The 72,089-nt window shown below is 45.7% G+C and overlaps 2 long non-coding RNA genes across 2 annotated transcripts; one reads left to right on the forward strand and one right to left on the reverse strand.

Moving 5' to 3' along the window:
• Positions 1 to 38,378: 38,378 nt before the first annotated feature.
• On the reverse strand, positions 38,379 to 43,298 carry LOC308173259. Its single transcript, XR_013937880.1, has 4 exons — positions 43,215 to 43,298; positions 39,944 to 40,027; positions 39,758 to 39,851; positions 38,379 to 38,840 (listed from the first exon to the last, which is right to left on the reverse strand). It is a non-coding gene; the product is annotated as an uncharacterized lncRNA (long non-coding RNA).
• A 10,462-nt stretch (positions 43,299 to 53,760) lies between these two features.
• LOC308173288 lies at positions 53,761 to 55,338 on the forward strand. The gene is made up of 3 exons (XR_013937883.1): positions 53,761 to 53,833; positions 53,926 to 54,019; positions 54,857 to 55,338. It is a non-coding gene; the product is annotated as an uncharacterized lncRNA (long non-coding RNA).
• Positions 55,339 to 72,089: the final 16,751 nt, after the last annotated feature.

The following is a 72,089-nucleotide window of genomic DNA, read 5'->3' on the forward strand; positions in this document are numbered from 1 at the left end:
GTTTTATTTTGAACAGCCGGTCATGTTGTGGTGTGTTCTTTTTGCGGTTATTCTCCTCGTCCTCTGATGGCTTGCTCAGGTGCAGTGACCACATTATGGATTCAAAACGGGCCCTTGCCATACTTTCTCTGGGGAAGTGGAAATTGAATGGCCAGTCCTTTTTCCAATAGTCTGACCTTTCAGACACTCTTACTATACCTGCGAAAATAATTATGGCCATGAAAGTATAAAACTCTTTCAATGACAGCGCTTTCCACACAAACTTCCTTCCAGCCTGCATTCTCTTCATGGCGTTTTCATTGGTGTTGGCAATGAGGGTACAGATCACTGACGAGCTAAAAAATAATTGGAACAGGACAAGGGGAGACCATGATATGGTGGTGTTGAATGTTGGACCAGGGTCCCTGGCTGGCATGAATCGGAAAGAGTTCGGCTTTGTGTCCCTTTCATCTCTGCTGTGCCACCTTTCTTCCTCCTCTTCCTCACTCACTCTTGACTCACGTCGAACACGGCTCTTTGGAGGTCCTGTTTTGCGCTGCGCTCTCTTTCTCTTTCTCTCTCTTTCTTCCTCTTCAGGTGAGTCTGAGTCCGACTCATTGGATGGTGGCTGAGGAACAGGTGCAGAATGCCTGCGAGTGGAGCGGCCTTGCTGTGGCGTGGGTGTTGGCTGGGTGGTGGCAGGAGGGGGAGGAGCAGAAGCAGCAGCTTCATCACTGTTGAACCAAAAAGAAATATATTCATTCCACACACACATACACACATATACATATACACACATATACACACAACTATATACACTTGACTATGACTCTCTTTACTGTATATTGCACATGTCTCCTGACAAAGCTTATTTTATAATCTGCACATGTATATAAATTACTATATGCTAAACTATAGTCATAGACAAAGGACTCCACCTTTTCCCCCCTCACAATGGTGCTCAATCACTTACACCTCCACTTCCCTCCCCCACACAGACCCCCCCACTCCCCTCCCCATTATTGAACTTTGAACCAAAAAGAAATATATTCATTCCACACCGCTGAACTATTTATTTCATATTCTGCACATTAGATACTGTATATCAACTACCTCACTGTACATAGCTCATAACTGTATATACATACAGACCATCAGTCCTGCGCGCACCAGGCTAGCCACAGACCGAGCATGCATTTCACAACAATAGAGAAACCAACCACCTTACCTCGAAGTTTGAAAGTCAGTCCTCCCAATCATGAATTAGGTCTTCTTCTGAAGAACTGGAAGAATCCAGAGGTTGGACTTCTGCATCTTCATTGGCGAATATTTGCTCGAGAACTTCCAGCCCGGTCATTCTACGGCGCGACATGTTTTCGATTGAAACAGACACAGAATGGTTAGAATGGAATGACGCATGGAGAGTATGCATTACGCGGGGAGATTTCTCTGGATCCAATTGGTCAAATGTGATGATTCACCCCTCATTCGAACCGTTAGGACCAATAGAATCAAGGGAAGGCGTTTTTTGGGGGGTTGGCCGACCAATGGTATGGAAATTCGGCTTTGAAACCGGACATGACACATTCTACAGGTGGAGAAAAATGGGAGGGACGTCGGCCGTCTTTACCGTCTCTGAAAAAAAATGGTGGCATCGTATAGCATGCAACGTTGTGAAAAAAATGCGATATCGATGAAGAGAATTGATCGAGGTAAACTCTTTATATAACTTCGGATCCCCATGGGGTTCCGTGGATATAAAGAGTGATGAGTTACGTTTTTGGAGGTTGAATTGAGATTAGACCATATTGTGTCCTAGTTTGGGTGGAAATCCAATTCACCAAGCTCTCGGCTCCATAATGAATGAATGAATGAATGAATGGACTTTATTGTCATTGCTACAGTACAGGTACCAAACAACGAAATGTAGGAGGGGTGGCTCCCCTGGTGTTAGGAAAAGGGGAAAAAAAAACTTTAAAAAAAAAAATCACAAGAAGGGAAGGAGCTGGTTTACATAAATAAAGGCTATGTACATAATCCACTGTACTATACTGTACAGATAGACGACTAGGGTTGTCATATTGCACAATAGTATTGTTTCACGTTATTTAAAGTGTCACAGTTTGCAGGCTTGAAATGTACATGTTTGTGCCTCAGCACTACACCTGATTTTTTCAGTCCAGCAGCTGCCATACAATCCGTCCAGACTGTCCAGGGCCCAGAACTTAGGTCTTTGCTGTGTTTAGGGCCTGGACGGCCCTGTGGTAGAAGCTGTTCTTCAGTCTGTTAGTCTTAGCGGCCAGGGTCCTGAACCGCCTTTTCGAGGGCAGCCTGGTAAAGTGTACGTACCCAGGGTGGGTCGGGTCCCTGGAGATCTTGGAGGCCTTCCTGAGACAGCGTGTGTTGTACAGCTCTTCCAGAGAGGGGAGGGGGGCGCCGGTGATCTTCTGTGCTGTTCTCACGACTCTCTGTAGCGCATTTCTCTCCGCTGTTGTGCAGCTGGAGAACCAGTTGCAGATGCCGTAGGTGAGGATGCTCTCCACTGCGCCGCGGTAAAAGGTCACCAGTATCTCCTGCTTGCTGTGTTCCTTCCTGAGGCATCTCAGGGTGTATAGCCGCTGTTGTGCCCTCTTGATGGTGCCTTTTGTGTTGTCCTTCCAGGTCAGGTCATCCCGCATGTGCGTCCCCAGGAATCGGATGGATGAGACTCTCTCCACGCTCTCTCCGTCGATGAGCAGGGGCTGGATCTCGGACTTTTTCCTCCTGAAGTCTACGATGATTTCCTGGGTCTTTGACTTGTTCAGCAGCAGGTTGTTAACCTTGCACAGCTTGCTCAGTTGCTCTACCTCATCCCTGTACGCCGCCTCGTCCCCCCCCAAGATACATCCCACCACGGTGGTGTCGTCTGCAAACTTTACGATGGAGTTGCTGGGGTGGACGGGGGTGAAGTCGTAGGTGTAGAGGTTGTAGAGGATGGGGCTTAGCACGCAGCCCTGGGGGGACCCAGTGCTGAGTCTGAGGGCTGTGGAGGTGTGGGGGCCCACCCGCACCCTCTGGGGGCGGTCGGTCAGGAAGTCCTTGATCCACACACATAGAGTGTGATAGACCCAGGTCTAGTAGTTTGGTCACTAGCCTGTCTGGAAGGATGGTGTTGAAGGCAAAGCTGAAGTCCACGAAGAGCAGTCTCGCGTAGCTGTTTCCCCTCTCCAGGTGGGATAGAGTGGCGTGGAGAGTCGTCGCGATGGCGTCCTCTGTGGACCTGTGGGCTCTGTAGGCGAACTGGTATGGATCCAGGTTGGGCGGGAGGCGTGTGAGTATGTGGGCCCGGACTAGTTTCTCGAAGCACTTCATGATGATTGGTGTGAGTGCCACCGGGCGGTAGTCGTTTAGGCAGCTCACCGTGCTTTTCTTCGGGACTGGGATGATAGTTGAGGTTTTCAGGCAGGGTGGGACGGTGGCCTGGGACAGGGACTGGTTAAAGATGTTGGTGAAAACCCCGGCCAGCTGGTCGGCGCAGTCTCTCAGCACCCGTCCCAGGACGCCATCCGGCCCCGAGGCTTTCCTGGGGTCCACCGCCTTCAGTACGCGTCTCACTTCATGCTCTGTGAGGGTGAGGCTGCTGAGAGCTGGAGAGAGTGGTGTTTGTGTTGCGGTTACCTCCGTTCGCCCCTCATCGAACCGGGCGTAGAAGGTGTTCAGCTTTCCCGCCAGCAGGGGGTCGTCCTCTGCGGCTGTGAGCCTGTTGGCTCTGAAGTTTGTCATCTGTTGAACCCCCTGCCACATCCGCCTGGAGTCGTTGCTCAGGAGGCATTCCTCAATCTTCTCTCTGTGCTCTGCCTTGGCCGCTTTGATTCTGCGCTTTAGGTTGGCCCTGGTGGAGCTGTACAGCGGTGTGCTCTTCCCTGCGAAGAAGGCGTTGTCCCTCTCGTTGATCAGTTTTTGGACCTTCCCAGTCATCCATGGCTTCGTGTTGGGGTAGACCCGGACCCGTTTGTCCACGGTGACTGAGTTGGTGCAGTTCACTATGTGGTTCAGAACCGAAGACGTGTACTGTTCCAGGTCCTCATGCTCATATTCCTGCCATAGGGTGTCATTTAGGCAGATCTGCAGTGGAGCGGACCCTTCTGGCCAGGTTCTGACAGTCTTAGTGGTGATGGGAGCACTTTTCCCCATGGTAGTGTATGCAGGGATCAGGAGGATTGACACATGGTCAGACATGCCTAGATGAGCTAGCGGACTAGCCTTGTAAGCACGTTTGATGTTGGTGTATACCTTGTCCAGTGTTTTTTCTCCTCTTGTTGCACATTTCACATGCTGATAGAACTTGGGTAGTACTGCCTTCAGGTCGACATGATTGAAATCTCCTGCTATGATGTGAATAGCCTGTGGATCAGTGCTTTGTTGGCCACTGATGACGTCATATAGCCGTGCCAATGCTAGGCTGCCGTCCGCGCTAGGCGCTATGTACACACATGTTATGAACACCGCGTTAAACTCCCTCGGGAGGTATGTGGGTCGGCATTTAACTGTCAAGTATTCCAGGTCTGGGGAGCAGTGGCTACTTACAGTTTTCGTGTTTAAGCACCAGCTATCCTTCGTCGATATTATGATCCCACCCCCTCTTGACTTGCCGCTAAGCTGCGTTCGGTCAGCGCGATGTAGGGTCCGTCCCTCCAAGCTAACAGCTGAGTCCACAATAGTGTCATTTAGCCAGGTTTCGGTCAGAATAATCACACAGCTATCCCCCACGATGTTATTTTTAGCAACCTGTAGTCTCAGTTCATCCATCTTGTTCGTCAGGGACCTGACGTTGGAAAGGAAAATACTCGGCAAAGGAGGTTTGTCAGGGCTACGTCTTAGCCTTGCTAACAGGCCGTTTACGCCTCAGGGAGGGGACTGAGTACCAAGGTTCTCCCGGTACACGGGCGATCTCGTTGTATATCCTGTTTTGCTTCAGAAACTCCGCTGTAACTGTCTTGTCGTTTTGCGTGCCGACTTCTAATAAGTCGAGCCTGCTGTAGGTACTATTTACACAACTGTTCCCTATAAGTACTAAAATAAAAGTGTACATACAAATGTACTTAAAAACACAAAGAAACACCAGTGTAGAAGCCACTCCGAGCCTCGCGACTGAGTAGCGCGCCGCCATCTTGGAAAATAAATAAAGCCTCAACCGCAAGTGGTTTTTTAATTGCGTCCATTAGATTGCGATATATTCTGGATACACAGCCACGAGAGGTTGGGATATGTTCAATCCAGGCTATCATGGGGTGAGTTGGAAGTGGGGAGCGCCAAGGCACTTCTCTCTCTCCCCTCTGTCGTGGGCGGTCGCATTCCTTTTCGCTCTCCCTCTCCCCTGCTTTTATTGTTGTGTAGTATATTTGTACTTAAAACACACATGGTGTGGGCCTGTGCTACTGAAGATGGGGGTTGTATGACGATCATATGCTCAGGACATTGACTGTTCTTCTATGGTCAGCTGAGGAATGACTTCCTGGAATGATTATAGGCCATAGTGACATCACAGGTGACTGCCCCTTTTCACCCCTTGACCAGCTCTAGGGAAGGTGATAGGCCAAGCATCTGTAGTGGCTGTGATAGGATCACTGGTAGATATTTGCATAAGAAAAGGGAACAAAAAGGAGAAGACAGGGACAGATCGGCCTCTTGACCAGCCCAGCAGAGGAGAACAGACATAGGATCCAGCTGTTGGTATATGTATACCCTGTTTTTGTACTTTAATTAAATCGTCTTAAACTCAATAACTGTTCTTTGATTCATAACCAATAAGATAAATATACGACATAGATGGCGAGCCAGCCAGGAGTCTATAAGGGGAAATCTACGTTTGAAAACTGAAGCTGCAAGAAAGGTATGATTGTGTGGAACAGCTGTGTTTTCAAACATTTTCTTTGAGACTAAAACAACCTTAAAGTACAGTATCTTGTTGGAATAGAAACAAACCTTTCATAATCTTTAAGCTGGGGTTGGTGAGGGCCGGATTTGGAAATCCGTTTTTTGTAAATATAGTGATTTGATGATAAGGATTGGATCAAGTGTATTGGATCAGAAAAGAGTCTGAATATTGTGTTATTGTGTGTATGGAATAAGAATTCCTAATTTGATAAAGTGTAAGTAGACTGTGAAGTCTGTTTTGTAAGAAAGAGCATTATTGAAGTAGATTAAGAAATCAAATCTTTAAAAACTGTGGCCTAATCCTTTGTCCATTGTCCTTGAGAAAGGGCACGCGCGGACACGCGGACACACACAGGCCTAGACGTCTCTTGGAAGAGAAACAGTAAAAAGCATATACATTGTATGAGTATTTGAATGAGATTTAGTTTGGTAACTAATAGTTAAATTGCATTGAAAGATAATCTTGAAATTGTTGTGTCGTGGAAAATAACATTATTGTTTGTGAAAACAAAGTTGTGTTAAGTGATTGATTAAAGCGAAAACAGAGGGCGCGGGTTTCCCCAGAGGACAAAGGCAAAGCAGCCCCCTCCTTTTTTCTCTCCTCTCCATTTTCAAATAGAAAAGGGGGGCTGCGGGTGATTGTTTCACTTCCCATCTCATAAGATAAGGTTAAATCCATTCACATAGATTGTAGTATTTATAAAGATAGAGATAAAGTGAATTGATCATCGGGGTATTTTAAATAGTTTAAAGTTACAGTTAAACATACATAGACTAGGAAAAGAGGCGAGTTTACACGCAGTTTACACATACGGAGACGCGCGCATGTGCATTCATTTTTACACACAGCAGTGAGCGCGGAGCTCACTTTCAAATCCTTTCTTTCATTTTCATTTTGTGATAAAGTTGTGATTGCAGAATCACGAAAGTGTATGTGTGTTTGTTAAAAGTAAAAGTTTGAGCTTTTGATAGATTCAAAGGAAAAGAGGCCAGTCGTTCTGTGAGACAGCTGTTGGCTGTTTCCTGAGCAGAACACAGGAAGGTATTTATGACCCCCATAAAAACGGCTCTCTGCCTGCTTGCAGAATGTTGGTGAAATCATTTACAGTCATAGATTGATGTTTGTAAATGACTGTTGAATATTACATTACTTGTTTAATTACTAATTGGGTAAAATAATAATTCAGATCATTCATTGTCTGTTTCACAAAACAATTGATTGATTCCACAGGTTTGGTCAAATGTCTGTGACTGTCTAATGAAAACCATTTTGTTTGATATTTTGATAACAGATAATTGACTCCACAGGTTTTAAATCAATGTATATGATTATATAATGAATAATTCTAACTAATCATTCATTCCTTTCACTTAACAGTTGATTTATTCTACAGGTTGTAATTAATAGTTGTAATTTACATATTTTATTTTAGTTAGGTCATTTCCACAGTGTTTGATTAAGGAATAGCAGAATAGTACATATTTGATAGTTGAGCAGTAAAAGGGTTTTTGTAAATCAGTGAATACTTAGGTGTTGACCAGCCTTTGGGATTTAATACTTGTGTTGACCAGAACTGTAATTAGTATTGAATGAGCAATTAAGTGACATATATTCATAAACAATTAGGAAAAACATTTAAGTATAAAGTACTTACACAGAGGATTAGATTTAAGTTAATACTGCACTGACATACACAAGAGGCAAATCTGTTATTCTGAGTTGTAGGGTTCTGTGTGGACAGTTAATACAGTTAAATTGGACTAGCATTTGTTTAGCAAACAAGGCAATAAGGAGGTGGGTTGTAAGAAAAGTACACCTTATAGAATATTTTCAGCATATTGAGCAGTAGAAATCAATCAGCTTAAGATGGGGGCAAATTCAACTAAGATGTTAAAAGATATTAGTGAACATAGTGGAATATTGGCTACTTTATCCCCTATGGCTATAGTAGAAAAAATGAATCCTCTTGTTAAGGTAATTAGCAAAATGTCTACGAAATGGAATAGTCGTTGGGCAGACATTGAACAGCCGGGGCCGAAAGAGGGCACCTTCGACTTACGAGTTATTGCAACTTTAGAGGTACTTATTAAAACCTATAAAGCAAACCAGAAAAAGGCAAAGAATAGATCAGAAAAACGCAGGTTAGAGTTAGCTATTTTAGAGCTATTTAAGGTAGAGGGGCAGAAATTAGCATCAGCTTGGAATGAGAAAACAGCTCAGATGGAACCGAAAGAAAAATGAATTGGCCAAAGCACTGGAAGAGAAATTGAACATTCCATTCACAAACATGTGTCCAGTCTCCAGTCCCCCTCCATATGCTAAGGCACTGGAGGACAATTCCCAGAAGAAGAAGAAGAAGCAGCCAAGGGGAAAAGGGGAGGACAAGAGTGACGAGGAAGATGACAGCGAAGATGGCAGTGAAGACTCAAGTGATGACGACAATGCAGATGGAGGCTACAACGCTCAGGTCAGGAAGATGATAGTCACAGCCGAAAAGAAAGGTGGGAGAAGACGCCGGGAGAAAGCGGAAAGAGAGGAAGAAAGACACCACAGACGGCTGAAGGAGCAACGAGAAAGGGAGGAAGAGGAAGATTGTCATCGAATGTCATCAAATACATTAAAGAACTGTCCAGTGCTGATTCGGGGTAACAAGATAGAATATCATCCTTGGAATCATACAGATCTGTCTGAAGTGATAGAAAAGCTCCCAGTCCTGGAAGATGGTGGCCACCCGTGGACGACTGAGGTGGACGTGAGACTGACAGGAACGCAAGCAGCGATGGGAGACCTGAAAAGACTCTTAGCTTTTATTGCAGGATTGGATACAATGCAGGAAATATTGATGAAGGCAGGACTTCATAGATATATCAATACATCAGTTTATGATCCAGAGCTCTTTGCAGCAAACAGAGGCAGGCTGTGGAAGGCAATCAGAGAGACTTACCCTACTCACATTCACCCAGACAATATCATTGTGAAGCCACTGGGGGGAGATGAGAATCCCAGGGGTTTTGTTGCCCGTGTGCACTCTCAATGGAGAAGTGTGACAGGGAAGGACGCTGAAGATAACCCCTTAGAAAAATCCATAATCAGGGAAAAAATACAACAAGGTCTTCCTACCCCAGTTAAGGATAAGCTAGCAGAAGTGGTGGGGCTACGACACATGAACAAAGCTGTTTATATAGACCACGTAGCTCATCAAGTTGAGTTATATCGAAAGAATATTCAGATACAGAAGACACAAGACGATGAGTCACTCAGAATATTGACTCATGTGCAATTGACTGAAAGCAAGAGGAACATAGAGGGAGTGCAGGCTTTAGCTCTACAGGTCCCATCTCAGCAACAGCCACCTGGAGTGCAGACTGCTACTTACCAGTCCTACTCACAGGGGCCACAAGGGGGGTATCCTGCTACTTACCAGCCATACCCACAGGGGCCACCAGGGGTGCAAGCGGTTCCATACCAGCCGTACACACAGCCTGGCCAAGGACCACCACCAGAGGGATGGACAGCAGCAGAGAGGAAGATTCTAGGACCATGTTACCAATGCGGCCAGAATGGACATCTAGCCTGTACCTGCTACAACAGGCCCCAGGGGGGCGCAGGGGGGAGCCAAGGAGGAGGATATTGGCCCCCTGCTACACCTGCTCCAGGAGGGATGAACCTCTACGGAGACCCGGCAGCTGGCCTATAGGGGTGCCCGGAAGATCCGAGTGGGAGGTGCCAGCTGGTGGTGACAAAGAAGCCTGAAGACGCCACGCACCTTCCTATGTCTGGAGAATATGTGAAGACAATCGGATTTGAGGGAATTAAACAGCTGATTCCTACAACTGAGCTTGTAGACTTAGAGTACAAGGGACAGAGAGCAACTCTGTCAACACTTGTGTCAGAACACACGCCAACAGGGCTGCTAGGGAGAGATGCTCTATGCCAATTGAACTGTACAGTAAAATGCACACCTGACGGCTGTCAGGTGACGGTGCCATCCGGTGCTCAGATTCCATCGACAGCCAGAGTGATTAAGCATAGAACAGACCTACAAGCTTTGCCTTTAAAGGGAGCTGATATAGAATATTGGGTTGATGGGTCTTGTTACCGGGTAGGAGAAACTTTGTGCGCTGGGTATTCCTTAGTTAAAGCACAGAATTCAAAGTTTATTGTAGAACAGGCTGAGGCAGTTCCTCAGCCTTGCTCAGCTCAGTTGGCTGAGTTGATTGCCCTCACAGAAGCATGCAACTTAGGAACCGGACGGAGAGTGACAGTGTACACTGACTCTGCCTATGCACACAATGTTTGTCATTTTAATGGAGCTGTATGGAGGGGGCGGGGTTTTAAGAAAACTGATGGTTCGCCTATACAGCACCACGCACAGATCATGAAGCTGTTACAGGCCATGATGAAGCCAAAGGAATTAGCCATAGTGAAGTGTGCCGCACACAGGTCTGAATCATCACATGTCACACAAGGTAACAGGGCTGCAGAGGATGCAGCCAAAGCCATTACAGGAGCAGACAAGGCAGGTAAAGTTCTTCTGGTCGCACATGAAGTACAATTACAGGGCATGGTCACACTTGAGGATGTATTGATGTTACAGAGTAGAGCAACTATGTTAGACAATAACGTTTGGCTAGCAAGGGGGACAAGTCAGGATGACACAGGTCTGTGGAGGAATCATGAGGGGTTGGTTGTAGCACCCTCAGATTTAATAGGCATGTTAATACGGGAAGCTCATGGATTAGCACATGTGGCAAGGGGGGAGGTAAGACGCAAGATCAACAAGGAATATGGGTTTTGGAGTCCATATTTGATGGAACAGATTGACCATGCTTTAGGTCAATGTGGGGTCTGTTGGAGAAACAACATCAGAGTGGGTACACCAGTGGTGTCTGGGCATATCCCTACCCCAATTGGGCCACCGGTGGTGGACAGGGGGGTGGATGTACAGAGTAGGCAGGATGTTGTGCCAACAGGTGCCGAGGTCCCCAGAGAACCTGAGAAGGAGGAGCTACGACGAGATGCTGTGATGTTGCCAGAGCCAGTGGCAATGCCAGTGTTACAGCCAGTGACATTACCGGCAATGCCTGAAACCGAGGGGATAGTGGAAAGCTGTCCAGATGCCAATGAACCAGAAACCAACGAAGCAGAGAGTGTTGACAGTCTGGAGGTCCAGCCTGGGAGTGTCCAAAGCTTGGACACCTGTGCTACTGGGGATGCTGGCGAGTGCCTGCATCATGCTTCAGATGATGCTGAGGGCGACTCCCCAGACCTTGATCAGCGTGGGAGGGGACCAGACGACTGCCTGAACCTGAATGACACTGACAGACGACGACCAGTTAAGAAGAGATTAAAGACTACGCATAGGGTAGTGAAGCAGCAGATCAAAGGGAACGACGGGAATGGACAGCAGATGATAGCATGGCTGGAAACGGTCTTAGGGGCATGGGAAACTTATTTTGCTAAGATAGGAGCACCTATTATAGCAGACATGATTTTTGACTTTCTTAGGAGACAGGGCCTCATTGACTGTTTTTGGAAAATCAGTCACTCAGTCCACGTTGATGAACTTTTCAGAAGACTAGTCCTCATCTGAGGTGAAGATCTATGCATTAATGCATTCCCTTTGTCCTGTGCTTACTGTTGGGGAATTATGTGTTATGATAACTGAATGTCATTATTTGTGTATTGTTTGTTTATTTCTATATCGTATGTGATTGATGTCAGTTGAGAAGTGATGTGGTGGTTATGCAAAGATAGGAAAGAAGTTCTGTTCCTAGCGCAACGAAGAAAAAGCTCCTGACTAGGAAAGGTTATCAATCTGAGACAGCGGTAAAGGTTGTTCTGAAGATGCAAGAAACAAGAAGACGTTGGTCGTTGGAAGTTTTTGTGTTGAAATGTGTATGATGTACTGTGTTTAGATTAATTTGTATTGTTATTTTTAGGATTCTTTTTTATTGTTGATTGTTTTGTATTTGGTTTATATGATATTTTTGGTTGCTGGTACTGGTGCTGGGTTAGTCTGTGTTATTATGTTTCTTGTGTTGTGTGTTGGTGTAGTTTTTCTGTCTGTTGTTGTTTATTTTATAAAAATGTTCCTCTTTGATTTCTTAGTTGCAGTATGTGGGGTTTTGTGTTTTTGTTTTTGTTTTATGTGGTCGTTTAGTTTCGGAACAGGGTGTTCCGAGGCGGGAATATGTAGTATATTTGTACTTAAAACACACATGGTGTGGGCCTGTGCTACTGAAGATGGGGGTTGTATGACGATCATATGCTCAGGACATTGACTGTTCTTCTATGGTCAGCTGAGGAATGACTTCCTGGAATGATTATAGGCCATAGTGACATCACAGGTGACTGCCCCTTTTCACCCCTTGACCAGCTCTAGGGAAGGTGATAGGCCAAGCATCTGTAGTGGCTGTGATAGGATCACTGGTAGATATTTGCATAAGAAAAGGGAACAAAAAGGAGAAGTCAGGGACAGATCGGCCTCTTGACCAGCCCAGCCCAGCAGAGGAGAACAGACATAGGATCCAGCTGTTGGTATATGTATACCCTGTTTTTGTACTTTAATTAAATCGTCTTAAACTCAATAACTGTTCTTTGATTCATAACCAATAAGATAAATATACGACAGTTGCTCTACACTGCACTGACTCTTCAGAAGCAAAATGGATTTGTTAAGCTGGTCCCTGAATGCAATTGATAACCTATTTTCCACGAGGAAAGCTGGTTCGGGGGAACCTGCCTGCCCAGAGGGAACTTTTGCCGCAGGTTACATCAGAGATGCCTGGGACAACTGGTGTCTCGTTTGTTTGGCAGTCATGTCGATTGAGGACGTGGAAGATGTTTTCATTTTCGGATTTATGATAGTTGGACACATTGAGTGCTGCCATGATCTATCGGCAAATTAAAAAGATGGGAGCAGTGATTAGCGATCTGCGCGAACTGCCCCTCTTGATCAAAGAACTGGGGAGGGTGGCTGGAATGCACGGCGCTGCGCTTACGGATCTGAACCGTAAGGTTCTGGATCTGGATCGCAGGGTGGGCAATCTTGCTGCTCCCCGAATTGGCGTATGACAGGAGACGAATGGCGAATGACAGGAGGAGCACCCCACATGTTCGAGAGGTTTGATTCTATGGAATGCTGTTTTTCCTCGCAGTGAACCCATTCACCTGATTATGGTTCAAAAGCTCCCCCATGCCCTGAAGCCTCCATGCAGCGTGCCAACCCCCCCCCCCCTCTGGTGAACTTTGTGCCGCCTTCTGGGGCAGTGCTCAAGGCCGTTGTCCATGGCGACACTGATTGCTGCTCTACGAAGACGGGTCGGACTGACCCAGAACATCCTCCCTCCCCCCACCCATACCTACCCCCCCACTCCTCCCTCCCCCCGCTCGCCCATGCCACCCCGCCCCCCCCCCTCCCTTCTCTACAGTATTCTGTGGACTACAGCGCCGCACATGGCAGCTATGGTTTTACAGTTTGTTGTGTTCTGTCTGCACTGCTGTCTGTCCTGTGTTGTTTTGTTTGCATTGCATTTAGAAATGCTCTTACTGTAACGCCGAATCAAATTCCTATATGTGTATGCTTAATGTGTTTGCATAAATGGCAATAAACGTTATCTCCATCTCCATCTCCCATGCACACACAATTGTAGCCAGTGGTATTTCAGAATTATTTGGGATTTTTCAGACATAATACTGTATTTCGACAGTGACAGTGAAAACAGTGTACATTCCGTTCGTGTTTTGTGATTCAGCATTTGCAGACATTTTTGAGAGATGTATTTCATAGCTATTGGCAAAAACAATCTTAGTTTGGTTCTTTCATTTCTATTCTTGTTCATCACCTGTATTTTCTTTACAGCTTTGATTATAATTAGATAAATGTGAAATTCAATTGAGAATATCAATTCAAAATAATAAACAGCAATGAAAACATTGTTTCATTAAAAAAATTCCAAGATAAGTATGATTTATGACACCCAGGTCTTTATTATAGTGGATTTTGCATTTTCAAAGTTAGGAGCATCATGTGCGTAAAAACGCTTCTACTCATCATGCTGTCGTTCGGCCCCACCTATTCCCAGGGGTCTGACACTTTGTGGGTTGTTACTAAGCATCCTCTGCTCCAGCCTCTCCAAAGGGCAACCCCCTAGATCCACTAGAACAAAATATATGCACTTTTGAATGTGTACACAGTACCTATTGTGCATTATTGGGTACAGTACCTGTTTGTGCCCACAGGCTATTTTGGGGCTTTCTTGCGCCCTGAGTATACCCCCTTGTATGGGTCACCCTTGGGACTAGGAGCACAATGTCAAGACAAGTGCTTTTAAAACCCCAATGATGTCCCGGGTCAACTGGACCCGAACACTACGAAAGGGTCCAAAAAGTGAACATCACAAAGGGTTAATAAATAAGCATAATTTCATGGTTATGTACACGGTTATTAACATTGTTATAAGTTTATAATGTGTACTTGTTTACAAGTTCTAATGTGAGTTCGCACATTGGCTATGTCATTCATTCATTTCTTTATTTCATTGGTCCATCGGGAAGAGCTAGCCAACTGTAATGTATGCTGAGAGAGAGGGGGCGGGACTTTGTACTAATAGCGTTAGGTTGCACTAAGTAACGTGTCAGAATGATTGAGGACATCGTCGAGTGAAGTAAGACCGGTATATGCTGTGTGTAACATTTCGGGAATCAACGAACAGTTATTCCTTTGGATGTTGGTGCACATTGAAGCTACCAGAGAATTGGAAGTCGAGAGACCAAGCAAAAGGAAAGCTCTCCGGTGGACAAGGAGACCGTTTCCAATCGCCTGGGGTAACTCGAGACCGTCCAGTGAATCTTCGCGTCAGTGTCCTTCAATCATTCTCCTGCGCTCGTGGGAGAGCGCTGGACCTCATCCCCCTCATCTCTGCCTCTTTTTACACCATCTTTCAAACCCCTCGTTTACCTACGAGTTCCCCACGAGGTTACGTGAGTACTGAACCACGCATGTGCTTTTGTTTTAGGCTCGTGTAAACGAGTGAAGTGGCCATAACAGTTTCAAGGCCCCCCCGCTCACAAGCACCGTCAGCTGCAACGGTAACACTCGTTAATGGACTGAGTTACAGAGTGCGTGTGTGTGTGAGTGTGGGCCCACCTTTTTATTTTACTGAATGATATATTGTACAATTGTGAATCCTTTGAGTTGACTTTGAGTTTATTGGAAACATTACATTTATTTCCTTGAAAGGAATTGGAATAGGCTTTGAGCCTATATTTTGTTATGTGATATTGTGATATTGTCTGTTGACATTGTATTGTGAATATTGTCTATTGACTTTGTATAACATTATAATTGACTACCAACACTTTAAATTTAGCATTTAGTAAATAAATATATACCCTTTGGTATTTGCATTTAAAGCCACTGTGTTGTGTCATAAACAGGTAATAGGCAATTCATATGATATCTTAAAACATAAATACATTAAAAGGATTAAAAAGGAAGTCCTATTTAAAATACTTCCACATAGTTAATGGAGGCACCGATCGTCATAATTTGAATAGTTTATTATTACAGGTAATACCGCCACTTATTTAAAATAGAACTCAGGCCCCGCCCATATGGCAGGGGTTACATTGGAGGCTCCGCTGAGATCACGTGGTTTCCAAACAAACTAAATAGTCCAAAAAGTAAAATACAAAAGTTTCAACTCAAGTTTAGAACAACAACCATAAGTAAAGTAAAACACTATGTTTGTAACCAAGTTAAAGAACTGGTGTAGAGGAGAGGCATTAGATGAGAAGAACGCGCTTATGACTGTTGTCCCAGGCAACACAGAAATAGCAAAAATAGAAGAAGTTCTACAGACTATAAAGTGCTTGGGACGTGTACGTGTGAGAGGTAGGATAGTAAGTGAGACATCAGATGACCTCCTGGTGCTCTGTGAGGGCCGAGGAACAGTAACTGATCCAGCTGTTCCCCCGAAAATACCTCCAGCAGAGGGAGAAAAAGCATGGCCAATCTATATTGTGCCGGAAGTTCAAGTAGAAACTGAGGAGTTCAACACCAAGCTACATGCTCTGCTTCAAGCGGAGGGCAAGTCAATGGGAGATGTAAAGGCTATATTCACCGACCAAGAGGCAGCCCCCTCCTCCGTAGAGTCCATCCTACGTGCAGTTGGTGACCTGCTAGACAAAACCGTGAAGCCCTCATCAGAAAGTGGAGGATACCGACGTCTGCGCACCTTCTCAGGTACTGTGCCTACCCCAGCCGGGGAAGAAACATTCGACCATTGGATGGAGCAGGCTTACCTGATGGTGGAGGAGAGTGACTGTGCACCCAAAGAGAAACGGAGAAGGATTATGGAAAGCTTAAAGGGGCAGGCATATGAAGTAGTGAAGGCTGTGCGCTCATCCGACACCGACATAACCCCCGGAAAGTGCTTGGAAGCTCTGGAAAGTGCATTTGGACTGGCGGAATCTGGAGATGATCTCTACTTCGTGTTCAGACTGCAGCGCCAACAATCTGGAGAAAAACTGTCTGATTTCTTTAGAAGACTGGAGCGCTCTCTCTCCAAAGTTGTACAACGAGGCGGCCTACCGGCCAGTAACATGGATCGAGCTCGAGTGGAGCAATTGCTTAAAGGAGCAGTAGATGCTGACCTGATGTTGATCCAGCTGCGACTGAGAGAACGGAAGGATAACCCGCCCACGTTCCTTGACCTACTGCGGGAGATCCGCACAGAAGAGGAATATGAAGCCTCCAGAGCTAAACTAAATCCAGCTACGGTGTGCTCAGTCAACGCCCAACCACAAGCTGAAAACAAACTGTCAGAGATCCAAAGCCTAAGATCAGAGATTAAGGAAATGAAATCAATGTTCGCGACACTGGCTACAAACCCAAACCAAATCCCAGAAGGAAGCGGTGAGAAACCAGCCCAGGTCACAGAGACTAGACATGATCCTGAAGTTTTCGCTCTGAGGAAGCAAGTGCAACATCTGACACAGAAAATGAACTCAAAAAAGTTCCATGCAACGGCAACCCAATCAACGGTGATGGCCGTCGGCAGCACTCCTACGGTACCAAACACCCCAACCAGAGCATACGTTCCAAACACCCCAACCAGACCAGCAGCTGACTCAAAGGAGTACATATGCTATCGTTGTGGAGAGAATGGACATGTTGCAGGAAGGTGCCGAAACCCTGAGAATCAAAGCAAAGTAATCCAGAAGCTGATTGGTGCTCTCAAAACTGTCAGAGGTAACAACCCCGAGTCAGCCCATCCTGCTGATAAAGCTAATGTTAACGTTGACAGCAAGAAGAGTGCAGTAGGCAACGTTAAGACACCAGACCTGACAGAAGGTTTAATAGGGCCCCCATCCATGGAGCCGTTAAAGGTCAATGGACACATGTGTGACGCACTGTTAGACAGTGGCTCACGTGTAAGCATCATTTTTTAGTCCTGGTATAAGCGTTACCTGTCAGATGTACCCATCAACCCTGTGAGCAGATTAGACATTTGGGGATTGAGTGACTCTAGTTATCCGTATCTAGGCTATGTAGTGGTAGATATGGAGTTTCCCAAGAAAGTAGCTGGAACTCCTACCACCATGTCCGTCCTAGCTTTAATTTGTCCAGATCCAGCAGGCCCTGACCAGACTCCTGTGATCCTTGGCACCAATGCCAAAGCCAGCCTTCCCAAACGTCTTGCTCAGCTATGTGAAGATAAAACCGGAGTGTTCATGGCTCGAACCCTGGGCATTCAGAGCCCCTGCCCAGAGTCCACAGACGTTGTTCAGGAAGGAAAGGAGGATGAAGTTGGATGTGTGAGGTGGCAGGGTCCCGGCTCGTTGGCACTAGCTGCTGGACGCAGCTGTCAGGCTACTTGTAAAGTGGAAACAAAGCAGCCACTGCCCGATGAGATCCTGATGGTGGAATCCTCCTCCATGAGCCCTCTCCCTGCAGGGGTGCTCCTACAGTCCATGGTGATTCCAAGTCATGCGGTTGATGTGAACCGGTTCACAGTGCTTATCCAGAATGAGTCCCTCAAGGATGCAACCATACCTGTCGGAACCATCCTAGGCCGCCTGTGCCGCACCGATGTAGTCACAGCGGTGTCAAAACAACCGTCAGCCTCAGAGGACTTTGACACAAGTCTGATCGACTTCGGAGACTCACCTGTTCCTGAAGAGTGGAAAGCACGAATCCGACAAAAGCTGTCTGAGAGAGGCGACGCATTCTCCCTACACGAACTGGATGTGGGACTGGCAAAAGGAGTGGAGCATCGCATCCGCATGTCAGACCAGAGACCCTTCCGTGAACGATCCAGGCGCATCGCACCTGCAGACATCGATGACGTGAGACAACATATCCAGAAGCTATTGGCTGGGGGCATCATCAAAGAATCCAGAAGCCCATATGCTTCACCAATAGTCGTTGTCAGAAAGAAAAATGGCGCGATCCGGATGTGTATCGACTACCGTACACTGAACAGCCGAACTGTCCCTGACCAGTACACCACGCCCCGGATCGACGAGGCTCTGGATTCTCTGTCTGGCAGCAAATGGTTCTCTGTCCTAGACTTGAGGAGTGGCTACTACCAATTAGCTATGAACGAAGAGGACAAGGAAAAAACTGCGTTCATCTGTCCTCTCGGATTCTATGAGTTTGAAAGAATGCCCCAAGGCATCACAGGAGCGCCTGCAACCTTCCAAAGGTTGATGGAGAAAGCAGTCGGAGACATGAACCTCCTCCAAGTACTGGTCTATCTCGACGACCTGATCGTTTTTGGCAAGTCATTGGAAGAACACGAGGAGAGACTCCTGAAAGTCCTCGACCGACTCCGAGAAGTTGGCCTCAAGATCTTGATCGACAAATGCCACTTCTGTCAGACAAAGGTCAAATATGTCGGCCACATCGTCTCGGCTAATGGTGTTGCTGCCGATCCGGGAAAGATCGAGGCTGTCACCGCCTGGCCTAGGCCCACCAACCTGAAGACATTGCAGTCGTTCCTGGGTTTCTGTGGATATTATCGTAGATTCATCCACAACTACTCACCCATTGTCCGTCCCCTTACGGAGTTAACGAAGGGGTACGCCCCCACCCAGCGTGGGAAAAGACCTGGAAAGGGAAAAAGTGAGGTGTACCTGGATGAGCGAGAACCCTTCGGAGAGAGATGGGACCAGTCGTGCACTGAGGCCTTTGAGAAAATCAAACACTGCCTCACCAACGCCCCAGTCCTGGCGTTCGCAGACCCCAGCAAACCTTACACCCTGCATGTGGATGCTAGTCTGGCCGGCCTCGGCGCAGTGCTCTATCAGGACTACCCAGAAGGCCTGAGGCCAGTGGCATTCGCCAGCCGAAAGTTGAGCTCTTCAGAACGGAACTACCCCATCCACCAGCTAGAGTTCTTGTCACTGAAGTGGGCCCTCGTCGAAAAGTTCCACGACTATCTATATGGAGCCCGTTTCACGGTACGTACAGACAACAATCCTCTGACGTATGTCCTTACCACTGCAAAGCTCAACTCAACTGGACATCGCTGGCTGTCAGACTTGTCAGTGTACAACTTTGACATCATCTACAGACCTGGCCGGAATAACATCGATGCAGACCTACTGTCAAGGCTGGAGCCCAGAGAAGACGATTCCGACTGGAAGAGTATACCCCAGTCTGGTGTCAAGTCCATCTGCCAGCAGGTCGGTGTCCTGGGATCCTCCCAAGCCTCACCAAGGTTTGCGGAACAACTAGGAGCGTCCCCTGAGTGTGTGCCCGACGTATACGCTTTCCCCACAAGCGTGCACATGAACACTCTTGGACAGCTGTCCAGACAAGAGCTCATCGTGGCTCAGGGCCAAGATCCTGTGATTGGAGCGACGATTCATGCAGTGAAGTATGGTGATTGGCCTAAGGATGTAGCGCCTTCTCCTGACATCCAGTCCATGAAGAAGGAAATGGGAAAGTTCGTCATGAAGGATGGGCTGCTGTACCGCCTGAGCCAAAGCCATTCAGGAGAGAACATCCAGCAGCTTGTGCTACCAGCTGAGTTCAGGCCAGTGGTTTTGAAGTCCATGCATGATGACTTAGGTCATTTGGGAGCAGAAAAGACGACTGACATGATAAGAAGCCGTTTCTACTGGCCAAAGATGGCTGCCAACGTCGAGCAGTATGTGAAGAACTGCGGAGAGTGCATTCTAAGGAAAAGGCCAAGCCACAAAGCTGCCCCGTTGCACCAAATAGTCAGTGCTGGGCCACTGGACCTTGTCTGTATCGATTTCCTGTCCATGGAGCCGGATTCAAAGGGAATCAGCAATGTGTTAGTCATAACGGACCACTTTACGAGATATGCACAGGCCTTCCCGACCAAAAACCAAAAGGCCCTCACAGTCGCCAAGATATTAGTGGAGAAGTATTTTGTGCATTATGGACTACCAACTCGAATCCATTCCGACCAAGGACGAGACTTCGAGTCTAAACTGATCAAAGAACTGCTGAGGATAATGGGCATAAGGAAATCCCGAACGACCCCCTACCAGCCACAGGGTGATCCCCAGCCAGAAAGATTCAACCGGACATTGCTGTCCATGCTGGGCACGCTAAGCCAAGAAAAGAAACGACACTGGAGCCAACATGTCGTACATCTCGTACATGCGTACAATAGCACCAAATGTGACTCCACAGGATACTCTCCCTACTTTCTAATGTTCGGGAGAGAAGCCAAACTCCCCGTGGATGTATGCTTCGGGACACAGCCCGATGATGGAGAACGTCAGCACTCGTCATATGTCACAAAGCTCAAGCAAGATCTTCAGAAGGCCTACCAGATGGCTACGGAGGCCTCCAACAAAACACATCTTCGCAACAAGAAGGCATACGACAAGAGAGTCAGGTTTCAGAATATAGAGCCTGGCGACAGAGTGCTTATCAAAAATCTAGGCCTCAAAGGGAAACACAAGCTGGAGAATCGATGGTGTGAGACTCCATATATCGTCACAGAGAAGATGCCAAACCTGCCTGTCTACAAGGGGAAACCTGAGAGTGGGAACGGAAGGGTCAAAACCCTACATCGAGATCATCTCCTGCCCATAGGAGAGCTGGTGCGGATGCCAGTAGCAGTCAATGATGACCCCGTGCCCTCAAGGCCTAGAACTCGAACAGAGACTCAGAACAAGAAAAAGAGAGTGACTACGGACAAGGAAAAGAGAGTGACAACCGACCACAAAGAACAACACGAATGTGAATCCTCTGACTCTTCCGATCTGGAGTGCAGCTGGCCAAACGGGCCATCCTATCGAACATACCTAGAGAAGGTCCTGGAGAGAAGAGAAAGGTCCACTCTAAGTCCAAGACAGAGGGAAGCACATATGGAAGCAAGTGACAATCATGCAGATTCAGCAAGCAACAGTCAGTCAGAGTCAGAAAGTGACAGTCGTTCAGAGCCAGATCACTGCACCCAAGAAGACCGGAACCCAGAGATTGCACCAGAAACTGACTCAGAAGCGGAACCAGTTTCCAGTGAGGAAGATGATAGAAGAATGTCCACTAGATCACAGGCAAAACGTTCCCCTAAACAAGCTAGGCCAAAACGATTAGTAAATGGCTTGAGACTTACCTATGATGAGCCTGGTAGAGCAAGGGACAAACCTCTTACCATTTTCCACGAGATGTTTACTGAGTTGATATCTGTTTTCCTAAAGAAGTGTTCATGCATTGGCCAGGAATCGAACCCGGGCCTCCCGCGTAGGGTTGGGTACCGAAAATCGGTACCGGTAGGTACCGGTTACTTTACATTCGGTATGTACCCGTACCGAATCGCAAAGGAGATTTCGGTACCTCATTTCGGTACTTTTCTATCTCGCCGGTGTCAACTGGTGACTCGTGACGTCACATCGCCTGTTAAATTTCCACTCAGTGAAAGCAGCGAGTACGGAAGGATAACGAGAAGGTTGCTAATAGCAACTTCCGCTAGCGGGTTGGCGTAACGCGACGCTCGACTTATGGGTGCGTTCCGTAAACTCGTTCTGGAATTCTGATCACCACTCATGGAATGCCTTCTGTCCAATCAAATGACTTGCTCCCCTTATGACGTCGGGCCCAGTGTGCGCTGCGACGCTCTCAGAGCGAGTTTACGAACGCAAGCCTTTGATTGGACAGTGCACTCCAGGATTCGACGCGTCTGTTGATGACGTTGTGCGGATGTGTGGCTGTGTCTCTGCGAGGTGGACAACATGATCTGGGATCTCTTGATATTCGGGTACTGTCCTTATCCTACTACTGTGTCTGAAAAATGAATCGTCATGTCATCATGGACCAGAGAGGGGGAGGGGAGTAGTAGTAGCTGAGCGGCAACAGAGTTTGGTTTTTGACGAGGTGGAGGGCTCCAGTTCATCAGAGTTATATTTCCTCTCGGCCTTCTTGGTTCTGGGGGCTATGCAGGCCTCTTCACTAGATCCCTTTTCTAAGAATATTCTGATGTCCTTGAGGGGCTGCCGAACAAGTGTGTACTGTACTCGTATTCGACATCAGTACCAACGATAGGCACCCCCAGCTTAATGGAGTCCCCAAGGCTCAGGAGTTTTATTTTCATTTATTTTAATTTGAGTGTATATTTAACTAATATATATTGTGCCTCAGCAATAAAAAAGTGAAAAGCTGTTTAATGTTGTCGACCGTGTTATTATTATATATATATATGTCATTTAAAAAAATCAAAAGTACCGAATTAAGTACCGTTTTGGTACCGGTACCGTTTTTAAAGTATCGGTTAGGTACCGGTACCGGATAAAACCCAAACGGTACCCAACCCTACTCCCGCGTGGCAGGCGAGAATTCTACCACTGAACCACCAATGTTTAGATGTTTGCTGAAATTGACCTTGAATAATAGATGTTTACTTAGTTGATATCTGTTCTTTGAATTGTCCTAATGGTGGGTTCATGCATTGGCTGGGAATCGAAACCTGGCCTCCCGCGTGGCAGGCAAGAATTCTACCAGTGAACCACCAATGCTTAGATGTCTGCTGAACTTGGCCTTGAAGATTGGATATTGAAATGTATTGGTTGTTGCCATAGTTCACCTGGGTTGTTTCCAATTGTTTCATTTTAAATTTCCCACTGATGTCCCGATGCTTCGATGCCTGCTGAATTTGGGCAGGAGAATTCTGGTCCATGGCCTTAAAGCCAGCCGGCTCGTTGATAGCGTGGCTTCCAACAACGCCTGTGCCTTCCATATTGAGGCAGTTTCCGCACTCAAAGAAGCTACTCGATGATGTCCCATTTGAATGTGCTCTACGAAAGACGTTCCGGATGCTTTGCATTGTTTCTCTTATTAAGCCGTGATATATCATTGTTGCGGTCCATCCTCATGTCATGAATGCATTGGTTGTATAGCGGTGAGCATAGCTGCCTTCCAAGCAGTTGCCCCGGGTTCGATTCCCGGCCAATGCAAGTAAGCGGACGTTTTCCAAAGGGGCCCATGCCTGCAGTTCCAAAAGTGCTGGCCTGACACTGCAGGCTCATTGATAGCGTGGCTTCCAACAACGCCTGTGCCTTCCATATTGAAGCAGTTGCACAATGGATTAGCAGTGGATTAGCAGTCCATCGCCTTAACCACTCGGCCAGCTCGTCATGCGCTCACTTTGAACCAGTAGCGCTTTCCACCGGATCTTTAAAGCCAGGACGTGTCAAAGCAGTTTTTGAACATGGATTTTTGCAGTGACCCGAGGCAAGATCTGTTGAAGCATTGAGCCAAAGCACATCCATTTGGTGGTCCCAGCTGGTGAAAGGTTTAGTCAAAGGGCTCATCTGGGATTTGAACCCGGGACCTCTCGCACCCTAAGCGAGAATCATACCCCTAGACCAACGAGCCGACTAAAGATACCGTTCCCCTCCCCCGCAACGGAGCCTCAGGTTGGGAGAAGTGTCCGCCTGAAAGGCCTAAAGAAGGGACTTTTATTAAGCCGTGATATATCATTGTTGCGGTCCATATTCATGTCGTGAGTGCTTTGGTGGTATAGTGGTGAGCATAGCTGCCTTCCAAGCAGTTGACCTGGGTTTGATTCCCGGCCAATGCAAGTAAGCGAACTTTTTCCCAAGGGGCCCATGCCTGCAGTTCCAAAAGTGCAGGCCTGACACTGCAGGCTCGTTGATAGCGTGGCTTCCAACAACGCCTGTGCCTTCCATATTGAAGCAGTTTCCGCACTCAAAGAAGCTATTCGATGACGTCCCATTTGAATGTGCTCTATGAAAGACGTTCCGGATGCTTTGCATTGTTTCTCCACCCCCTCCTCTGTTGTCAAGGTGTTCCAACGGGGCTGTCAAGCTGAAAAAGCAGTAAGGCTGTGCAACGAGGATGGGATTCGAACCCACGCGTGCAGAGCACAATGGATTAGCAGTCCATCGCCTTAACCACTCGGCCACCTTGTCATGCGCTCACTTTGAACCAGTAGCGCTTTCCACCGGATCTTTAAAGCCAGGACGTGTCAAAGCAGTTTTTGAACATGGATTTTTGCAGTGACCCGAGGCAAGATCTGTTGAAGCATTGAGCCAAAGCACATCCATTTGGTGGTCCCAGCTGGTGAAAGGTTTAGTCAAAGCGCTCGTCCGGGATTTGACACCGCAGGCTCGTTGATAGCGTGGCTTCCAACAACGCTTGAGGCTTGAGGCTTGAAAAGACTGTGGCGCAACGGTAGCGCGTCTGACTCCAGATCAGAAGGTTGCGTGTTCAAATCACGTCAGGGTCAGGGTGTTTTAGTTGAAAGCCACTGGCTTGGAGAAGAAGCCACATTTCATTGTCAGGATGTGGACATGCAGGATGAACGTCTCACTCCAGATCAGAAGGTGTCAGAGTTCGATTAGATTGACCTTTTTTGTCATTGCACTGAGTACAATTACTGAGACATACTTGTGGCGCAACAATAGCCACTTAGTCCAGATGAGAAGGCTGAGTCTCCAAATCACATCAGGGTGAATAAGCAGTCAACATGTAACCCTCTGTTCCGCACTAGAAGCAAAGCGTCATTGTGAAGACCTTCAAATGCAGGATGCGCATTATCTCAGTACTATTGCAATCAAATTGCCAATGGAGCAGTCAAAGGAAGGTCAGCCCGAACAGGGACTTGAACCCTGGACCCTCAGATTAAAAGTCTGATGCTCTACCGACTGAGCTATCCAGGCTCTTGAAGATGAAGCGAACATGATGTTCCGTTTCCATACAGGCTTCCTACTTCTTACTTTGACTTTTTCAAAGCGTTTTCTTTAAAACGATAGGCCTATTGAAAAGACTTAGTGGCGCAACGGTAGCGCGTCTGACTCCAGATCAGAAGGTTGCGTGTTCAAATCACGTCAGGGTCAGGGTGTTTTAGTTGAAAGCCACTATTCTGTTCCCACTGCGCGTAACCAGGGCGCAACTTCAACAGATAGCGAACACACACTGACACATCAATGAATCCTCAGACGCTGGAGTAAAGTTTAGTTCTTTACTAAATCCTCAGAAACATGAGTGGTCGTTTGGTTATTTTTATAAAACTGTAAATAAACATAAGAGCACAATTACTGTAATGCTCAACACTATACTGTTACACTTTCAACATCAACAGTATGTAGCCAACATATAATATCAATATAGCAATACAAATATTTATACTTAAATAATATAAGCTATGTATTTATAAACATATACATTATACATTGTAGTTAAACAAGAAAAGAAAAGGCAACTTACAAGCAAAGCCTTTTCCAGGGCAAGAATGTAAACAAAGAGATTCTCCGGAGCTCTTTCTCTCAGCTAGTTGCTGCTACGAGCTATCACGTCTGAACAGTGTGCTCACGTCATGTGACTAAACAAAACCGAAACTGAATAAAGGCAGTAACGAATGTAATGTCATAAAATGTCCACTAGATGTCTCCAAAATGAAAACCTAAGAAACCCTGACACTCCCCGTCTGGTATGGAGGAAATACCACTATGAACTAACTCAGGGATACTCAGTCCTTTGGCGACATGAGAAGCACTGTCTCAGATATTGGTCTCAAGAACGTTTTAGCAGTCCCATGTTTGGTGATCTTCACTTCGATTCTTCTGATCTTCCCGTCCTTGTCAGGGAATGTCTGGCTGACTAGTCCTAAGGGCCAGTTGTTGCGCTTAGCTTGAGCATCTTTGAGAAGGACCAAATCCCCTACTTTGAGGTTCGGACGTTCCTCTTGCCACTTGCTGCGTGAGGTATTCATGTCTCCATCTACTCCAGAAAGTATTTGCAAGGTGCTGAACCTGTTTCCACTGCTGTCTGTGGAGGTCCATATCACTGAAATTTCCCGGAGGAGGAAGTGGAGTGGACATCTTCTGCGTAAGAAGCATAGCTGGTGTTAGAAGAAAAGGAGAGTCTGGATCCATTGAGATGGGGGTGAGAGGTCTGGCGTTGATTATGGCTATAACCTCTGCCATCAGGGTGGAGAGAACTTCATGAGTCAGGCGAGAAGGGCAAGCCTTGAGCAGCATGGAGTCAAGTATGCGCCTTGATATCCCTATCATCCTTTCCCAGGAGCCTCCCATGTGGTATGAATGAGGTGGGTTGAAGACCCATGAGCAGCCCTCTTCTCCCAGGTACTTTCGAATGCTAGGCATGTTGGGGTCGGTCGGCAGAATGTTCAGCTCTCTGCATGCGCCTGTGAAATTTGTTCCACAATCTGATCTAATCTGTTTGGCAGGTCCTCTTAGACTAAAGAACCTGCGTAGCGCATTGATAAAGCATGATGTGTTCATTGACTCAATCAATTCGATGTGGACAGCGCGCGTACTTAGACATGTGAAAAGAACAGCCCATCTTTTACTGTTTGCCTGTCCTCCTCTTGTGCGTCTTGTGCTTACATTCCAGGGGCCGAAGACGTCCAGTCCCACATAGGTGAATGGGGGTTCAGTACTCAGGCGATCAACAGGTAGGTCGGCCATCCTCTGTTCCGTCACTCTGCCTCTGAGCTTCTTGCAGGTTACACAGCCGTGAAGGATGCCTTTGATCAGTCGTCTTGCTCCCATGATCCAGTACCCTGCAGTGCGGACAGCGCCTTCGGTAAAGACTCGGCCTTGGTGCATCACCCTTTGGTGATGGTGTTCCACAAGTAGCTTTGCGATGTGTTTCCGTCCCGGAATAACAAGAGGGTGTTTTTCCTTGTAGGCGAGATCTGAATGTCTGAGCCGTCCCCCTATTCTCAGGAGGCCTTCTTCGTCGCAATAGGGATTGAGTTTCTTCAGAGGACTACTTCTTGAGATGTCCTTTCCACTTGCTATGCACGCAAGTTCGTCCTTGTAAGCCTCTCCTTGCACGCATTTGATGATGATGAGTTCAGCTTTTGTCAGTTCTTCAGCTGTGCGAGGCTGCTTGCAGTGATGCCATGAACTGCAAGTTTGATTCTGATCTTTGCTGGTAGCCTTACAGGATTCCACGATGTGGATGAGTGAACTTGTTGCTCTCACAAGTCGCTTCCATGAGGAAAAACGCTCGAATCTGTGAGATCCAAGGTGTGTTCTGTCGTTGGGCAGGTTGGTGATGTGTGCCCGCACCTCTATGTCTGAGTCCGGGTTGATGAGGTCAAAGACTTCAGGTGATGATGGTTCCTCTACTTGTAGCAGAAACGTTGGTCCTCTAAGCCAGGTTGTCTCACCTAGCATAGCTGCAGGCACAGAACGTGTGCCAAGGTCAGCTGGGTTATGGCTTGTGGAGATGTAGTGCCACTGGGTTGGTTCAGAAGGCCGCCGTATACGCTGCACTCTGTTGCTCACATATACATAGAACCTTCTTGTCTGGTTGCTGATGTATCCTAGGACAACTCGGCTATCTGTATAGAACTTTACAGCATCCAGAGCTATATCTAGCTCGCTTGTGACTAGCTCAGCGACTTCCACACCCAACACGGCAGCTCCCAACTCCAATCTTGGGATAGTGTGAGCCGACTGTGGAGTTAACTTAGCTTTTCCAAGGACAAATCCTACTTGACATTTTTGCTCAACATCAATTACTTGGAGATAGGCGACTGCTGCAATAGCCTTCACTGAAGCGTCTGAGAACACGTGTAGCTCCTTTCTTATGGCTGTTGAGATTGTAGAAGCAGAATAGGTTCTTGGGATCTCCAACTGCCTGAGGTCTTGAAGAGAGCTTCTCCAAGCGTTCCACTCATCTTCCCTTTCTGGAGGAAGAGGAGAGTCCAAGTCGGAGGCTTCGTTTGTGAGCTCTCGTAACAGGATCTTTCCCTGTATGGTAACTGGTGCAACGAATCCAAGTGGATCGAAGAGGCCGTTGACAGTAGCTAGAACACCCCTACGTGTGAAGGGCTTTGTGGATTCTGCTACTTGAAACGTGAAGACATCTTTCTTCAGATCCCAACTCACTCCAAGGCTCCGTTGAATAGGAGTGGGATCGACATCCAAGTTTAGGTCTTTGAGTCCCTTTGCTCGGTCCTCAGCAGAGAATGCTTCCATAACCTCCTGGCTGTTGGAAGCAACTTTGTGAAGTCGCAGGTTCGACACAGCAAGCATCTCCTGTGTCCGCTTCAGTAGGTCGATGGCTTCACGTGCTGTGGGCCTTGACAGGAGTCCGTCGTCAACGTAGAACTCTCTTTCGATGAACAGTTTGGCGTCAGACCCAAATTCTTCTTCACCATGAGCTGCAGCACGTCTGAGACCATAGATTGCCACCGCAGGAGAGGGACTGTTCCCGAATACGTGAACCTTCATGCGGTACTCACATATGTCGTTCCTAGGATCGTTGTCCTCGTACCACAGAAAGCGGAGAAAGTTCCTGTGGTCTTCTTTCACAACGAAGCTGTGAAACATTTGTTCTATGTCCACAGTGACAGCGATCGGTTCTCGTCTGAATCGCACCAGTACTCCTAAGAGGCTGTTATTTAAGTCCGGACCAGAAAGGAGAACATCGTTCAGTGACACACCTTTCCATTTTGCACTGGAATCGAAGACGACTCGAATCTGGCCTGGCTTCTGAGGGTGATAAACCCAGAAGATAGGTAAGTACCAACATTCTTGTCCGTTCTCCAATGTAGGAGCCAGCTCAGCATGATCACGGTCGAAGATGTTCTGCATGAACGCGATGAAGTGCCTCTTCATCTCGGGCCTTTTCTCCAGTGTGTTTTGAAGAGAGGTAAGTCGTGTGAGGGCCTGGCCTCGGCTGTGAGGGAGTTGCTGACGGGGTGTTCTGAATGGCAATGGTGCCACCCAGCTGTTGCAGTCATCCATATACATTTCTTTGTCCATGACCTTTAAGAACAGTCTGTCTTCAATAGAGAGTCCAATCTTGTTGTCATCCCCGGACGTGTTGAAGATGGTGCTCCCTAAGTTGCATTCCCGGATACTGTGGGTGCCTTGCGCTGGGGCAATTTGATGTGCTGGCTTCGGAACATATTGCTCCTTCACCTGGATCCTGTTCGGACATGGGCTGAAGAATGAAGGGCGTTGGTTCTCAAGCACATTGGTGCGGTAGCTTTGGATGTCTGAAGGCTTGTGGGCTGCCTCTAGGCAGACTTCTCCTATGATGACCCATCCCAGGTCGAGTCGTTGTGCGTAGGGGGCGTCATGTGGACCGTTCCGTTGCTCCCGCACTTTATGAACTCTAAGGATGTCTCGGCCTAGCAAGAGAAGGATCTGTGCTTTAGAATCCAAAGGTGGTATACCATATACTATGGGCTTGAGGTGGGAATGATGCAACGCTGCTTCTGGCGTAGGTATCTCAGCTCTTTCGGTGGGAATGTTGTTACACTCTATTAGTGTAGGTAGTGTCACTGTTGTAGCTCCATCCACAGATTACACCACAATGCCTGTGGCTCTCCTTCCTGTCATCTGAGTTGTACCTGCACATGTACGAAGTGTGAATGCTGAATCTGACCCCTTGATGTGGAACATATCAAAGAATTCAGACCGTGCAAGCGACCTGTTGCTTTGGTCATCCAGCACAACGTATGCTCTGGTTGCTCTCTCTGGGTGTTCTTCTGGCAATATATTCACCAGGCAAATCTTCGAGCAGGATCTGCCGCTTTGACCCTCTCCACAGACTTCTGTGCAATTTGAGGTGACTGCAGATTGGTCTGATCCTCCTTCTCCCTCCCCGCCATCCTCAGATGGGGCTGAAGGCGGAGGTCCTGGATGAAGAGCCGTGGTGTGGCTGTTACTCTCACACTCCATGCACTTGATGGCTGTGGTGCAGTTCTTGGCTAGATGAGTAGTTGTGGAACAACATCTGAAGCAGACACCGTTGTCTTTGAGGAAGGCCTTGCGCTCCTCGAGGGGCTTGCTTCTGAAACCTCTGCAGCGTGTTAGGGGGTGTGGCTTCTTATGGAGAGGGCATAGTTTTTTTATGTCCACTGCTGTTCGGCCTGAACCGTCTCGTGTGTCTTTCTCGTGAGAGACATCTGTCTTGTGTGCAGAGACCATGCTCTTACTTTGTCTCTTGAATGGCTGCTCTGACTTCATCTGGGCTGTGTTACTCATCGATAGCCTGAAGCTTGGGTCATTGCGAGCTCGTGCCTCTTTGGTGATGAACTCGCAGAAGAATGTGAATGGGGGAAAAACTACCTGTCGCTCAGCTTTGTATCTGGAACCCTGTGATATCCATTTCTCTTGGATGTTGTAGGGCAACTTTTCTACGATGGGCAAAATGCCGCGTAAAGTGTCCAGATAGCTCAAACCAGGCAGGTAACCTTCGAACATGGCTGCTTCCAACTCTTGGAGAAGGTCACTTAGCTCTCTCAGCTTCACAGGATCTTTATTGCTGATCTTTGGGAAGTTCTCCAGCCTGTCGAAGAGGGACTTTTCAATTACCTCTGGAGACCCGAAGCACTCTTCTAAGCGTTCCCAAGCTTTGCATAGACCTTGAGATGAATGACCTACATGTACTGCTCTTATTCGTTTCACGTGCTTTGCAGATTCACTCCCTAACCACTTAATCATGAGGTCCATCTCTTCATTAGCACTGAGTAGTAGTCCGTCAATGGCGTTCTTGAAGGACGACTTCCATGCCCAGTAATTTTCTGGGTGATCATCGAACTTGGTGAGACCGGAGGTTACGAGGTCTCTGCGTGCTAGGTACCGAGCCACATCACTGATGTCGGTTGTGTCACCGCTTCCTGTTGGTTTGTATGGTAAACCCTTGGGCCTGCTGGGTGTGGGCTGCTCTGATGAGGGCTGCCCTGATGTCTTTGGCCTACTAGGTCGCAGTGATGGAGAGCTGTGCTCATGCTTCACGGTGGAGGAGTGCTGTCTCTCGTATGAAACAGTCAGACGCTGTCTGGGTGGTGAGGAGGATCCCTGCCTATGGACTATCGGTTCCAGATTGGCTATAGAGTCCTTAACATCTTCGGCAGATAGTGGTAGCTGTGACTGTTGTTCTACGTACTGGCGTGTGCGGTCAACAGTGGCATGAATGACAGCTTCGATACCGTTGTTTTCTTCCTCCGCTGCTGCTTCAAGAACATTAGCTTCAGCGATGGCTTCTGCCACTTCTTTCTCATGCAGCAAGTTCTTTAATTTTGCTTCCATTTGGGCTTTTTCGATCATAATCTCTGATTCCATTTTTGCATAGCCAGCATGTGTGCGTGCTACTTCCACTTTGACACGTGCATTGACAGCTGCCCTACTGGCTGTTGATTTAAAAGACCTAGATGTGCTAGAGGCCACTGACCTTGTCTCAACATTGCTCAACTCTTCCATCATGAATATTGCTGTGTGCTTGGCGTGAGCAAGGATGATGGGGAGCAGTGCTTGCGCTGAAGATCTCTCTCCTTGAGTCGATCCGCCCGCTGAGTGGTTGCTTTTTTACTATTCTGTTCCCACTGCGCGTAACCAGGGCGCAACTTCAACAGATAGCGAACACACACTGACACATCAATGAATCCTCAGACGCTGGAGTAAAGTTTAGTTCTTTACTAAATCCTCAGAAACATGAGTGGTCGTTTGGTTATTTTTATAAAACTGTAAATAAACATAAGAGTACAATTACTGTAATGCTCAACACTATACTGTTACTCTTTCAACATCAACAGTATGTAGCCAACATATAATATCAATATAGCAATACAAATATTTATACTTAAATAATATAAGCTATGTATTTATAAACATATACATTATACATTGTAGTTAAACAAGAAAAGAAAAGGCAACTTACAAGCAAAGCCTTTTCCAGGGCAAGAATGTAAACAAAGAGATTCTCCGGAGCTCTTTCTCTCAGCTAGTTGCTGCTACGAGCTATCACGTCTGAACAGTGTGCTCACGTCATGTGACTAAACAAAACCGAAACTGAATAAAGGCAGTAACGAATGTAATGTCATAAAATGTCCACTAGATGTCTCCAAAATGAAAACCTAAGAAACCATGACAAAGCCACATTTCATTGTCAGGATGTGGACATGCATGATCAACGTCTCACTCCAGATCAGAAGGTGTTCGATTAGATTGACCTTTTTTGTCATTGCACTGAGTACAATTACTGAGACATACTTGTGGCGCAACAATAGCCACTTAGTCCAGATGAGAAGGCTGAGTCTCCAAATCACGTCAGGGTAAATTAGCAGTCAACATGTAACCCTCTGTTCCGCACTAGAAGCAAAGTGTCATTGTGAAGACCTTCAAATGCAGGATGCGCATTATCCCAGCACTATTGCAATCAAATTGCCAATGGAGCAGTCAAAGGAAGGTCCGCCCGAACAGGGACTTGAACCCTGGACCCTCAGATTAAAAGTCTGATGCTCTACCGACTGAGCTATCCGGGCTCTTGAAGATGTAGCGAACATGATGTTCCGTTTCCATACAGGCTTTCTACTTCTTACTTTGACGTTTTCTTTAAAACAATAGACCTATTGAAAAGACTCTGTGGCGCAACGGTAGCGCGTCTGACTCCAGATCAGAAGGTTGCGTGTTCAAATCACGTCAGGGTCAGGGTGTTTTAGTTGAAAGCCACTGGCTTGGGGAAGAAGCCACATTTCATTGTCAGGATGTGGACATGCAGGATGAACGTCTCACTCCAGATCAGAAGGTGTTCGATTAGATTGACCTTTTTTGTCATTGCACTGAGTACAATTACTGAGACATACTTGTGGCGCAACAATAGCCACTTAGTCCAGATGAGAAGGCTGAGTCTCCAAATCACGTCATGGTGAATTAGCAGTCAGAAGCACTAGAAAAGCATCATTGTGAAGACCTTCAAATGCAGGATGCGCATTATCTCAGCACTATTGCAATCAAATTGCCAATGGAGCAGTCAAAGGAAGGTTCGCCCGAACAGGGACTTGAACCCTGGACCCTCAGATTAAAAGTCTGATGCTCTACCGACTGAGCTATCCGGGCTCTTAAAGAAGAGGCGAACATGATGTTCCGTTTCCATACAGGCGTCCTACTTCTTACTTTGACTTTTTCAAAACTTTTTCTTTAAAACGATAGGCCTATTGAAAAGACTCTGTGACGCAACGGTAGCGCGTCTGACTCCAGATCAGAAGGTTGAGTGTTCAAATCACGTCAGGGCAAGGTGTTTTAGTTGAAAGCCACTGGCTTGGAGAAGAAGCCACATTTCATTGTCAGGATGTGGACATGCAGGATGAACGTCTCACTCCAGATCAGAAGGTGTTGTCGTGGGCAATTCCTTCAATATCTTATTTATCTGTACTTAATTATTGACTAGTAAAGTATCAAAGAAACCAGAGTTGTTGATTGTTCAAGTCAGACTGCATTTATTGTAAGTGTCACAGTTTGGAGTGAACACCCTTAAACCTTCCCGGCACAGAATATTTAATTCTCCAACACACACCCTCACACAGAAGACCAAGACGAGCTTATAAAAATATTCAACTTTATTACACATTTCATATTACACATTGCTAAAATCCATATAAATTGACTACTTTAAAATCCACCCTTCCAACCCACCCCCAGCACACTCACTACCCTTCCCTGACTTACAATGTGGGGATGAGGAGCCCTTACAAGTGGGTGTACTATCAGATAATAAATAACAACTGTGAACAAGGGGAAAACACACACTGTACCCTGGTAATGTAGGGAGGACACTGCAAATATCAAAAGAGCACAGTGCACTCGATAAGACAATCTCTGGCACGGCAATCATCAAACAGGAACACTGCACTCGATATAATGGTAATAATAAGGCACTGCAATCAGGAACCAATAGGGTACTACACTGCACACGTGATGATACTCCCATAAGTACCCACCCGTGGTGCTATCCGTCATCTCCCACTCATCTACAGGGACTTACAGTGCTGGACTAGGTGGAGAGGGTTTGGGGGAAGGCGCACATGACAGACAAACAGAGTTCAGGTGCGTGGGGTAGGCTCTCCTCCTCAGCGCTACCCCACAAAAATCAAGCCAAAGAAATAAACAAAGAGTCTCTATTTGCCTGAGTTGAAACGAGGCCTGTCGTCGTGACGTCGGCGGGGCTCCGCCTCCGAGAATCCCCAAGCTCACCGGTATCCAGAGCGACTCGGCAGTAGAGTGATTTTTCCCCAGCGATTTCCCAGTAGAGTCCCCCCGTCAGCAACCACCGTCGGCTCGGCTCCACCGAATAGTCCGCCGTCGGCGGCCACGCCTCGACCAGGCAGTCAATCCGCCACACAGGCACTCCACTAACTGCAATATAGGTTTGTCGTACAAAACAGCATGTGTCCACTCACGACAATACAACCCCCATGTCTCCCCTCTCTCTCTCCTAAAACTCTGGGGTTTTTAAAAGGCGCAACAGCCAATCCACTGGCTAGTGCGCCCAATCAACCAAACCCAGGGCAGCTGTGCTCACAGACGTGCCCGCGAACTACCCACGGCTAGTCCCGCTTTCATCTTGTGACACTCACCCCCCCTTTGTCCCGACTATTAGGAGCTAAGTGCCTCCCGATATCTAAGTGGAGGCTGCCGATTCAGCCTTCTGGGCCTACCCAGTCCTTCCCCCTCCCCGGCCAGAGGAGCAACCTCCCGTCCACCCCCCTCCTCAGCTAGGGGTACAATCTCCTCACCTCTACCATCCTGACCTCCTATGGGAGCAGCAGGCAGGGCAGCTGGAAGAGCCATGGGAACACGGATAGGGTACCAGGTGTAGTTATGCCAGTCCGGTTTGGGGACCTGGTTGGGGAGCACACTGTCGGTTGGGTCTTGGCTGGGCAGCACGGCAGCCGGGGTCCGCTGGGCGGCTGGGTAGGGGCAGGGCCTCAGGTGGTTCCGGTGGATGGTCCGAACAGGTCCTCCTCCCTCTGGTCGGATACGGAGGACAGGCAGTCCAGACTGGAGTGGTCCTAAAACAACGAAAGGGTTGGGTTGCCATCGACCGGCCAGCTTACCCTGATCACGCCGGTGAAAGTTCCTCAGGAGCACTCGCTCCCCAGCCACCAATGGAACGTCCTTGGCTCGTCTGTCATACCGTCGTTTGTCCCGCTCCTGTTGGTGCTGGGTCCTTGCCTCGACCTGGCTGTAGGCCCGGCGGAGTTGGTCATGGTGGTGCCGGACCCATCCATCCAGGTCCATCCGTGGCCTCGGGGCCTCTGCACCTACAATGACATCAACAGGGAGACGGGCATGCCTGCCACACATGACAAAGAACGGGGTGAGCCCAGTGCTACTGTGCTCTGTGTTATTATACGCTTGGAGCAACATGGGTAGGTGATCAGGCCATCGCCTTTGTTGGTCCTCCCCCAGGGACCCCAGGAGAGACAGCAATGTCTGGTTGAAACGTTCGCAGGCCCCATTGCCCTGGGGTCTGTAAGGGGTAGTGCGGATCTTCTTACACCCATATAACTCACAGAACTGGGCCACGATCTCCGACTCAAAAGCAGCCCCCCGATCACTCAGAATTTTCTCGGGGCATCCCCAGTGCTGCACCACCGCTGTCGAGAGGGCCTTCACTGTGGTCTCAGCTGTCTGATCTTTTGTCGGGACTGCCCACCCATATCTGGAAAAAAGATCAGTCATGACAAGCAAATACAGGTAGGTGTCACCGGGTCGACCCAAAGAGAGATAATCGATGGCCACGGTTTCTAGGGGATAACTGGTGGTGATCGGCACCAAAGGTGCCCTTACCTCTGGCCCAGGTTTCCTCTGTACACACTGGGGACACTCCATAATCCAATGTCGCACATCCTCCCCCAATCGGGGCTAATAGAAACCTCGCCTTAGGGCTGCTTCAATCCGGCCAGCACTCAAGTGACCTAAAGAGGTGTGGTACTTCTCCCATAGGTCGTGCGTCGCCGAGCTGGGCACCAGGATCTGCCACCTCCAGGTGTCCTCGACCGTGTCCCACCGCCTCTCCTGTTGGGGAACACCGTCCCGGGCCCTGCCGACGGGCATCTTGCCCTGACTGAGCCTCTCGGACAAGACTTTGTCGGTGTGGGTCCCCCTGTTGGATCTGCCTCCAGTCAGGCCCTCCCTCAACAACCCGTTCCGGCCGTGGTCCTATCTCACACCCAGCTTCCTGGCTCAGACACACCTGCCCCTCAATTATAGGGAGTCGGGAGAGAAGGTCAGCATTTTGATTAGAGCTGCCGGGGCGGTACTTTACTTCTAACTGGTAGCAGGCCAATTGGGCCACCCATCGCTGTTCGACTGCCCCTAGCCTTGCAGTGTCTAGGTGTACCAGTGGGTTATTATCTGTATAGACTGTAACATCAGCCCCCCATAGATAGTCCCGAAACTTGTCCGTCATTGCCCACTTCAGTGCTAATAGTTCTAGCTTGAAAGAGCTATAGTTCTGGTCATTTCTCTCTGGGGGAGACAAGCTGCGGCTAGCATAGGCGATGACCCTCTCTTGGCCACCCTGGACTTGGGATAGTACCGCCCCCAGGCCATCAAAGCTAGCGTCGGAAGACAGGATGAATGGCTTGGTGAAGTCCGCATATGCTAGGATCGGGGCACTCAGGAGGGCGGCCTTCAGCTGCTTGAACGCTCTCTGGCACTCTCAACTAAATAACCTTGAAATAGTCAAAGTAAGAAGTAGGAAGCCTGTATGGAAACGGAACATCATGTTCGCTTCATCTTCAATCTTCAATGCAATAGCGCATCCTGCATTTGAAGGTCTTCACAATGACGCTTTGCTTCTAGTGCGGAACAGAGGGTTACATGTTGACTGCTAATTTACCCTGACGTGATTTGGAGACTCAGCCTTCTCATCTGGACTAAGTGGCTATTGTTGCGCCACAAGTATGTCTCAGTAATTGTACTCAGTGCAATGACAAAAAATGTCAATCTAATCGAACACCTTCTGATCTGGAGTGAGACGTTCATCCTGCATGTCCACATCCTGACAATGAAATGTGGCTTCTTCTCCAAGCCAGTGGCTTTCAACTAAAACACCCTGACCCTGAGGTGATTTGAACACTCAACCTTCTGATCTGGAGTCAGACGCGCTACAGTTGAGCCACAGAGCCTTTTCAATAGGCCTATCGTTTTAAAGAAAATGTTTTGAAAAAGTCCAAGTAAGATGTAGGAAGCCTGTATGGAAACGGAACATCATGTTCGCTTCATCTTCAAGAGCCCGGATAGCTCAGTCGGTAGAGCATCAGACTTTTAATCTGAGGGTCCAGGGTTCAAGTCCCTGTTCGGGCGGACCTTCCTTTGACTGCTCCATTGGCAATTTGATTGCAATAGTGCTGAGATAATGCGCATCCTGCATTTGAAGGTCTTCACAATGACGCTTTGCTTCTAGTGCGGAACAGAGGGTTACATGTTGACTGCTAATTCACCCTGACGTGATTTGGAGACTCAGCCTTCTCATCTGGACTAAGTGGCTATTGTTGCGCCACAAGTATGTCTCAGTAATTGTACTCAATGCAATGACAAAAATGGTCAATCTAATCGAACTCTGACACCTTCTGATCTGGAGTGAGACATTCATCCTGCATGTCCACATCATGACAATCAAATGTGGCTTCTTCTCCAAGCCAGTGGCTTTCAACTAAAACACCCTGACCCTGACGTGATTTGAACACGCAACCTTCTGATCTGGAGTAAGACGCGCTACCGTTGCGCCACAGAGTCTTTTCAAGCCTCAAGCCTCAAGCGTTGTTGGAAGCCACGCTATAAACGAGCCTGCAGCGTCAGGCCAACACTTTTGGAACTGCAGGCATGGGCCCCTTGGGAAAAGGTTCGCTTACTTGCATTGGCCGGGAAGGCCAGTCGAGTATTGCTATAACGGAGATTTTTAACCGTTTATTGACCCTTTCTTGCCGTCTTTTCAGCCGCGGGTTCGAATCCACCTGAGGACATTACTGTCAAAAATATTTTCTTTTTTAAAGTCTTAATCAATTAAATGTTTAATGTAACACAACATGTTTTGATGATTTATAATTCATTTCATTAATGAAAACAGGACATCTTATGCTATTTATTGGTTTAACATTGCAATGTATTCTGCCCTGTTGAGTTCTCTAACCCTAAGCTCCATTGTTGATGTTAATGTAACCATTATACTGTTTTAAAACATACACAGACACGTGGATGTATTGAACTCCACACTTGATTTATTAAAAAGCACACACGCACAACTGCTAAACCATGTACATAAAAAATAAACAAAACTGATTAAACCTTGGTTGTATCGAACTAAAACAAAATGTGCATATTTAAAACAATTTCCAACAGTGTTACAACATTAATTAATCATTTCATTGTAAATAAAAACTCTACTATGTGTGTGTGTGTGTGTGTACAGTCTCTTTCCCTTCTAAGGTGCCACACTGATCAGGACCCTGGCCACTCAACCCATGGCCATTCAGCCCCATCTTCATCCAGATGCTCTGATGGGGACAGCAGTTCCAGCGGCCGACATTGTGATCGTAGCTGGGGATGGAAGGCTCAGCTGCAGGCTGTGTTGGGGGCGGAGGGAGAGAGGCTGCAGGCTGCGTTGGGGGCGGAGGGAGAGAGGCTGCAGACTGTGATGGAGGAGCATGGTGTGGCAGTGCTGCATGACAACAAAATAAATAGGAAACACATGTTAAACCAAAAAGGAGCTGTGCATAGACTTCAGTTAAAAAACATGCCAGAGAGTATTGAGGCAGCACTGTATGCTGCTCTGCTCTGGTAGGGGCAGGGTGCTTCACATGACACTTCTAGTATCAGAGAGAGTAGTACATTCACCATTTTTAAATCTAGAACCAAAAAATTACAGAAAGAACATCAGTTCTGTGATCATTAATTGTATTGATGATGTGTGTGTGTCTTAACTAGTGTAATGTTGTGTTGTAATGTTTTTACTTTATTTTTATTTTTATTATCAACATCATTTATATATATATATATATATATATATATATATATATATATATATATGTTACGGTACATGTGGGAATACGGTACATGTGGGAAAACTAGGGTTAGGGTTAGGGATAGGGATAGGATTAGGGTTAGGGTTAGACATGCCATCATGTACCAAGTCGACGTAGCACCTAACCCTAACACTAGTTTTCCCACATGTGCCGTCTTCTCACATGTACCGTAACATATATATATATATTTATTATTATTATTCCATTGTTGATTAGAACTTTATTGTATCTTAGTCATTTGTATTAGTGTATCCTGTTTCCCTATTGTCTTGTTACCCTTCCCCCAGGGACTACAGATGGAAATTAGCTCTGAACTATATCTGAAGCAATATATGTATTATATATATATATACACATTATATGTGCATTATCCCTGTCAAATAAACTAATAAACAAACATGTAATGTAGGATCTAAGGTAATAGGATGCAAAAGAAGTCTCAATAGTTTGTTAAATATCCACAGCAAAGTACCAACATTTACAGATGACTTTCAATCAAAATAACAGACCTGGTTGAAATTGTGTGCAATATAAATAAACTGAAATGACATACTGTATTCCCACACGGCGGGTTCTAGAGTGTAGGCCTAAGGATGGGGCCCAGGCAAGCCGCTGAGGAGGTATTGGCAGCAGGACCTTCACTGGAGCTGAAGGAGCAGGTAACATGAAACTTCACACAACTGGAAATCACTTTGACAGTGAATAAAGATGGGACACACAGTAATGTACATGAATTAACCTTGCAAAGGAGACGCAGTCACATCGGATTCATCATCATGAGCTGGTCTCAAGAGTGTAACTGAAGCAGTCAGTTTGCTCCTCACTGTAAAAGAAAATAAAGTGTTATTCTCTCCCTCACTAACGCCTGGCTTATTCATCATGCTTGTAAATGGGTTATAGCCACATTCTGTCATTACCTGTTATAGTCTGTCAAGCTGATTTGAACATTAATAAGTCTCAGTATGTCTACTCTGATGTGAATATGTCTCATCTGATGAGAATTACATATACATTGGTATATAGGCTATTTGTTATGAATGGATATTTAGTTCAATGTTCACTTCTTTAAAGCAGGTAAAGCCTCAGTGACGGTATGCATGTTTAAACACATTGATTGTGAAATCAAGGGTTTGGTATGTTTCTAAATTGTATGGGTGTCACCTGCTCAAAATGCCTCTTTTGCCCATACTGTAATGTACATGCCAAACCCTTGAAACACATCTTCAAAAAGGATGCAAAAAGAGAACTCGTATGAACACTTATCCTCCTCCTACAAATAGATACAATATGGAATGTAATAAAACATGCAATTACACATGTACTGTACAGAGCAGACATACATTGTAAATACATGTAGGCTAACTAAACTTGTAAATAAACTAACTGTACATACATTTACACTTTAATTGTCCTATAATATAAATTACACCTGATTGATTTGATTTGATTTAGGCCTATTTGAAAGTTAATATCACAGTGTAACACTGGGGGATTTACTAAATGACAACATTGTGGGCACTGCTAGGCAGCAGTCATATCATTTGCACATTAGTATGTACAATACTGGTGTACATATTATGTACAGTAGCCTAATGCTGTATAGTATGGCCAGGCTATCATTGTGCAAAACTGTGTAGACTAGCATTGCAGTAGTATCTAAAACATTGCACAACCATAACACTATGAATAACTCGCAAGACGGTTCGCAAAACCCACACACTAACATTGTTAATTTAACAACTGTTGAACAAAGTATTGAGACAGCAGACTTGTCCGATGTGTAGCCGTACAGTAGCTTGGCAAATCAATATCGAAATAGCTTTGAATATGTTACCTATATATATATATATATATATATATATATATATATACATATATGTTACCGTAGACACGTCCGGACCTGACAGACATGTCCGATAACGAGTCAAGTACAGCAAAAGTACCGTAAACTGAAAACTGTCCGCTTTTCAGATTCAGATTCAGATTCAGATAACGTTTATTGGCATTATGCATACACATATAGGAATTTGCTTCGGCATTACAGTAAGTGCGTTTATACTTTTTTTTCACGTGTATACAAAAACAAATGCAAAAAAACAGGACAACACAGGACAGACAACAGTGCATTGGATAGTGCAACATACAGGGGAGACTGGTTCATTAGGGGCAATTGTGCAATGCCCCACCAAAGGGAGAAGAGAGAGATTTTTTTTCTATGACTTCTAGACAGTGTTGCTTCTGAATATCATAGTCCAATCAGCTAGTGTTCTGTGGAGTATATCATAGTCCAATCAGCTAGTGTTCTGTGGAGTATGTTCCAATCAGCTTCAAGTCCCGCCCCTTTCGGGGCAACTTTCAGTCTACTCGAAGTTGCACTAGGCTGTTCTCGTAGACTTGCATGTAAAATCTATTTTGGTAACTTCAGGCCATTCGGTCGATTGTCTATGGGGTTTTGGGACATGCACAAAGAATCGTACGTGCTTACGTCATGTCCGGCGTCACGTTCGTGACGGTAAAACCGAGGATTTACGAGGGGTTGGTATGAGAAGAAAACATGGCTAGCGGGATGTGAAGTAACAAATGCGTTGTTCTGCTTTCCACTACCGGACTTTGTAAACAAATTGAACAAATGGATTAGAAGGAGGCATCTTTTGTTCCCAACTTGATATTGCAACTGGACCTATTACCGAAGTCAAACTTGTGTAAGTAAGTGAATCATCTGTCCTTCAGTCATGATAGGAAAACCAAATCGATGCTGGGAGAAGGAATGGCAGACTGTATTCTGATTGTATCTTCTATGCTCTTTGTATGTTTCTATGCTCTTTGTATGTTTCTATGCTCTTTGTATGTGTCTTGGTGTAGGAGAAACGTAGGACCACGTTGGAAACAAGTGTTTCGGTACACGTTGACGTGTAGAAACTGTAGAGAGAAAATTGTAGAAATTGTAGAGAAAACTGGGGGGGTAGAGGTGATGAAGAGGTCTGTACAGGGGGGGTAGAGGTGATGAAGAGGTCTGTACAGGGGGGTAGAGGTGATGAAGAGGTCTGTAGAGGAGGGTAGAGGGGATGAAGAGGTCTGTACAGGGGGGTAGAGGTGATGAAGAGGTCTGTACAGGGGGGGTAGAGGTGATGAAGAGGTCTGTACAGGGGGGTAGAGGTGATGAAGAGGTCTGTACAGGGGGGGTAGAGGGGATGAAGAGGTCTGTACAGAGGGGTAGAGGGGATGAAGAGGTCTGTACAGGGGGGTAGAGGGGATGAAGAGGTCTGTACAGGGGGGTAGAGGGTATGAAGAGGTCTGTACAGGGGGGTAGAGGGGATGAAGAGGTCTGTACAGGGGGGTAGAGGGGATGGAGAGGTCTGTAGAGGAGGGTAGAGGGGATGGAGAGGTCTGTAGAGGAGGGTAGAGGGGATGGAGAGGTCTGTACAGGGGGGGTAGAGGGGATGAAGAGGTCTGTACAGGGGGGTAGAGGGGATGAAGAGGTCTGTAGAGGAGGGTAGAGGGGATGAAGAGGTCTGTAGAGGAGGGTAGAGGGGATGAAGAGGTCTGTACAGGGGGTAGAGGGGATGGAGAGGTCTGTACAGGGGGGTAGAGGGGATGGAGAGGTCTGTACAGGGCGTAGAGGGGATGGAGAGGTCTGTACAGGGGGGTAGAGGGGATGGCGAGGTCTGTAGAGGTGGGTAGAGGGGATGGAGAGGTCTGTAGAGGTGGGTAGAGGGGATGAAGAGGTCTGTAGAGGTGGGTAGAGGGGATGAAGAGGTCTGTACAGGGGGGTAGAGGGGATGGCGAGGTCTGTACAGGGGGGTAGAGCTATTCTCATGCTAAAATTGACTGTAAATCCAGATTTTAAAGTTGATATTCTTCCCCGTGGAGCATGCCCCCATAACCTGTGCCCCACCCAAACATTTTAGCACCAGCCGCCACTGGCAACATATATAAAGTGCAGTGCTTTCTGCAGCCCCTCTTGTATGTCTACTTATTATATATTATTACAGTTAATGTTTGTGACTTACCTATTAACCAAACGAAGAAAGTAAACTTGAGAGTTTAGAACGCGAGAAAGACGGTACGATGTCTTTGCCTTTCAGGAAATAGTGCAGTCGAGTCGATTTCAGTGTTGTGACGTGACGTCACTGCTCAATGCGCCACAAAACCATCCGGTGGCCGAAAATATATGAACTATATAGAACTACCAATGTGAACGGGATCTTAACTACTACCATAGACAATGAATGGGCCAATGCAAAGTCTATGGTTGTAGTATAGGCATATCTCTCGATTGCCGTGTTCTGCCTTAATGGCCAGTCGAGTATTCCCGGAGAGTATTAACGGATATTTGACCTTTTATTGACCCTTTCTTGCCGTCTTTTCAGCCGTGGGTTCGAATCCACCTGAGGACATTACTGTCAAAAATATTTTCCCGCCCGGCCCGGCCGGGGTTCGACTCCCGGTATGGGAACTCGTTCTTCTTGAAAACTCAAGTATGTCCTTACAATCTGTAATCAGGATGTCCTGACGATCACATTGATTATCATGTGACGTGATATCCCTTCAATCCCTCAATGACCCTCCTGGGAAATATAAATATAAGGAATACAATGAATAACATTACAATCATTATTATGTTTATATTTCTATAACAATCGCCCTTCATCTACAGAAAGAGGAGGTATAACAAAAAAAGAACAATGGGAAAGAAGTGAAGAAAGAAGAAACAAACACACCTCTCTCTCACCGACGTATTGATGATCATTTCAACTGCTTCTTGCCATAATGGTATGAGCACAGGACACACCAGCTGTCGTGGCACACAAGTGGTTACAGGCCGTGATCGTATAGTGGTTAGTACTCTGCGTTGTGGCCGCAGCAACCCCGGTTCGAATCCGGGTCACGGCAGCCTTTGAAAGATGGTTCAAGTCTTTTGTACTTACCAGAACCCAAAGTTCTACTTCTATTCCAATGAACTGTAGTTTCTTCCCCTGCCATTCGGTTTACACAAACAGCATAGGCTAAATTCTGTACTATTTATCCCTCTTCCCTGAGGATCTCAACAGGCCCTGCTCGGAAAGATAGAGTGGGCCAGTGGCGCAATGGATAACGCGTCTGACTACGGATCAGAAGATTCTAGGTTCGACTCCTGGCTGGCTCGGCCTCATTTAGTTTCCAGTAGAACCAACAACAGAAACACATTGAAACACCGCCACCGATTTCGGGATGCTCTAACAGCAGACTTGTGCTTGTCAAAATACCATGTAGCCTCCATCGGAGAGATGGTAAAAACTCTCTGCTGAAGGAAGCTGGAGTACAACTTGTGGCTACATGTGGAAAGGACTCTGTGACGTGCACTTTTACGACGTAAAATCATTCATGATATCTGTTTTGAACATTGCACGTATCCATTCAGGGCAGTATTTGGATACTAGTAGCACAGTTGGTTTATTTGAATTGGTCAGTAAAGCAGTAATTGTCTCTGTCGGGGGGAGGTGGCTGCTCTATTCAGCTTTGGACGTGTGTCTCTATGCTTCAGACGCTTCAGCTGGTTACGCATCCTGCTTCGTGGTCACCTTTCAATTAATTAATTAATTAATTTAATTAATTTTGCCATTTAGCAGACGCTTTTATCCAAAGCGACTTACAATTACGAATTACAGGGACATTCCCCCTGGAGTAACTGAGGGCTAAGTGCCTTACCCAAGGGCACACTAGTAGTGGTGTGGCTTCAGGCGGGATTTGAACTCACAACCTTCCGATCACAAGACCAACTCACTATCCACTAGACCAGAGGTTCCCAAACTTTTTTTAACCAAGGCACCCCTGAAGCTTTCCCCCTTCTCCAAGGCACCCCAACTCTAAAAATGCCTCGGAGCTTAAACTAAGAACAATACACGATGAATTGGTTTGAAAATGTGTGTTTATATATAATACATAAGTATTGCCCCAATGAATTTTAACAAGATAATAAAAGTCATAAATGAACTGTAATGGATGGGCAAGAATGCATAGGTCAGTCAAACTATCGCTAAATAAAATAAAATTGTGGCCCTCAAGGATTGTACAATATGGGAGGAGACTCAGAGGGAATTCTTCACACAAATAAAATATCAAAGGCCTGTATAATCAATCAATGGAACAATGCTTTTTTGGGGGGCTTAAAATAATGCCTTAAAATGTAATTCTCATTTCAATGCTCATTCTGAGATTATTATTTCACATCTTCTGAACCAAACGGGTAACTCACAACTATAATAATTTAACAATAATAATCATGACAGAATTGTAAAAATTTAGAGAAATACAAAACAAAGAAATATGTTGTGCGCATTAGTGGGATGCGCCTGCTTTTGGGAGCAGAGTCTCTTTATGCGGGGAGAGATAGTGGACAGCGCGACACGCAGGTCCTGTTCCACTGACAGTCGCGTGCGTGTCTTGTTCTTGACGTATGCTAGAGAAGAAAAAGCCAGCTCGCACAAGTAGGAGGTTGGGAAGGGTAAAAGCACCTTGATGGCGCTCTCTGAGAGAGATGGATATTCATGTCCCACAAGCAGTCAAAACCTATCCAAACCTAGCTCACCATGTTTGAGCTTCAGTGTGCGGTCCATAATGAGCTCTGCCAGTTCATCTGGAGCTTTGCTGCTCAAACTAGCGGCTGATGCTGATGAGAGGGGGTTGAACGGATCCCGGAGCCAGTCGAAGTCTTCGTTCATTGGAGGGAAATAGGACTCAAATCTCTCCTCCAGCATACGTAGGTGCGCAGCGATCAGATTCAAGAAAGACGCTGACTTGTGTGCTGCGTCATTGGCCGTCAACGTAAACATTTCAATGTTTTTCTTGGCCACCCCATCTTGCCACCGTCTCAATTTGGATCGGAATCCGTTCAGTTTGTCTGTCGCTGTCAAGATATTCTCAGCCTTCCCTTGCATTTTTATGTTGAGGTCATTAAGGTGGCTGAAAATATCTGCCAGATAAGCAAGCTTAATCCACCACGATTCATCTTCCAATTGTTCTTTGTATGGCAAGTCGTGCTCACTGACAAAAGTGATCAGTTCATCTCGGAGCTCATAGACACGGGATAACACCTTGCCCCGCGACAGCCAGCGGACCTCTGTGTGTAATAAGAGCCCCTCATGCTCGGACCCCATCTCATTGCACAATGTGCTGAACAGCCGTGACTTCAGCGGGCGTGATTTTACATAATTAACAATTTTCACCGCTTGGTCCAAGACTTCAGTGAGGAGTAGTTAGTTAGTAACTAGTAGGCCTAGTTAGTAAATTAATATCTTTCAAATCTGAGAAATATATCTTTTATTTGCTTATGAACTCCATTGCACATGTAATAAACAAACGTTTATTCATGTATTATTATTATAATTTTATATTATCCTATTATATATATTTTATTTTTTTTACGAGCAGATTTGGCGGCACCCCCGGGGCGGCACCCACTTTGGGAACCTCTGCACTAGACCACCACTAACCCTCTTTCAAAGCTTATATAGTAATGACATAATTCATGTTTACATTTCTTCATTTGAACATATCAATAGCCAATTGGTTACATGGCAATGCAATTAATGAAGCGTAATGAAAGAGCATGTGAACTACAATCTCTACAGCACATTTGTGTCGCTCGTGCCATAAGGCCCAGAATCCGCAACACCTTTGAAATTACACTCAGATCTTAGGCTCTAGCTGAATGGATGTCTTCCCATATGGTCTAGCGGTTAGGATTCCTGGTTTTCACCCAGGCGGCCCGGGTTCGACTCCCGGTATGGGAACTCGTTCTTCTTGAAAACTCAAGTATGTCCTTACAATCTGTAATTAGGATGTCCTGACGATCACATTGATTATCATCTGATGTGATATCCCTTCAATCCCTCAATGACCCTCCTGGGAAATATAAATATAAGGAATACAATGAATATCATTACAATCATTATTAAGGTTTATATTTCTATAATAATTTTAATTTAATAATTGTGCCAATTAGCAGACGCTTTTATCCAAAGTGACTTACAATTACGAATTACAGGGACATTCCCCCTGGAGTAACTGAGGGCTAAGTGCCTTACTCAAGGGCACACTAGTAGTGGTGTGGTTTCAGGCGGGATTTGAACTCACAACCTTCCGATCACCAGTCCAACTCACTATCCACTAGACCACCACTATCCCCTATAACCCTATAACCCTATAACAATCACCCTTCATCTACAGAAAGAGGAGGTATAACAAAAAAAGAACAATGGGAAAGAAGTGAAGAAAGAAGAAACAAACACACCTCTCTCTCACCGACGTATTGGCCATGATCATTTCAACTGCTTCTTGCCATAGTGGTATGAGCACAGGACACACCAGCCGTCGTGGCACACAAGTGGTTACAGGCAGTGATCGTATAGTGGTTAGTACTCTGCGTTGTGGCCGCAGCAACCCCGGTTCGAATCCGGGTCACGGCAGCCTTTGAAAGATGGTTCAAATCTTTTGACCTTAGCAGAACCCAAAGTTCTACTTCTATTCCAATGAACTGTAGTTTCTTCCCCTGCCATTCGGTTTACACAAACAGCATTGGCTAAATTCCGAACTATTTATCCCTCTTCCCTGAGGATCTCAACAGGCCCTGCTCGGAAAGATAGAGTGGGCCAGTGGCGCAATGGATAACGCGTCTGACTACGGATAAGAAGATTCTAGGTTCGACTCCTGGCTGGCTCGGCCTCATTTAGTTTCCAGTGGAACCAACAACAGAAACACATTGAAACACCCCCTAACCCTAACCCTAACCCAGGGTCTTGAATCTGATGCGAGCTGTTATCGGGAGCCAGTGCAGGGTGCGAAGGAGAGGGGTGACATGCGAGTATTTGGGGAGGTTGAATACCAGCCGGGCAGCGGCATTCTGGATGAGCTGCAGAGGTCTAATGGCTGAAGCGGGGAGCCCCGCCAGGAGTGCATTGCAGTAATCCAGGCGGGAGATGACCAGTGCCTGGATCAAGAGTTGCGCTGCCTCTCTGGTAAGGAATGGTCGTATCCTTCTGATGTTGTAGAGGAAGAATCTGCAGGAGCGAGCCGTTGCTGCAATGTTCTCCGCACAGGATAGTCGGTTATCCAGGATCGCTCCAAGGTTCTTGGCTGTCAGGGAGGGGGTTACAGTAGAGTTCTCCACAGTGATGGAGAAGTCTTGGAGAGGGCAGGCTTTCCCGGGGATGAAGAGGAGCTCAGTCTTGTTAAGATTGAGCTTGAGATGGTGGTCAGCCATCCAAGTTGAAATGTCAGCGAGACATGCTGAGATACGGGTTGCCACGTGTACATCAGACGGGGGGAAGGACAGAAAGAGTTGAGTGTCGTCTGCGTAGCTGTGGTAGGAGAGCCCGTGTGAAGAGATTACCGAGCCAAGAGACTTGGTGTAGAGGGAGAAGAGTAGGGGCCCTAGGACGGAACCCTGGGGAACTCCAATGGAGAGGGTTCGTGGAGAAGATAGCGATTCTCTCCAGGTCACCTGGTAGGAGCGGCCCGCCAGGTAGGAAGAAAACCAGGAGTGTGCGGTGCCAGAGATGCCCAGGTCTGAGAGGATGGAGAGAAGGATCTGGTGATTGACTGTGTCGAAAGCAGCAGACAGGTCAAGGAGAATGAGAACAGAGGAGAGGGAGGAAGCTTGGGCAGAGTGGAGGGCTTCCGTGACAGCAAGGAGCGCAGTCTCAGTGGAATGCCCAGCCTTGAAGCCGGATTGGTGGGGGTCTAAGTGATCCATCTTCCGGAGATAGTCAATCAGTTGTTTAGATGCCGCGCGTTCAAGGGTTTTGGAAGGGAAGGAGAGAAGGGATACCGGTCTGTAATTGTGGACAGATGATGGGTCAAGGGTAGGTTTCTTGAGGAGAGGCTTGACTCTGGCTATTTTGAAGGCCGCTGGGACAGATCCAGTGGATAGGGAGGAGTTGATTAGGGTGGTAAGGTAAGGAAGGATGTCGGCGGAAATGGATTGGAGAAGGGGGGAGGGGATGGGGTCAAGAGGGCATGTGGTTGCTCGCTTTGATGTGATAAGTGTGAGAATCTCATCGGGGGAGAGGGGGGGAAAAGATGACAATCCAGAGATCGAGTGTCGAGGGGGGAGTTTGGAAGGGGTGTTAGCATTGTTAGTGGGAACAGTGTTAGCATTGTTAGTGGGAGGAGGGAGCGGTGGGGGGAGAAAGGTGCTGCTGATGTCGTCCACCTTTTTTTCAAAGTAGGTGACAAAGTCATCGGCGGACAGGGAGGAAGGAGGAGGGGGAGGAGGTGGATTAAGGAGTGAAGAGAAAGTGGAGAACAGTTTTCTAGGATTAGAGGCAGAAGAATGTATTTTTGAATGATAGTAGGATGTTTTAGCAGCTGATGCCGAGGAGGCGTAGTTGGCAAGGAGAGAGTGATAGAGGTTAAGGTCATCAGAAAGGCCAGTTTTTCTCCATTTCCTCTCAGCTGCTCTGAGCTCTAGTCTACAAGCATGTAGCGTTTCAGAGAGCCAGGGAGCTCGAGGAGAGGATCGAGCTGGCTTCAAGGTTAGTGGACAGAGGGTGTCGAAGGATGAGGTGAGAGCGGACAGAAGGGTTGAGGATGCCGCATCAGTGGATAGAAGGGAGAAGGATTCGACAGAGGGTAGGGAGGATAGGACAGAAGAAGAGAGGGCGCTGGGGGACAGGGTACGTAGGTTACGACGAGAGGGTCTTAAGTGGTTAGAGGCCGGTTTCGACTCCCGGTATGGGAACTCGTTCTTCTTGAAAACTCAAGTATGTCCTTACAATCTGTAATTAGGATGTCCTGACGATCACATTGATTATCATCTGATGTGATATCCCTTCAATCCCTCAATGACCCTCCTGGGAAATATAAATATAAGGAATACAATGAATATCATTACAATCATTATTACGTTTATATTTCTATAACAATCGCCCTTCATCTACAGAAAGAGGAGGTATAACAAAAAAAGAACAATGGGAAAGAAGTGAAGAAAGAAGAAACAAACACACCTCTCTCTCACCGACGTATTGGCCATGATCATTTCAACTGCTTCTTGCCATAGTGGTATGAGCACAGGACACACCAGCCGTCGTGGCGCACAAGTGGTTACAGGCCGTGATCGTATAGTGGTTAGTACTCTGCGTTGTGGCCGCAGCAACCCCGGTTCGAATCCGTGTCACGGCAGCCTTTGAAAGATGGTTAGAATCTTTTGACCATAGCAGAACCCAAAGTTCTACTTCTATTCCAATGAACTGTAGTTTCTTCCCCTGCCATTCGGTTTACACAAACAGCATAGACTAAATTCCGGACTATTTATCCCTCTTCCCTGAGGATCTCAACAGGCCCTGCTCGGAAAGATAGAGTGGGCCAGTGGCGCAATGGATAACGCGTCTGACTACGGATCAGAAGATTCTAGGTTCGACTCCTGGCTGGCTCGGCCTCATTTATTTTCCAGTAGAACCAACAACAGAAACACATTGAAACACCGCCACCGATTTCGGGATGCTCTAACAGACAGCAGACTTGTGCTTGTCAAAATACCATGTAGCCTCCATCGGAGAGATGGTAAAAACTCTCTGCTGAAGGAAGCTGGAGTACAACTTGTGGCTACATGTGGAAAGGACTCTGTGACGTGCACTATTACGACGTAAAATCATTCATGATATCTGTTTTGAACATTGCACGTATCCATTCAGGGCAGTATTTGGATACTAGTAGCACAGTTGGTTTATTTGAATTGGTCAGTAAAGCAGTAATTGTCTCTGTCGGGGGGAGGTGGCTGCTCTATTCAGCTTTGGACGTGTGTCTCTATGCTTCAGACGCTTCAGCTGGTTACGCATCCTGCTTCGTGGTCACCTTTCAAAGCTTATATAGTAATGACATAATTCATGTTTACATTTCTTCATTTGTGACATATCAATAGCCAATTGGTTACATGGCAATGCAATTAATGAAGCGTAATGAACGAGCATGTGAACTACAATCTCTACAGCACATTTGTGTCGCTCGTGCCATAAGGCCCAGAATCCGCACCGCCTTTGAAATGACACACAGATCTTAGGCTCTAGCTGAATGGATGTCTTCCCATATGGTCTAGCGCAGGGGTCGGGAACCTTCTTGACTGGGAGAGCCATAAAAGCCAAATATTTCTAAATGTATTTCATTGAGAGCCATATAGTATTTTTAACATATAATAAATTAAATATGTCTTAATTTTAATGCGATTTCTGGTGCTGCATGGTTTTGCTGATGTCCTTGTAGTCTGGTTCATACGTGGTGAGGTTGAGCTTCATGCAGGCGTTGAGGCTTCCATCAGTTAAACGTGAGCGTAGGTTGGTCTTAATGTTCCTCATATGCGAGAATGACTGCTCACATACATACAGTATGTAGAGCCAAACATGGTCAATACGGCAATACTAACACGCTGCATTGTGTGGTATGTCACAGGAAGCTCGTTCCAAGTTTTCAGAATCAGCTGGTCTTCAGGTTGAAGTTTTTTCATTTCCGTCCACTTGTGTTCCCTTGCCAGCTCTGCTCGCTGTCGCGCAAGACTTTCCAACTCTCCATTAAGTGTCTTGAACTTACTCATCCACATGTCTGATGCCTTCAGGTCAGCAACTTCCAGCTCAAAGTCTCCCATAGAGACCCCAGGGATGCATGTCAGGTCGATCTTGTCCACTGCACACTCATGTGGATGAGTGATGAACTTGAAAAGACCAGTGCGCGCACGAAATTCTCCAAAACGTGCTTTGAATGACTGCAGGAGATTGGACGTAAAGCCAGCTAGCTGCTGGAGATCCAGATGTTGAGTGGAGTCACTTGCTAAGCATGCATCTCTAAATTGTTGCAGTGTTACAAAGTGCAGAAGATGACCTGTTTCAATGTCCCTGAGAAAGACTTCCAGCTTGCTTTCAAATGCAAACACTGCTTGTTGAAGGGATGAGATTGTATTTCCAATACCTTGCATTTTCACATTGAGCTGGTTCAGATGGCCTGTTATGTCCACGAGATAGTGAAACTGCAGGAGCCAGTCAGTGTTGTCTAGCTCAGGATGCTTGACGCCTTTCATTTGAAGAAAAGTACCTAGGTATAAAATGAATTATAAATCATCAAAACATGTTGTGTTACATTAAACATTTAATTGATTAAGACTTTAAAAAAGAAAATATTTTTGACAGTAATGTCCTCAGGTGGATTCGAACCCACGGCTGAAAAGACGGGAGGAAAGGGTCAATAAAAGGTCAAATCTGCGTTACGGGAATACTCGACTACGGCAATCGAGAGATAGGCCTCTAGTCCTACCATTGACTTTGCATTGGCCCATTCATTGTCTATGGTAGTACTAGGGATCCCGTTCACTTTGGTAGTTCTAAGAGGGTGTCATATATTTTCGGCCACCGGATGGTTTTGTTTTCATTCACTAAACTAAATAATGGCGTCAAAACTGAAATCGCTCGGACAGCGTCGGCTACTGTACAACTTCGGACAAGTTCCACAATGTCCTTCCTTCTACAAGGTTATCTTCTTCCTTCTACAAGGTTATCTTCTTCCTTCTACAAGGTTATCTTCTTCGTTTGGTAAAACGGTAAGTCACAAACATGATCTGTAATGTTCTGTCTGAGTAGAGACTCCATCAACAGGGCAGTACAGCAGATGATTACAGTAGTAGATGCTACATCGCTAACAGCCATAGCCTACTCCAACATTTCTATCTACAATATGTCAGCAGTTGTTAATAACAGTATAACAGATTATAACAGATACTACAATGATAGTCTACACAGTAGGCTACTGTACATCATAGCTATATTCCAGTGGGCATTTTTGCCAATGATATGACTGCTGCCTAGTAGTAACCACAATGTTGTCATTCAATAAAGCCCCAACAAGTAATATCATTATAATAATAATAACAACAATAACTTTTATTTGTATAGCACTATTCCTGCAAACGTATAACGTGTAGTTTATATTATAGGGCAATTCAACTGTAAATGTATGTACAGTTAGTTTATTTACAAGTTTAGTTAGCCTACATGTATTTACAATGTATGTCTGCTCTGTACAGTACATGTGTAATTGCATGTTTTATTACATTCCATATTGTATCTATTTGTAGGAGGAGGATAAGTGTTCATACGAGTTCTCTTTTTGCATCCTTTTTGAAGATGTGTTTCAAGGGTTTGGCATGTACATTACAGTATGGGCAAAAGAGGCATTTTGAGCAGGTGACACCCATACAATTTAGAAACATACCAAACCCTTGATTTCACAATCAATGTGTTTAAACATGCATACCGTCACTGATGCTTTACCTGCTTTAAAGAAGTGAACATTGAACTAAATATCCATTCATAACAAATAGCCTATATACCAATGTATATGTAATTCTCATCAGATGAGACATATTATTCACATCAGAGTAGACATACTGAGACGTATTAATGTTCAAATCAGCTTGACAGACTATAACAGGTAATGACAGAATGTGGCTATAACCCATTTACAAGCATGATGAATAAGCCAGGCGTTAGTGAGGGAGAGAATAACACTTTATTTTCTTTTACAGTGAGGAGAAAACTGACTGCTTCAGTTACACTCTTGAGACCAGCTCATGATGATGAATCCGATGTGACTGCGTCTCCTTTGCAAGGTTAATTCATGTACATTACTGTGTGTCCCATCTTTATTCACTGTCAAAGTGATTTCCAGTTGTGTGAAGTTTCATGTTACCTGCTCCTTCAGCTCCAGTGAAGGTCCTGCTGCCAATACCTCCTCAGCGGCTTGCCTGGGCCCCATCCTTAGGCCTACACTCTAGAACCCGCCGTGTGGGAATACAGTATGTCATTTCAGTTTATTTATATTGCACACAATTTCAACCAGGTCTGTTATTTTGATTGAAAGTCATCTGTAAATGTTGGTACTTTGCTGTGGATATTTAACAAACTATTGAGACTTCTTTTGCATCCTATTATCTTAGATCCTACATTACATGTTTGTTTATTAGTTTATTTGACAGGGATAATGCACAATACATATATTGCTTCAGATATAGTTCAGAGCTAATTTCCATCTGTAGTCCCTGGGGGAAGGGTAACAAGACAATAGGGAAACAGGATATACTAATACAAATGACTAAGATACAATAAAGTTCTAATCAACAATGGAATAATAATAATTAGCACCGTAGCACCTTAGCACCTAACCCTAACCCTAGTTTTCCCACATGTACCGTATTCCCACATGTACCGTAACATATATATATATATATATATATATATATATATATATATATATATATATATATATATATATAAATGATGTTGATAATAAAAATGAAAATAAAGTAAAAACATTACAACACAACATTACACTAGTTAAGACACACACACACACATCATCATCATCATCATCATCATCATCATCATCATCATCAATACAATTAATGATCACAGAACTGATGTTCTTTCTGTAATGTTTTGGTTCTAGATTTAAAAATGGTGAATGTACTACTCTCTCTGATACTAGAAGTGTCATGTGAAGCACCCTGCCCCTACCAGAGCAGAGCAGCATACAGTGCTGCCTCAATACTCTCTGGCATGTTTTTTAACTGAAGTCTATGCACAGCTCCTTTTTGGTTTAACATGTGTTTCCTATTTATTTTGTTGTCATGCAGCACTGCCACACCATGCTCCTCCATCACAGTCTGCAGCCTCTCTCCCTCCGCCCCCAACGCAGCCTGCAGCCTCTCTCCCTCCGCCCCCAACACAGCCTGCAGCTGAGCCTTCCATCCCCAGCTACGATCACAATGTCGGCCGCTGGAACTGCTGTCCCCATCAGAGCATCTGGATGAAGATGGGGCTGAATGGCCATGGGTTGAGTGGCCAGGGTCCTGATCAGTGTGGCACCTTAGAAGGGAAAGAGACTGTACACACACACACACACACACACACACACACACACACACACACACACATAGTAGAGTTTTTATTTACAATGAAATGATTAATTAATGTTGTAACACTGTTGGAAATTGTTTTAAATATGCACATTTTGTTTTAGTTCGATACAACCAAGGTTTAATCAGTTTTGTTTATTTTTTATGTACATGGTTTAGCAGTTGTGCGTGTGTGCTTTTTAATAAATCAAGTGTGGAGTTCAATACATCCACGTGTCTGTGTATGTTTTAAAACAGTATAATGGTTACATTAACATCAACAATGGAGCTTAGGGTTAGAGAACTCAACAGGGCAGAATACATTACAATGTTAAACCAATAAATAGCATAAGATGTCCTGTTTTCTTTAATGAAATGAATTATAAATCATCAAAACATGTTGTGTTACATTAAACATTTAATTGATTAAGACTTTTAAAAAGAAATGATTTTTGACAGTAATGTCCTCAGGTGGATTCGAACCCGCGGCTGAAAAGACGGCAAGAAAGGGTCAATAAACGGTTAAAATCTCCATTAGGGGAATACTCGACTGGCCCTCTATACACTGCCATAGGTAACAACATCTCTTCTAAGCCCAGTTTATTCCGTTCTCTATTGGTTAAGTGCTCCCGGTTTCAAAAGAAAGAAACGGAGGTCTGATCAGCAGATCATTTTCTCATAAAGTTGCAAACGCAACAAACACACCACGAGTCCACACTGATTCAGAAAACAGAATAAACTTTATATATAAATACACAACACTTCAGGGGGATAACGTTTGCAAAAGAACTGTACAGGTTACAATCAGGTATATAATAATAGTTAGGGAGTAACATATCATTCACAAATTCAACAATAATAGAACAGATAAATACACAGATAGCCCTGCTACGTCCTCCGTGAGGGCCCGTTCCCCTGTACATAAGTCCCTGTCCAGCCCTGCTACATCCTCCGTGAGGACCACCTCTACCACATCCTGGTGGTGTGTCTGAGGTGGTGGTGGTGTGTCTGAGGTGGTGGTGGTGGTGTGTCTGAGGTGGTGGTGGTGGTGTGTCTGGGGTGGTGGTGGTGGTGTGTCTGAGGTGGTGGTGGTGGTGTGTCTGAGGTGGTGGTGGTGGTGTGTCTGAGGTGGTGGTGGTGGTGTGTCTGAGGTGGTGGTGGTGGTGTGTCTGAGGTGGTGGTGGTGTGTCTGAGGTGGTGGTGGTGGTGGTGTGTCTGAGGTGGTGGTGGTGTGTCTGAGGTGGTGGTGGAGGGTTGGGGTAACATCTGGGAGGTTAGGGGATAACATCTGGAGGGTTGGGGGTAACATCTGGAGGGTTGGGGGTAACATCTGGAGGGTTAGGTAACATCACACCAATCAGCTCTCCTGATGAGGTAAGCAATAACCATCTTGTTAGTGTAAACACACAAACAAGCACAGATATGTACAGTCAAAATAACATTTTGTGAGTAAACACATTTCTAAATAATCCCTATTCAATGTGACTTACCAGTGTACTGGGTGGATGGGGATGAAAGGTAACTGTCCAGATGTAATTTTGTCCAAAACATCTTGGTGCTGTGTGAATGAATGAGCATACATTTAATGTATTAGTAATGAAACAATCAATATGAACATTTAAAAATAACAATGATGTAATTGTGGCTCATACTTGCAGTAGCCTGAGGTAGAGGTGGTCCTCTCTGAGGATGTGGTAGAGGTGGTCCTCACGGAGGATGTGGTAGAGGTGGTCCTCACGGAGGATGTAGCAGGGCTGGACAGGGACTTATGTACAGGGGAACGGGCCCTCACGGAGGACGTAGCAGGGCTATCTGTGTACAATCTGGAAAATACTTAAAAAACTACTTTACAAGCAGTACAAACAAATTCATTAGGAAACATAATATTAATTGACACACAAGACGAATGGAAACACTTGAAACACCTCCTGCAGGATACCTGAAGCTCTGGTCCTCTCGTCCGGATGGTCCTCCTTCAGATGCAGTGCACACTAACGTCCATAGTGTACACTGACTGGGCCGTGCGTGGACACCGTATGGAGCTGGGGAATGGTTTCAGGTGCCCAACCTGAAAGCAGGAAAAGAGGTGCTCACGCATAGCAGACTGATCAAATTCGTTGCTTGCTGGGTCCTCACCTCTGCAGCATGTGAGACTGTTCGCAATAGCAAACAGCCCACAGTCTGAGCTGCCTCTCTGCTGCTGGACATCAGGCCACTGCAGAAGGACCTTGGGACCTGAAAAAGAGAGGAGACGTGTTATTTGAGAAATGAACTCCTCGGTCGACCCGTGACCAGAGGAGTCATAAACGTTAACAGTACCTACCTTGCAGTTGATGTTACTTACCGTAACCCAGTGATTTGAACAAACATTTAAAATCTGAACAAACCCCTGGGTTGATGCAGGCACGGAGGAGAGGGACGTTGTGGCGTAGAGGCCTCCTACATGGGGATGTTGAGCCTGTAAAAGAGCCTGAGCATTGTCAATGGAGAGATCATTCAGCCAACAATTGGGAGTCAGAACGAAAGGCCTAAGCACCTCCAACCTGCTAGGTAAAGCTGGACAGGCCCGCCCCAGCTGAACATCTGTGATGGTGACATCTAGCAGCTGAGATGGTGCCTAAAAAACATAATGATGTTGGGTTAAAGGGACTGTCATGTTACAGTACTCAGCCATTGGAATTTTGATTATTTAAAATGAATGAAGCTAGGATTTGTAAGTGTACCTGAAGTGAGTCCCACTCCGGCTCAGAGTTTAGCGGTTCAGGGTCATCAGAACACACTGGCTCCGGTGGATGGGACACAGCTTTCTGAGTGGGCGGGCAGGCTCGGAATCCTTAAGTCAATCAACAAAACAATTTTAGAATGACATCTTGTGGTAAAAAAAATACAGTTTCACATTACATTAACTTTAAAATGTGAACTGTATGTTACACTTACTCTTCCGCAGAGGCTTCACTGAGGCATAGGGGGTTTTGGTTCCCAGTTGTTGGCCATCCAAGGTCTCCAACTGCACCAAATTGTTGTCCCCAACCTCAGTCACTGTGATGGACCGAGCAAGTATAGGCACGAGGACACAGGGAAAATGTGAAAATTAAGGGTTTTTATTTACCCCAAAATAATACAGGGTTAACAAAAACCAACAGTGGGTTACAAAGGAAAATGAATAACATAATGCACGGGCCCAAATTAACGGATAACTGAACAGAACAAGAACAGAACACCAGCCCCCTGACACTGATGACCTCAAGGTATATATAGACCTGGTCAGGTACATTTAAATCATACAGGGAATCAATTAATTAAACTAATACATAAATGAACAACTATACTCAAACAATTCAACACAAGCAATAAAGTTATGCAACACACATTTATGCCATTTGAATGACTTGCATACATAATGCCAATGTTAAACAAATAATATAAACAGTTAAACTAAACCAATCCCTCCCCCTGTAGTCTCCCGGGAGATGGCACAGTCCACCACCCCCACCCTCTGTATTTAGCAGGGTCCAAAATGGCCGCTCAATCCTTGCCTAGAGCCCAGAGGAGGTGGCGGACGACTCCCTGTGAGACACATGGACCATGGAGGAGAAAGACAGAATTTAGCAGCATGTGATCAGTACTGTCAATAAAGGACTGAACATGTGTGAAACAAAACCAAGGTCTGTTTGTTATGGGGTGGTGGTGATGTGTACTGAAACGTAAATGTTACAAACTAACTGAATGAACAGAGGAAAGGTGTGTTGCAAGTGTGCTTGCCACTGCCACAATGTGCGGCGATCTGGTGCAGCCGTCACAGTCACCCTGAAGAAAATATGTATTAATAATGGCAAAATTGGACATCACACATCACCCTCTCATTCTGAATATTCTTAAAAGTCTAACATTTACCGGTACGTAGTTGGCCAGTCTGGGTCCATTGTGCCACCAGGTCTCCCACGTTTCCTCTCATTCTTCTTCAGGACCTCCATGCCCGGGAGGATCTCAAACCGCTTGGTTCCCTTCTTGATCCTCTTCCGGTAGCTTTCCCGCTGTTTCTCCTGGGCCTTCTCCACGTTGAGTCGCACCTTGATCGTTGAAGAAAAAGCGAAGCAGCAGAGATTGTAATTCTCTGTTGTGCAGTATAGCTCTGTATATTGCTGAGGCATTGTTATTGCTTTAGCAGTTACTTAGCATCACTCAGGTGGTTGTTCAGTATATAGTTGTGTAATATCTTTCACCTCGTCAAAGACCTCCTCATCCTTCTCAGCCCTGGCGTGGAGATAGTCTGCAGCGGTGTCTTCATCAATCTCGTCCACCTCCACAAAAGGACGGTCGCCTGTGATCTGAAATGAGAGGCAAATAGAGATAGTGTTTTATTTTTTGTTTATATTGAGAATCAATTTGCAAAACAAATGATATATTATAAGAACAATAATATCAAGAGTTGACATACCTCAGAGGACAGCCGTGGCTCCCGACCGTACATCAGGCGGTAGGGCGAGTACTTGGTGGAGGCCTGGACGCTGGTGTTATGTGCGAAAAGGATTAACTTAAGGTTGTCCTCCCACCGTTCCTGGTGCCCATCCAGAGATTTCCCGATAGCCCTCTTGAGTGTTTGATTGGTCCGCTCGTCCAGTCCGTTGGTCTGGGGATGGTAGGCAGAGGTAATCCGGTGCTTCATCCCCCACTTCTCAAACAAAATATGGTTGACCTAAAAAAGAAAGTCAGACAGAAGTCATTAGTTTTGTCCATACAAGTATGTCCATAACTGTTACAAGATCGTGGGCCCTATTATGCACTTCTTAACTTGCCGTCTTAAGTGTTAATTAAGACGCACCGCCAGGTTAAGACCTACCGCCACCCTTATTATGCGCTTCATACGCGCTACTGTTATTATGCAGGTGTCGATAGGCGCCCACACATAAGATGTAATACTCCCGTGCATATATTACTCATTGTGGGAGTGTTCATATGTTAATGAAGTGCACTAGGCGCCCCTGCTATTATGTGATCTGACTTTGCTCCTATCGCTAAGAAGTGGTTTGAAAAGTTCTTAACTTTAGACTTCATGCACGTTTTGAAACACGAGCGCGCCTCCGCGGTTTGCGCATGCATGTGGGCACACATGAACACGCACGTGGCTCCACGGCAAGACGTCAATTACGGTCACAGTATAAATGCTTTATTTCAGAAGGGAGAGGCAGAGAAGCGCGCTGACCTCCTTCTCAGGACTTCCATAATAGCATAGCGCTAATGACTCAACGCAGCCGGTTCTTAAAGGGAATGGCACCTGGCACGCTGATTGGGTTGATTGAGAAGACGCCCAAAACACACCCATGACTAATTTCTTTGCTTAGCGCCGGGTTTTAGGCGCCCACTACAGCACGCATAATAGCAAAGTGGCCTTGACCACGCCTCCACGTCTTAAGTTTAAATCTACCGCCTCGTCTTATTGATGAAGTGCATAATAGGGCCCCATATGTTTTAGCAAGTACATGACCTTGTTGCAGAACTCTTTGCCCTGGTCAGTCAGGATGACCTCCGGCGCACCATGGGTGTGGAAGATGTCTATCAGGGCCTGGGATGTTGCCACTGCATCTTGTCCTAGCAGTGTATACTAGGGGTGTAACGGATCACGGAAATTCCGTGATCCGTTCGGATCGCCCTCCACGGTTCGGAACGCATGTGTACCGCGGATCAATTGCAAAATGTTAACAAGTAATAATATTACTTAATATCTTACTTAATATCTCTTGTAAATCACAATGTAGAGTTGCCATGAAAAGATAGACGCGACAGTTGCGGGCTTTGTTTCACTCTAAAACGCAATGATAGGTTGATAATGCGAAAGAAAAAGAATCCGTTTGCTCGCTACACGTGAAGCTGGGAATCCACAACAACAAGGCTGCGTTCGTAAATCCGCTCTGGAATCTGATCAGCGTTCAAGGAACGCCTCTTGTCCAATCAAATTACTTGGTCCCTTTATGACGTCGGACCCAGTGTGCGCTCCGGCGCTCTCAAAGCAAATTTACGAACGCGGCCCAAGTGTATCATGTTACGTTGTTCGGCGGAGAAGAACTCAATGCCTCCCTCGTCATTTAAATCCCATGTATGGGAGCACTTTGGCTTCTCTGTCAACTATGACGGGAGGCACGAAAAAGGTAGCTCGACAACTTCTGATAATGTAGGCATTTTTTTCATACCATGTTCAAAATAAGGGTTCACTTTATTATTTAGTTAAAAGTGGCATAAAACATGTTTATTCATCTGCTTTAAAGAGCCCAGTGACTCACTGCTGCAACCAGGCACCTCCTCCCTCTCTCCTTGTCACGACCAGAAGGCGGAACCCAGAAGCAGACAACGGAGAACAGGTAGATGATAATAACAGTAATTTATTATAGGGTTTGGGGTTAGGGGAATCCGGCAGGGGGTAGGTAGTGCCGGTAGGGGTTCTGGCAGGTAGACAGGTACTCAGACAGGCAGGGGGTCAGGTAGGTAGGCAGGTAGTCAGACAGGCTGGGGGTCAGGCAGGTAGGCAGGTACTCAGACAGGCAGGGGGTCAGGCAGGCAGGCGGGTAGTCAGACAGGCAGGGGATCAGGCAGGTAGGCAGGTACTCAGACAGGCAGGAGGTCAGGCAGGTAGGCAGGTACTCAGACAGGCAGGGGGTCAGGCAGGTAGGCGGGTAGTCAGACAGGCAGGAGGTCGGCAGGCAGGGAATCCTTTAGCGGGGAACAGGGAGAAAAGGGTTAGGCTAAGGTATCGGATAATGTCTCCAGTACAGGGAACCAACATAGGAACCAACCATTAAGTGGTTACGATCTGGCGTTGACTGGAAGCAGGAGCAGGGCTTAAGTAGGAACCAGTCGCGGTCTTAATCGGCCACACCTGGCGCCACTGATAGATGGCTGATGAGCCGGGGGCGGAGCTGGGGGCGGAACTGTGACACTCCTATCATTTAAATTGAGTGTATTTCAGTATAATTATGTAATGTTTGAGTGTAGAATATGTTATATATATATATATATATATATATTATATATATATGTATATATGTATGTATATATATATATATTACCAGTTTTGACATCTTGAATGTTGTTGGTTTTTGTCACATAGTAAAAGTGGTGTTTTTACAGAATTCAAGGAAAAAGCAGTTTTTATAAAAAGAAAAATGTTTTGTGTTGATCCGAAAAATGATCCGATCCGTGACTCAAAAACCGTGACACGATCCGATCCGTGAGTTAGGTGATCCGTTACACCCCTAGTGTATACACACAGGATATGGTACTATTATATTAATACTTATAATGTTAATTTTAAGATGAAAATTGGGATACATGGTGATGAACTGTTCAAGTACAATACATTCAAGTATTTAAAAAACATGGTCATGATCATTATATTTGAGAAAACAACACTAAACACAGATATAACACACCTGGATAGGAATGGCCTCCACCCACTTGGTGAAGAAATCTGTCGCTGTGAGGCAGTAGCGATTGCTATTCTTGGATGAGGCCTTGAACGGTCCGATGAGGTCCACACCTAGCAAGACAAATGTGTTGGCATACTATAACATTGGACAAGCGGAAGTAAAACATTCACACTAAAAGAGCATACTGAAAGAAAGCATGGTGGGAAACAAGTCAAAACCCAAAAAATTAATTGGGATATAAAAGTGTAGAACTCACCAATCATGTACCACGGTGAAACAGGCTTGATGCTCTTCAGCTCAGGGGCTTCAGTCTTCACCTTCTCAAACCTCTGGCAAGCCACGCAGGTACGGACCTTGAAACAAACAGTAAAGTGCAAGTTGAAATGAAATGTGAATGAATGAATATTATCTGTGTGTAAAATACAATCTTGCTACTGTTTGTAAAACATAAAAACTAACTAAAGAAATAATAGATTTGCTTGCCCAGTCTTTCACATCCTTCACAATGCCAAACCAGAAGAAGCGCTGATTAATCTTGCCAATCATGCGCTTCACTCCGAAGTGACCGGCATGGACCTCGGTCAGCACTTCCTCCTTTTCCTTGTCTGACATGATGACCCTCCTTTGTGGCTGTCCCTTCTTGGGCCTATAATACATGCGACCATCTACAACATCAAAAGGATTAGAGAAAAGAGACCAGGACTTGTTAAATAATGTTTTTTGTTGTTGTTGTTTTTTTACAGTAGTACACTACTTTATTGCTTTATGGGTTAATTTAACAAATCTTACCCTGAAGCATGTATTTCTCAGCTGCTCTCTGGAGAGCACGCTTCTTCACCGCAGACATATCCTCCTGGAACTGGGCTTTGGACAGATATAAGAAAATGTCACTGTGGCTGGTATAGGATGCCATATCTATTATCTGATATGTATAGTAATTGTGTATATATATATTAAAACAGATAAAACACAATTTCACTAGAAAACAATCAATAAATGGTTGGAAAGCTAGCTATCAATGCCCTGTGTGTGTGTGTGTGTGTGTGTGTGTGTGTGTGTGTGCGCGTGTGCGCACAAGTTAGCTAGTTCGAAATAAATCACAATCTAAAATAAAACAATTTACAATACAAGCACAATATAAGAGTAACGTATAAAAGGAAATGATAGGGTTATCTGTAGTAGTTCTCTAGTAGTTCTCTGTAGTAGCAGGTGTGTCGTGTAGCAGGTGTTTCGTCGTGCGGCAGCAGAGCAAAATGGTGGAGTAAAGTGCGGAGGATTAAACACAGCGCACTAGAATGACGTCACAGTCACCACCTGGTCCTGACGCGTTCTAAACGATTATTGATTGATTGATTGATTGATTGATATTGATTGATTGATCAGACACACCACCACCACAACCTTTAGACTTGCCTAAGAGAGAAACAAATATAAAGTTATAAAAATGCAGGGCTTCATTCTTGTTGACAATGTTTACTTTGATTTTTTTTCTTTTCTTGGATACAATGTTTACTGTAGTAAAAAAGAAATGCATGTATGAGGACAAGAGCTCACCAAGTATAATTATCCTCCTTCAATCCAATGCTTCCATCCTTTGTTCTTCTTCTCTCCCCTCTGGACACAGACCAGCTTGTCATTGTCCCACTTAACAGTTGACTGTGTAACATACGTATACTGGTTCTATTATTGTTGAATTTGTGAATGATATGTTACTCCCTAACTATTATTATATACCTGATTGTAACCTGTACAGTTCTTTTGCAAACGTTATCCCCCTGAAGTGTTGTGTATTTATATATAAAGTTTATTCCGTTTTCTGAATCAGTGTGGACTCGTGGTGTGTTTGTTCATCGTCTGACATTGGCACGTTTTATTACAATATCAACTACTATACTAGTCCAAAAGTTACATATGACTGTACTTATCATAACTGTACATGTCCTACTCTAATGGATCTTGAACGAAACGCGCATTTTTTAAATTAAGTTGAATTGCTGAGTTGCGTTTGCAACTTTATGAGAAATGATCTGCTGATCAGACCTCCGTTTCTTTCTTTTGAAACCGGGAGCACTTAACCAATAGAGAACGGAATAAACTGGGCTTAGAAGAGATGTTGTTACCTATGGCAGTGTATAGAGCCTCTCTATGTGTTACCTATGTCAGTGTATAGAGCCTCTCTATGTGTTACCTATGTCAGTGTATAGAGCCTCTCTATGTGTTACCTATGTCAGTGTATAGAGCCTCTCTATGTGTTACCTATGTCAGTGTATAGAGCCTCTCTATGTGTTACCTATGGCAGTGTATAGAGCCTCTCTATGTGTTACCTATGGCAGTGTATAGAGCCTCTCTATGTGTTACCTATGTCAGTCTATAGAGCCTCTCTATGTGTTACCTATGTCAGTGTATAGAGCCTCTCTATGTGTTACCTATGTCCAGTGTACTAGAACCACTCTATGTGTTACCTATGGCAGTGTATACTATTTTGGTATCATGTGATGGACAGGTGGTATCATGTGATGGACAGGTGGTATCATGTGATGGAGGGTGGTATCTTGTGATGGACAGGTGGTATCTTGTGATGGACAGGTGGTATCTTGTGATGGACAGGTGGTATCTTGTGATGGACAGGTGGTATCATGTGATGGACAGGTGGTATCATGTGATGGACAGGTGGTATCTTGTGATGGACAGGTGGTATCATGTGATGGACAGGTGGTATCATGTGATGGACAGGTGGTATCATGTGATGGAGGGTGGTATCTTGTGATGGACAGGTGGTATCTTGTGATGGACAGGTGGTATCTTGTGATGGACAGGTGGTATCTTGTGATGGACAGGTGGTATCATGTGATGGACAGGTGGTATCATGTGATGGACAGGTGGTATCTTGTGATGGACAGGTGGTATCATGTGATGGACAGGTGGTATCTTGTGATGGAGGGTGGTATCATGTGATGGAGGGTGGTATCTTGTGATGGACAGGTGGTATCTTGTGATGGAGGGTGGTATCTTGTGATGGACAGGTGGTATCTTGTGATGGAGGGTGGTATCTTGTGATGGACAGGTGGTATCATGTGATGGAGGGTGGTATCTTGTGATGGACAGGTGGTATCTTGTGATGGAGGGTGGTATCATGTGATGGACAGGTGGTATCATGTGATGGACAGGTGGTATCTTGTGATGGACAGGTGGTATCTTGTGATGGACAGGTGGTATCATGTGATGGACAGGTGGTATCATGTGATGGACAGGTGGTATCTTGTGATGGAGGGTGGTATCATGTGATGGAGGGTGGTATCTTGTGATGGACAGGTGGTATCTTGTGATGGAGGGTGGTATCATGTGATGGAGGGTGGTATCTTGTGATGGACATGTGGTATCTTGTGATGGACAGGTGGTATCTTGTGATGGACAGGTGGTATCATGTGATGGACAGGTGGTATCATGTGATGGACAGGTGGTATCTTGTGATGGACAGGTGGTATCTTGTGATGGACAGGTGGTATCATGTGATGGACAGGTGGTATCTTGTGATGGACAGGTGGTATCATGTGATGGACAGGTGGTATCTTGTGATGGACAGGTGGTATCATGTGATGGACAGGTGGTATCTTGTGATGGAGGGTGGTATCTTGTGATGGACAGGTGGTATCATGTGATGGACAGGTGGTATCTTGTGATGGACAGGTGGTATCTTGTGATGGACAGGTGGTATCTTGTGATGGAGGGTGGTATCTTGTGATGGACAGGTGGTATCTTGTGATGGAGGGTGGTATCATGTGATGGACAGGTGGTATCATGTGATGGACAGGTGGTATCTTGTGATGGACAGGTGGTATCTTGTGATGGACAGGTGGTATCTTGTGATGGACAGGTGGTATCATGTGATGGACAGGTGGTATCTTGTGATGGAGGGTGGTATCTTGTGATGGAGGGTGGTATCATGTGATGGAGGGTGGTATCTTGTGATGGACAGGTGGTATCTTGTGATGGAGGGTGGTATCATGTGATGGACAGGTGGTATCATGTGATGGACAGGTGGTATCATGTGATGGAGGGTGGTATCATGTGATGGAGGGTGGTATCTTGTGATGGACAGGTGGTATCTTGTGATGGACAGGTGGTATCATGTGATGGACAGGTGGTATCATGTGATGGAGGGTGGTATCTTGTGATGGACAGGTGGTATCTTGTGATGGACAGGTGGTATCTTGTGATGGACAGGTGGTATCATGTGATGGACAGGTGGTATCATGTGATGGAGGGTGGTATCATGTGATGGACAGGTGGTATCATGTGATGGACAGGTGGTATCATGTGATGGAGGGTGGTATCATGTGATGGAGGGTGGTATCTTGTGATGGACAGGTGGTATCTTGTGATGGAGGGTGGTATCTTGTGATGGACAGGTGGTATCATGTGATGGACAGGTGGTATCTTGTGATGGAGGGTGGTATCTTGTGATGGAGGGTGGTATCATGTGATGGACAGGTGGTATCTTGTGATGGAGGGTGGTATCATGTGATGGACAGGTGGTATCTTGTGATGGAGGGTGGTATCTTGTGATGGACAGGTGGTATCATGTGATGGACAGGTGGTATCATGTGATGGACAGGTGGTATCTTGTGATGGACAGGTGGTATCATGTGATGGACAGGTGGTATCTTGTGATGGACAGGTGGTATCTTGTGATGGACAGGTGGTATCATGTGATGGACAGGTGGTATCTTGTGATGGACAGGTGGTATCTTGTGATGGACAGGTGGTATCTTGTGATGGACAGGTGGTATCATGTGATGGACAGGTGGTATCATGTGATGGACAGGTGGTATCATGTGATGGACAGGTGGTATCATGTGATGGAGGGTGGTATCTTGTGATGGACAGGTGGTATCATGTGATGGAGGGTGGTATCTTGTGATGGACAGGTGGTATCTTGTGATGGACAGGTGGTATCTTGTGATGGACAGGTGGTATCATGTGATGGACAGGTGGTATCATGTGATGGACAGGTGGTATCTTGTGATGGACAGGTGGTATCATGTGATGGACAGGTGGTATCATGTGATGGACAGGTGGTATCATGTGATGGACAGGTGGTATCTTGTGATGGACAGGTGGTATCTTGTGATGGACAGGTGGTATCATGTGATGGACAGGTGGTATCTTGTGATGGACAGGTGGTATCTTGTGATGGACAGGTGGTATCATGTGATGGACAGGTGGTATCATGTGATGGAGGGTGGTATCATGTGATGGACAGGTGGTATCTTGTGATGGACAGGTGGTATCTTGTGATGGACAGGTGGTATCTTGTGATGGAGGGTGGTATCTTGTGATGGACAGGTGGTATCTTGTGATGGACAGGTGGTATCTTGTGATGGAGGGTGGTATCATGTGATGGACAGGTGGTATCTTGTGATGGACAGGTGGTATCATGTGATGGAGGGTGGTATCTTGTGATGGACAGGTGGTATCATGTGATGGACAGGTGGTATCTTGTGATGGACAGGTGGTATCATGTGATGGAGGGTGGTATCATGTGATGGACAGGTGGTATCTTGTGATGGACAGGTGGTATCTTGTGATGGACAGGTGGTATCATGTGATGGACAGGTGGTATCTTGTGATGGACAGGTGGTATCTTGTGATGGACAGGTGGTATCATGTGATGGACAGGTGGTATCATGTGATGGACAGGTGGTATCTTGTGATGGAGGGTGGTATCTTGTGATGGACAGGTGGTATCATGTGATGGACAGGTGGTATCATGTGATGGAGGGTGGTATCATGTGATGGACAGGTGGTATCTTGTGATGGACAGGTGGTATCATGTGATGGAGGGTGGTATCTTGTGATGGAGGGTGGTATCTTGTGTCCTACTAGAGAGCCTCTCTATGTGTTACCTATGTCCAGTGTACTAGAACCACTCTAACAGGAGTGTTTGTCCGTGAATAACACCGGCTATGCCCGGGGTAGAAACACAAGACTATAGCTGGATAAGGTCAACAGGTCTACACGGTCATTTTAAGCCGTCGACCAGCCCTCTACGACCACGGGAAGTCATGTTAAAATTGAAGTTACTTCTGTTAAACTAAGCTAAGCTAAACATCGCTAACTCCCTCCTGGGCCTTAAAGTGACAAGTAATAACGTTTATTCCGTTTTATAAGGGTTATTTTGATAAACCGGATACATTTTGTGAATATATATGGTTACTTTCTTGCCTGAAAACATATTAAAACTTCATAAAATGACATATTAACACTTGTAGAGCCAAATTGCAGCTTTTCGCTAATGGCGGCCAAAACGGAGATTTCAAAAACACTAGACTGACGTCACAGTGGCCAGCTGGTGGTGACGCGTTAGGCGCTGATGGCCCTGCAGCTCTTGGCAGCAGCAGCAGGTTTTGGCAGCATGACACAGCCTTCAGAGCAGAGCAGTTGTACATCTTTCAACTTCATCTTTCATAGCAGTCAGAGTAGGATATGGTTGAACTGCCCAAGTGCCGTTCCTGAAAGCATCAGCCAGCCCTGCCCACACTGTCTGTGGGCATTTCGCTTTACACACTGTATATATGTCATAAGCATGCAGTTGAGATACCAATTCCCACTCTGTCATTTTGTGCCAAAACACTGTGTTAGGAGAGTCTCGCCTCAATAGAGGCATTGAGCTCAACAGTCCTCGCATATCTGTAGTGGACATAGCTTTATACTGAATCTGAGTAATTTGTTGTGGACCAAGGGGGAGGGCTCCACCATCTGCAGCCGCTGGCTGAGCAGCACGGGGAGCAGTAAACATTTGAACTTGGATTGGAGCTACCCGTTCCTCAATGCTACACACATCCAGCCTAGGATATATTCTCGGGACACTTAATGTCGAGTTTGCAGTTGTGGGCCTTTGATTTACAACCCCTTCCTCTCTGTGCGACTGCAGACTCTCTACCTGTTTTTTCAACAAGGAAATCTCCTCTTTCATCTCCTTACATTGAGTCCGCATGCCACTATTTTGCTGCAGTACCTTTTCGTGATTCAAAACTACAATACTAACAGCCAGGTTATTTTTGATCTTGTCTTTTTCCCCAATCTCATCAAACCATTTAACTTGCTTAGCAATTAGAGAATGGGGCTCCAGACCCTTCTTTATCATTTTACAGATATTATCACAACATGCCGTTAGTGCTGCTTCTCTGATGTTTTGAGGCAACAACTCTTTACCTTCAGTATCGACTTCTTTAATGAAGTCTGCGGAAGAATATTTCTTAGGTTTTTCTTTTTTCTCTTTAACTTTAAGCATGGTGAATTTAAGATTTTGCTAATAAAATGTTATGGATATGTTATATAGTGGGTTTTACTGTGACTACCTATTTTCACACACTATAATTATATGAATTATCTTTTAGAATAAACTAGCACAGTTAGCCTACCAATAGGACTTAGCGCAATTCAGCCTGCCTATCAGTCTTTCTGCTAAAACAGTGCTCTTGGCCTGCCTTAGGTCTTAACGCTTTTAGCCTGCCTAAGGGCTTACCACCGAAAACACAGACAGCCAGAACCCTGGACTTATGCCCTTAACCTGCCTATAGGTCTTTTATCAAAACAAAACGTGCACAATAATTATTTTTAGTCGTGTATCTTATATCAACAAACCATCAATAAAATGCAAGTATGTCCAAAAAGGGTTATTGGGTCACTTCCAAATTAACAACAGAATAAGAAGAATCTCCATAAACTATTGAGGGTGGTATCTTAAATTCAACTCACCTCTCTTTGGAGTCCTCAGGTTCTGTAGTCAAAATGAGAGATTGTTTCCAATCCCACCGCTGTCACCAAAGTACTGTGGGGATTTTATCAAAAGTGATGGTCTTGAAGATACAGATTACAAACGACAGACTCAGAGATCTCTTTCTTAGTTTAATGAATACGACCGGTCGGGAAGAGGTACAGGATACAGTCTTCAGAGGTTTAAGTCGACATACATGAGTTTATATAGTCTTCAGAGACAAAGAACTGTTATTCAGCCTATAGGATTTGTACACGCTTAATTACATAAGCATCCTTATATGAATATTAAGCAGTCTGGTTCGGGTCCATTAGGTAACACACAGATACTGGACACTGAGACACATTAGGTCAAAGATCACCTTTAGAGTGGTCGTAACTCTCTAGTAAAGTCACGGTCTCTTACTAACAACAGATGATAGAGGCCCAAGAACAAGTCCAACCACAGTTCAACGACATAAATAAAGCTTGTCAACTTGCTAGGGAGAGTTAACATGTGGAACCACTTAGTGACTTATATAACAAAACTAAAACTGGATGAATACATAGCTTAACTTTCAGCCATTACCCATCAGCGCCTTTATCCAAAGCGCTTTACAACGGCCTCTCAATCACCCATTCACACACACATTCACACACCAATGGCGGCCTGCGGCCTCGTACCTATGACTGAATCTGTCTTGTTATTAGTAATAGAGTAAATAGCTGTCTGTTTTAAGGCTATCTAGTTAAAATTGGACTACTGATACCTGTCTGTTCATAGGGAGAGTGTGGGAATAGGGAGAAAGCACATTGGGATATAGGTCCGTAGAGGGGAAGAGGGCTAATGAACCAACAGAAGTAGGGGTAGCTAAATGCACTCAGTAGACTGATGTGCCAAGAGAAGACAGCAACACTACAAACAACTGGAAGAGAAGGTACTAAGTACCCTGGCTTCCTCTCAGGCCTTCCTCGATCGACTCCCACAGATAGACTCCCTTGTCTTGTTGTCACGAGTCTTAGTGTCGTAGACTTGTATTAGCATATCCACTGGGAGTATAACATATGTGAGCAGAGCCCTCTCTATGACATCAGAGCCCTCTCTATGACATCAGAGAGGACTGCTGTAACCTGTATGGAACTTTTTACTTGTGACCTATTTGGACTTATATAGCGCCTTTATCCAAAGCGCTTTACAACGGCCTCTCATTCACCCATTCACACACACACATTCACACACCAATGGCGGCCTGCGGCCTCGTACCTATGACTGAATCTGTCTTGTTATTAGTAATAGAGTAAATAGCTGTCTGTTTTAAAGCAATCTAGTTAAAATTGGACTACTGATACCTGTCTGTTCATAGGGAGAGTGTGGAAATAGGGAGAAAGCACATTGGGATATAGGTCCGTAGAGGGGAAGAGGGCTAATGAACCAACAGAAGTAGGGGTAGCTAAGTGCACTCAGTAGACTGATGTGCCAAGAGAAGACAGCAACACTACAAACAACTGGAAGAGAAGGTACTAAGTACCCTGGCTTCCTCTCAGGCCTTCCTCGATGGACTCCCACAGATAGACTCCCTTGTCTTGTTGTCACGAGTCTTAGTGTCATAGACTTGTATTAGCATATCCACTGGGAGTATAACATATGTGAGCAGAGCCCTCTCTATGACATCAGAGCCCTCTCTATGACATCAGAGAGGACTGCTGTAACCTGTATGGAACTTTTTACTTGTGATCTATTTGGACTTATATAGCGCCTTTATCCAAAGCGCTTTACAACGGCCTCTCATTCA

Source organism: Nansenia antarctica (assembly GCF_963989245.1).
Source record: "Nansenia antarctica genome assembly, chromosome: 18".
NCBI classification, from domain to species: domain Eukaryota; kingdom Metazoa; phylum Chordata; class Actinopteri; order Argentiniformes; family Microstomatidae; genus Nansenia; species Nansenia antarctica.